Source organism: Vipera berus, assembly GCF_964194415.1.
Source record: "Vipera berus genome assembly, chromosome: W".
In the NCBI taxonomy this organism is placed as follows: Eukaryota; Metazoa; Chordata; class Lepidosauria; order Squamata; family Viperidae; genus Vipera; species Vipera berus.
Genome location: NC_138210.1, coordinates 71,692,727 through 71,764,815, shown reverse-complemented (window position 1 = coordinate 71,764,815; position 72,089 = coordinate 71,692,727). Strand labels below are relative to the sequence as shown.

Genomic DNA, 72,089 nt, shown 5'->3' with positions numbered 1-72,089 from the left:
CAGTTCTGACTGAATTGAGGAATCTTCTTGGGTGAAAAGCAAATGTCTTCAAGGAGAAATGAAGAGAGTCCAGTTGCCTCTTGAAAAAAAAACAAAAACCTTTGGGAGAACCGGGCCATGGAGGCACTCAACAAAAGCTGAACTTCTGAAAGAAACAAATATTTGCTAGAAGCCCAAAGGAATTGTAGCCCCCTTCAATAGATTGACACACATTCTCTTTTAGGAGAGAGCTATTATAGTGTCTTACAGTGGTGAAGGGTTTGGATGAGAAGGGAGGCTTGGTTCAAATCCATCTTTAATTATAGAAGGTCACTGGGGACTTCTCTCTCAGCTCAATCAACTTCACAAGGTTTTCCTGCTATGTGTCAGATCCCACGAACCAAAAACGACATATGGAATTACATCCAAGTAGTTTCCTGTATTGATCTTTACATAGAAGGCAGAAACCTTGCCAGACTAAAGCAACTCTTGATTCTATCTTGATTCTATCCCTCTGCATTAACAGAGGGACAGAATCAAGATCACGTGAAGTGTTAATTCCACTTTGCAATGCCTTGGTAAGGCCACACTTGGAATACTGCATCCAGGTTTGGTCCCCATGATGTAAAAAAGATGTTGAGACTCTAGAAAGAGTGCAGAGAAGAGCAATGAAGATGATAAGGGGACTGGAGGGTAAAACGTATAAAAAACGGTTGCTGGAATTGGGTATGTGTAGTTTAACGAAGAGAAGAGTGAGGGGTGACATGATAGCACTGTTCCAATATCTCAGGGGCTGCCACAAAGAAGAGGGAGTCAAGCTATTCTCCAAAGCACCTGAAAGCAGGACAAGAAGCAACAGATGGAAACTAGTCAAGGAGAGAAGCAACTTAGAACTAAGGAGAAACTTCCTGACAGTTAGAACAACTAACCAGTGGAACAACCTGCCTCCAGAACTGGTGAATGCTCCAACACTGAAAGTTTTTAAGAAGACACTGGCCAGCCATTTGTCTGAAATGGTATAGGGTTCCTGCCTGAGCAGGGGATTGGACTAGATGACCTCCAAGGTCCCTTCCAACTACTTCTTCTTCTTCTTCTTCTTCTTCTTCTTCTTCTTCTTCTTCTTCTTCTTCTTCTTCTTCTTCTTCTTCTTCTTCTTCTTCTTCTTCTTCTTCTTCTTCTTCTTCTTCTTCTTCTTCTTCTTCTTCTTCTTCTTCTTCTTTTCCTCCTCCTCCTCCTCCTCCTCCTCTCCATTGCTGGAAGTTTTGAAGAAAAGATTGGACAACTATTTGTCCAGGATGGTATAAGGATTCCTGTCATGGGCAGGAGTTTGGACTAGAAGACCTCCATGGTTCCTTCCAGCCCTCTGATTCTACTTGCCTAACTTTAGACCTACTCTGAGAATAACTTGGGAGGAGCTGTTTTAACCGTCTTCCTGCCAACAAACTTTACAAGCTTTGCCTCCTCTTTGCCCTCTTGAAATGAGCCCCTACCTCCTGGGAATCCAGACTACCTTCCACTACAGTGTGCCTTTATTCATCAACATGGAGGATATCACTGTAATAGCATGGGTTGAGGTGGGTAGACTTCAGACTACACAGCAAAGAGATTAATTTTTGATATTCCATCCAGCTAATTATTTCTGCCTGGTGGAAATCCCAGGGTGAGTTCTTTCCCCACCCCCACCCCTCACCCCAGGGAGCTGAGAATTAAAAAGAAATGTGTCATCAGCCTAAAATAGCACCCTTTCCACCACCTCATCCTGCGCTAGATCAAATCCACCCTCTTTTTTTTATTAAAAAGTTTTATAAAAGTTACAATATAATCCCCAAAACCAACCCACCCCAAACCACCCCCCTCTCCCTCCCCCACTTCCCAGAGCTGAGTACAGGGTTACACATATAATAATCATAATCTAACTAACATTAACCAACTATATAGATAACCAAGTTCATAATGCGCTTTAACTCCCCTTTAACATAAATACAAACAAAATAAAAGTAGACATAATAATAATAAAAACATAAACAAATTAATATCCAAGTTATTAAACAATACTAATACTAAAAATAATAATAATACCATATAATTAAAATTAATAAAAAATCCACTATAATAAACTACTAGTAATAATAACAATCTAAAATTTATTCATAGGCTAGATCAGGGGTCTTCAAACTCAGCCCTTTTATGACTTGTGGACTTCAATTCCCAGAATTCCTCAGCCAGCGTGCCTTGCTGAGGAATTCTGGGAGTTGAAGTCCACAAATCATGAAAGGGCCGAGTTTGAAGACCCCTGGGCTAGATGGAACTTTTTAGTCCCATCTTATATTTTTTATCTTATCTAAAAACCATTCTTCCCAAACCAAATATTCATGGCTGAAATCTCTATGTTCTCCAAAAGTGTCTCTGCAGGAAACCCTTGAGCACAATAAACCTCAAAGGAGACACGGAGGGTGATATCCAAGAGGTTCCTTATTCTTTTCTAAGATATGGATATGCATAAAAAGTCCATGCATGATACTTGCTTATTCTGATTGACAGTTGATCTGGCATCTTTTTTTCCCTTCTTCTAAAGACCAATCCCAAATTTCCCCCGAGAGCTTGAAGGAGAGATCAAGATGCTCACCCTTTGTATGAATTCTATTAAATCCCCTAGTTAACCAGCCTTAAGGTGAATTCCTTGATCCCAGTTATAGAGTTAGGAATAATAGAATAAGATTAAAATGTTTTATAGATGGCATTTACCTCCAGCTAGATTAGCAAAAAACGTTTAAAAATGTATCAGGCAAATGTTGGAAATGTAAACCGGTTGCGGTTAAGAACCTACATTAGGTCTTATCTCGCAGCGATGAGGGTGGCGAGGTGCAATTACTTCTCCACCCTCATCGCGTCCGCAGATAATCGCCCGGCCGCCTTGTTTAGGGTGACTCGCTCACTTCTTAATCAGGAGGTGAGGGAGGATCCCTTGCAGGGTCGTGCCGAGGAATTTAGCCAACATCTGTCGGATAAAATCGCTCGGATTCGGACCGGTTTGGACTCCAGCTGGGCAGAGTCAGGCGATCAGGACACGGGCGGTCTTGTCAATGTTACCTGGGAAGAGTTTGATTCTGTGACCCCTGATGAAGTGGACAGGATTATGGGGAGGCTGAGCTCCTCCACATGTTTGTTGGACCCGTGCCCTTCCTGGCTGGTTTATGCAGCTAGGGAGAGGACCCGAGGCTGGCTCCAGGCGGTTATATCTGCTTCTTTGAGTGAGGGTTATTTCCCCACCGTCTTGAAGGAGGCGGTGGTGAGACCTCTCCTCAAGAAGCCTGCCTTGGACCCAGCTGTTTTGAACAACTTTCGTCCAGTCTCCAACCTTCGCTTTCTTGCAAAGGTTGTCGAGAGTGTGGTGGCGCATCAGCTCCCTCTGGTCCTGGATGAAGCGGATTATCTGGACCCCTACCAATCGGGTTTCAGGCCCGGGTACAGCACGGAGACGGCATTGGTCGCTCTGGTGAATGATCTCTGGAGGGCTCGGGATAGGGGATATTCCTCTGTCCTAGTCCTATTAGACCTCTCGGCGGCTTTCGATACCATCGACCATGGTATCCTGCTGCGGCGTCTCAGGGGATTGGGAGTGGGAGGCACAGTTCTTCAGTGGTTCTCCTCCTATCTCCTGGGACGCTCGCAGTCGGTGTTGGCAGGGGGGCAGAGATCGGCCCCTAGGTCTCTCGTTTGTGGAGTTCCTCAGGGGTCGGTTCTCTCGCCTCTCCTGTTCAACATCTACATGAAACCGCTGGGTGAGATCATTCGTGGTTTTGGAGTTGGGTATCATCAATATGCTGATGATACCCAACTTTTCTTTTCGACCCCAAACCACCCCAGTGATGCCCTCGCTGTGATGTCCCGTTGCCTGGAGGCGGTTCGGGTCTGGATGGGGAGGAACAGACTTCAACTCAACCCTGACAAGACTGAGTGGCTGTACATTCCGGCATCCCGGGACATTCAAAATGTTCCATCTCTTTCTATGGGGGGTGAGCTCTTACCCCCCGTGGATAGGGCTCACAACTTGGGAGTCCTCCTAGATTCACGGCTTACCTTGGAAGATCATATAGTGGCCGTGACTAGGGGGGCTTTCGCCCAGGTTCGCCTGGTGCGCCAGTTGCGGCCCTATCTGAACCGGGATGCCCTGTGTACGGTCACTCATGCGCTCGTGACCTCTCGCCTTGACTACTGTAATGCTCTCTACATGGGGCTTCCCTTGAAGACCACTCGGAGGCTCCAACTGGTACAGAATGTGGCCGCGAGAGTTGTCTTGGGAGTTTCCCGGTACTCCCATGTTACACCTTTGCTCCGCGAGCTGCATTGGTTACCAGTTGTCTTTCGGGTGAGGTTCAAGGTTTTGGTTATGATCTTTAAGTCCCTACATGGCATGGGTCCGGGATACCTCAGGGACCACCTGCTGCCGGCGTCAACTCCCCTCCGCCCTGTGCGTTCCCACAGAGAGGGCCTCCTCAGGGTGCCGCCAGTCAAGGAATGCCAACTGGTGGCCCCCAGGGGGAGGGCCTTCTCTGTGGGCGCTCCGGCATTATGGAACCAACTGCCGGTAGAGCTCCGGACGGCATCAGACCTCCGAACTTTCCGTCGTGGCCTGAAGACCCACCTATTTGAAATGGCTGGTCTGGCCTGACGGGGGATTATGGGTTTTAATTTGTTGTTTTAGATTTGTATTACTGTTTTAATTGGGCATGGGTTTAATCTTTTTAAATTTTTGTATTGTCTTTTTATATATGCCCTGTGAACCGCCCTGAGTCCCTACCAAGGAGAAGGGCGGTATACAAATTAAATAAAACTTAAACTTAAACTTAAACTTAAACATAACCTAGGTACATACTATCATAATTGGTGGACATGTGATAAGGTAAAGGCTTATTGGGAAAAAAATACACGCTTGGCTAGAAAAAATATTAGGAGAACATGTAGCATTTAATCCTGAATTTTTTTTTATTAGGTGTAGTACCAGAAAAGACTAACAAACCAAATATATACTTGGTTTTACATATTGTAACTGCAGCAAGAATAAGCTATGCGCAATGCTGGAAAAATGAACAAATACCGTCAGAAGAAGAGATAATAAAGAAGATATTGGAATGTGCAGAGATGGACAGATTGACTATGAGACTAAAAGACAAAGAAGAATCAGAATATTATCAAAGCTGGAATTTATTTTATAAATGGTTAGAAGAGAGAAACAAAGAGTAGGACCTGACTATGTATTAGCGTGTTATGAACCCAGTTCGCATGTTGTTTGAAAAACTAACATATGTACGTAGAGATTAAAAAATAACAATAAAAAACTTCAAAAAAAGGAATAAGAGAATAAGAGAATAACAGAGTTGGGAGGGACCTTGGAGGTCTTCTAGTCCAACCCCCTGCTCAAACAGGAGACCCTATACCATTTCAGACAAATGGTTGTCCGATCTCTTCTTGAAAAGCTCCAGTGTTGGAGCCTTCACAAGTTATGGAGGCAAGCTGTTCCACTGATTAATTGTTCTCACTGTCAGGAAGTTTCTCCTTAGTTCTAGGTTGCTTCTCTCCTTGATTAGTTTCCATCCGTTGCTTCTTCTCCTGCCTTCAGGCGCTTTGGAGAACAGGTCGAATCCCTACTGAACTCAAGCAAGCCTATTATTCTGACAAAGGAGTTTATCAGTCAACAGTGTATATATGATAAACCTCAAAAACAACTTTAATAAATAAATAAGTGCTTTGATTGTCTTAGGGCTGGGTCCATCATCCCAAGGATAAACTTCAGGAGACGTCCTGTATGGTGAGGTTGCTTGCTTTAAACTCAGTTTGCTCGGGGATTTTTGCAAAGATATATGGATGTGCTTTAAAAATGGAAATCCCCAAGGATTATTTGAAGAGGAGTCAAACGCTCAGGGAAAAAATGTCCACCTAGGTCAGGGGTAGGCAACCTTGGCTCTTTTATGACTCATGGACTTCAACTCCCAGAATTCCTGAGCCAGCATGGCTCAGCTTGGAATCCTCTCCATTTCTCCTCAGCATGGCTGGCTCAGGAATTCTGGGAGTTGAAGTCCATGAGTCATAAAAGAGCCTAGTTGCCTTCCCCTGACCTAGCTTCTTACTGAGGTCAAAACACGGTGTGTTTTCAAAACATGTTTTTCATGGAATACACCTCAACCCAAGATAAACCCTGGCTCTCATTCTGATTCTTTGTTCAAATAATATATATATTTTTTTGGACCGACCACTTCTCTAAATTAGGGGCCCTGTGTTTTTATCATGCTTGTTTTTCACTTCTTCATTTTGTAACATCATCTGCAGCTGTGGGGTTAAAACATCCTGTTTGCCATTCTTGTGTAGCCAGATGTCACTCAACCTTGAAGCGAAGGGTGTGGTGTTTTTTTTAAAAAAAAAAAAAATGGATGAAGCCCAACCTGTGGTAAATTGAAGAAAAAAAAAGCTGGAAACCATCAGTTGGCAGAATGTGCATAAAATCATTAATTTATACTGCTTATTTCAAAACAGACCCCACTTTATTGACAAATTGAGAAGGTTCTCTGAAAACCATTGACAGTTTTGAGGTAACAATGAATAAATACTTTGTGTATAGTCACAATTGCCTGAGCTTCCCCAGGTTTTAAGTGGAAAAAATGTCTGAAAAACTGAAAGGGAGAGAAATCAGAATAAAAGAAGGATAGAGTAACAGAGTTGGAAGGGACCTTGGAGGTCATCTAGTCCAACCCCCTGCTCAGGTAGGAAACCCTATACCATTTCAGACAAATGGCTGCCCAGTCTCTTCTTAAAAAGCTCCAGTGTTGGAACATTCACAACTTCTGGAGGCAAGGCATTCCACTGGTGAATTGTTCTCGCTGTCAGGAAATTTCTCCTTAGTTCTAGGTTGCTTCTCTCCTTGATTAGTTTCCATCCGTGGCTTCTTGTCCTGCCTTCAAATGCTTTGGAGAATAGGTTGACCCTTTTCTTTGTGGCAGTCCCCTAGATGTTGGAACACTGCTATTGTGTCCCCACCCCAAGTCCTTCTTTTCATTAAACTAAACATGCCCAGTTCCTGCAACCGATCTTCATATATTTTAGCCTCCAGCCCCCTAATCTTCTTTGTTGCTCTTCTCTGCACTCTTTCTACAGTCTCAACATCTTTTTTATATTCTGATTTTTATGATTTATATCTTTTGGTAACTCCGAGTAACTGTTAGAAAGACTCAGTTATCAGTTTAAGAGAGAAAAAAAGTAGCTGATAGTTTCAATCTCTGGGGACTCAATCAATCAGAGTAGACTAGATCTGGAAGGGACCTTGGAGGTGAATCAGAACCAGAACCAGAATAGAGCTGGAAGGGACCTTGGAGGTCATCTAGTCCAACCCCCTTCTCAAGCAGGGGTAAGCCTATACCATTTCAGACAAATGGTTGTCCAATCTCTTCTTAAGGAGGAGGAGGAGGAATAACAGATTTGGAAGGGACCTTGGAGGTCTTCTAGTCCAACCCCCTGGTCAAGCTGGAGACCCCATACCATTTCAGACACATGGTTGTCCATTTAGTCTAACTTTACCCCATCAAGGTCTGAATATAGAAATGAACCGATTAATTTTTGTATGCTAGGTTTGGAGATGGCATCCAGCTAACCTTGGTTGACCTTGGGGGGGGAAAAACAGCTTGGAGATGGTTAGTATTTAGTGGGAGACCACTATGAAATCCCTGTGTTGTGATGTAGACTAGGAAGCTGAGGATGGTAGGGCCAAACTATTTGTGAATGATTTTCAGGAAAGTATCTGAACCAGAGGGCAGGACAAAAAACAAGGGACGGAATCTAATCAAGGAGAGAAGCAACCTGGAATCAAGGAGTCTATTAATTAAGACTAGCAATTAAGGAGAAACTTCCTACTCTAGGGATGCGGTGGCTCAGTGGGTTAGGACGCTGAGCTTGTCGATCAGAAGGTTGGCAGTTGGGCGGGTCGAATCCCGAGTGCCGCGTAGCAGAGTGAGCGCCTGTTACACGTCCCAGCTTCTGCCAACCTAGCAGTTCGAAAGCACATAAAAATGTAAATAGAAAAATAGGGACCACTCCGGTGGGAAGGTAACAGCGTTCCATGCGCCTTTGGCGTCTAGTCATGCTGGCCACATAACCACGGAGACGTCCTCGGACAAGCGCTGGCTCTTTGGCTTTGAAATGGAGATGAGCACCGGCCCCTAGAGTCGGAAACGACTAGCACGCATGTGCGGGGGAAACTTTACCTTTACCTTTACCTCCTACTCTAGAGAAAAGAAGGACTGGAGAGGGGCATGATAGCAGTATTCCAGTATTTGAGAAGCTGCCACAAAGAGGAGGGGGGGGTCAACTTATTTTCCAAAGCACCAGAGGGCAGGACAAGAAGCAACGGATGGAAACTAGTCAAGGAGAGAACCAACCTACAACTAAGGAGAAACTTCCTAACAGTGAGAACAATTAACCAGTGGAACGGCTTGCCACCAGAAATTGTGGGTGCTCCATCACTGGAGATTTTAAAGAAGAGACTGGACTGTCATTTTTCTGAAATAATATAGAGTCTCCTACTTAAGGAGGAGTTTGGACTAGAAGATTTCCAGGGTCCCTTCCAGCTCTGTTCACCTCCCAAGTTCCAGATCTAGTCTATTCTGATTGATTGAGTCACAAAGAGGTAGATCTGGACTCAGGGAGACTTTACTTGCAGAAGGAACTTGGTGACACAGATGAATAGAATAATAGAATAGAACAGAGCTGGAAGGGACCTTGGAGGTCTTCTAGTCTAGCCCCCTCCTCAAGCAGGAGAACCTATACCATTTCAGACAAGTGACTGTCTAGTCCAGGAGTAGGCAACCTTGGCTCCTTTATGACTCATGGACTTCAACTCCCAGAATTCCTGAGTCAGCATGGCTCAGCTTGGAAACCTCTCTCTTTCCCCTCAGCATGGCTGGCTCAGGAATTCTGGGAGTTGAAGTCCATTAATCATAAAGTGGCCTAGGCCTAGCCAGGGGTAGGCAACCTTGGCTCATTTATGACTCGTGGACTTCAACTCCCAGAATTCCTGAGCCAGCATGAGGGAAATTTTGGCCCCTTCATGACTCATGGACTTCAACTCCCAGAATTCCTGAGCCAGCATGGCTCAGCTTGGAAACCTCTCTCTTTCCCCTCAGCATGGCTGGCTCAGGAATTCTGGGAGTTGAAGTCCACGAGTCATAAAAGAGCCAAGGTTGCCTACCCCTGGACTAGTCTCTTCTTAAAAATCTCCAGTGATGGAGCGCCCACGATTTCTGAATGAGATAACCAATAATAAAGAGACGTGGGTAACCTTAGCCTTCAACCTCATTCATTCCTCTTTCACAATCTTTCTGGCTTAGTGATCCACCATGTTACTCTGGAGCCAGGAGGTAGATCCTGCTCAGATCCGATTAGTTTCAGGTGAGTTTTGCACCACAAGAGCTATGGGTGAAAAGGAGAGGTGAGTCCCCCATTTCTAGTTTCACTTGCATATAGGAAGATGGATTCATCCAGAGACCGAAGCTGTCAGCTATTTCTTTTCTTAAACTGACAGATGAGTCTTTCGAACAATTACTCAGTGTTACCGAAAGAGGGGCTAATCCTGCTTCACTTCCTGTACAGTGAAAAACAGCAGCCGTTTCTTCTATTCTAAGCACAAAACGAAAGGCACACAAGGTGCCAACCACTGTTAAACACAACCATGTTTTAACAAATTGCCTACATTTGCCAAAACTTGGACCTGGAACCCAACCGCTCTGGATGAAGTTAGAACCTTACCAGCCCACAAATGAATCAATTGTTCATTCAAACACACTATGTTTCCCAAGCCATAAATTAAAAACCATGTTTTTTCCCTCTTATGTGATTTCTAACCTGGAAAAATGATCCCTTTAATCCTTTTTTGTTTGTTAAGCTACTGCTACAGGAGGTGGTACCCATTTTAGTTCAGAATAACAGAGCTGGAAGGCACTTAGAGGTCTTCTAGTCCAACCCTTTGCTCAAGCAGGAGACCCTATATACCATTTCAGACAAATGGCTGACCAGTCTCTTTTTGAAAGCCTTCACTGTGAGATCATCCACAACATCTGGAGGCAAGTTGTTCTAACTTTCGGGAAATTTCTCCTTTCTCCTTTTCTTTCTCCCATTCACCTACAAAAGTATATTTTTTTTGCCATTTCTCCTTTGCCTCTGACATCCACCCAGGAGTAAGAGGGTTCATGGATGTAGGCTTGTTGGATGTAGGCTTGTTGAGGAAATTTGTAAGGTTTGCAGTGATACTTTATTTGAAATTCCAGAATTGGGAGAAGTATAACACAGGTAAGGGTCGCGGTGGCTCAGTGGGTTAGGATGCTGAGCTTGTCGATCAGAAGGTCAGCAGTTTGGCGGGTCGAATCCCGAGTGCCGCGTAACAAAGTGAGCGCCTGTTACTCATCCCAGCTTCTGCCAACCTAGCAGTTCGAAAGCACGTAAAAAATGCAAGTAGGAAAATAGGGACCACTCCGGTGGGAAGGTAACAGCATACCATGCGCCTTTGGCATCTAGTCATGCCGGCCACATGACCATGGAGACGTCCTCGGACAAGCGCTGGCTCTTCAGCTTTGAAACGGAGATGAGCACCGGTCCCTAGAGTTGGAAACGACTAGCACACATGTGCGGGGGAACCTTTACCTTTTTTATAACACAGGCATCCCTTGCTTCCCTTCATTATGCTTTCTTTCCTGTCTTCATATAAGGTTCTTACACATCTCTTGTGCTTTTAATAATGTTCTTGTACGCTGAATGTTAAAACACGCAAACCAAGGAGAAGAAATATAGGTGCAATGAAGGAAGTATCATTCCAATGAATAACAGAGTAACAGAGGTGGAAGGGACCTTGGAGGCCTTTTAGTTCAACCTCCTGTTCAAGCAGGCAACCTATTTCAAAAAAACCCTACTTCTCAAAAATCTCAAATGCAGGACTACAACTTTTGGAGCCAAGTCGTTTCACTGGTTAATTGTTCTGACTGTCAGGAAATTTCTCCTAGGTTGCGTCTCTCCTTGATTAGTTTCCATCAGGTGCTTTGGAGAACACATTGACCCCACTCTTCTTTGTGGCAGCCCCTGAGATATTGGAAGACTGCTATCATGTCACCCTTTGTCCTTCTTTTCATTAAACTAGATATACCCAAAATCCTGCAACCATTCTTCATATGTTTCAGCCTCCAGGCCCCTAATCTTCTCTTTTGCTCTTCTCTGTACTCTTTCTGGAGTCTCAACATCTTTTTTATATTGTGGCGACCATTACTGGATGCAATATTCCAAGTGTGGTCTTTCCAAGGCATGATAAATTGCTATTGAACACTGAGATTTATTGACCAAGACATTAAGGAGAGTGTTAGACACAACTATTGTCATACTGAAAATGTATGAGATTTTTTTTATTCTGCCTGTATTATATTTTTTTTAAATTTTATTTTAATCCCATTTATATCCCGCCCTTCTCCGAAGACTCAGGGCGGCTTACAATCTAAGCACAAATCAAATGTGCTTAGCAATAGCCTTCATTCTATGTATATGCCTGCTTATTAGGGCTTTCGCCCCCCCCCAAGCAGCATTATTACAAAGTCAGCTTATTGCCCCCAACAATCTGGGTCCTCATTATACCTACCTTGGAAGGATGAAAGGCTGAGTCAACCTTGAGCCTGGTGGGACTCGAACCTGCACTAATTGCAGGCAGCTGGTGTTACTTAGGGAGGCATTAGCCCACTGCTCCACCAAGGCTCTTATAAGTAAATCAATGAGGTGAACATACATAACATTCCTTCCTCCTCCTATTTTATCCATAACAACAACCTTGTGAGGCGGGTTGGGCTGAGAGAGAGTGATTGGCCCAAAGTCGCCCAGCTAGTCTTTCATGCCTGAGGCGGGACTAGAACTCATAGTCTCCTGGTGATTGGCCTAAAGACACCCAGCCGGTTTTCATACCTAAGGCAGAACTAGAACTCACTGTCTCCTGGTGATTGGCCCAAAATCACCCAGCTGACTTTCATGCCTAAAGCAGAACTAGAACTCGCCGTCTCCTGGTTTCTAGGCCAGCACCTTAACCACTAGGTCAAACTTGTCGAGACTGAGGCATTTAACAAAAGTTTCGAGGAGAGTAAACAGGAAGAATTCTGTATACTTGTGATCAGAGGATCATTTTTAACTGAATCCACTGGAGAGATTGATCTCTTCAATGGTGGGGGAATGTTCCTGTAATGCTGAGCTTTATTGGAATAACAGTGGAAAAGCGGGAAGAAAAATTCAAGGGTAGAGAAATAAAATGGGAGAAAATAGGGAGGGAGACTTGTCCTTTCCTAAAACTCACAACGGTCATGAGTAGAGAACAAGGGGAAACGAGAAGTGACATTTCCTCTTAAAGCCACAGTAGCCTAAAATGTAAGGGAGAAAAGAAAATAGAAAACGAAATCCATAATAAGATTTTTGCAACGTGGACAAAATTTATTTATTTATTTATTTATTTATTTATTTATTTATTTATTATTTATTTTTATTCCATTTATATCCCGCCCTTCTCCGAAGACTCAGGGCGGCTTACAAGCTTAGCGGTAGCCTTCATTCTATGTATATGCCTGCTTATTAGGGCTTTCACACACCCCCAAGCGGCATTATTCCAAATCAGCTTAATTGTCCCCAACAATCTGGGTCCTCATTTTACCTACCTCGGAAGGATGGAAGGCTGAGTCAACCTTGAGCCTGGTGGGACTCGAACCTGCACTAATTGCAGGCAGCTGGTGTTACTTAGGGAGGCATTAGCCCACTGCTCCACCAAGAAATAGTTTCTTGACTGATGTGCTCCCCATTAGAAAAAATCATTAATGGCAGCTTTCCCCACAGGATATAATGAAGTTATGTTTACAAATGAAGCAGAAGTATTCTTTAGTGTGTGTGTGTGTGTGTGTGTAATTCACAAAAGTCAAGATGGCCGCTGCAGATGTACCGTTGAAGTCTTGTCTCTTTTCTTAGGTCCTAACTGAATTTCCAAACCTTGAACCTGCTTTTGGCTGCAAACAGAATAGGGGGTAGAAGCGCTACTTCACTACACTTAAGGGTGACTTCCATCACTTCTGAATGGGGAATGAGATGATGATATCATGGGGATACAGAGCAGAAAAAAAAGAAGTTACTGTAATGGGGTTTAAAGTTACCAAGTTTGAAAAAAAACTTTGTTTAATGAAAGTGAGGGCAAAAAACTCTACTGTAGCCTTCTCCAATATCATGCTCTCCAAAAACTTGGATCTCCCAGAGGTGCTTTTTCCAAGAGAGAATTGGATTTTCTTTGTTTTCCCTTGAAGACAGTTTGTTGCTCATTCAAGAAGCTTCTTCTGTTCTTTCCCCCCCACAATATTCAAAACATTCTTACTGGTTGAGATTTTGTCAAAGTTAGTTCCACTTAAGTATTTAAGTCTTTTTCCCCCCCTCATACAAGCCATCACATTTATTGTGGGGAAAACAAATTTAAATAAGAACACAAACAGGATTTATGATGAGGCAATCAAGATGATCAGTGAAAAGAAGCTTTATACTGATGTGGTTATTATTTGCGGAAACATAAGAAAAATGTTTATATTTAGTTGTCATTCATTTAAATAAGAACCGTATCAATTTAAAATTGGCAAAAGAGAATATTATTGGAAGAAGAGGAAATGAAGTAAAGCTATCATATGGACTGTAGAATTATAGAAATTGATTGCTATTGATTGCTTTTTAAACACTTAACCCAGACAGCTTGTTCTTTATCAAATATTAAGGTGTATGTTAAAAATTAATAAAACGTATCTATTTTTTTTTTAAAAGAAGCTTCCTTAGTTCTGTAGCACCTTGGAGACAATCATGACCTGGATGACTGAGAATCTCCATAAAGATTCCACTTATAGACAGTGGTTCAGAAATGAAGGAAGGTTGCAAGTTTGATGAAAGTGCCTATAGGATATTAAGTCTCCCATTCTTAATAATTACCTCTATACAGATCTACTTCAAAGCCTCATTTAGCTTTGAGGTTGAGGAAGACTTCAATTCCAGAGGATCTTGGGCCTTATGTCTTAAAAGAATTTATTTTTAGATAGCTAACATTCCTGATTGGCTATCTATTGCTGTTACCTTCCCACCGTAGTGGTCCCTATTTTTCTACTTGCATTTTTACCTGCTTTCGAACTGCTAGGTTGGCAGAAGCTGGGATGCGTAACAGGCGCTCACTCTGCTACGCGGCACTCGGGATTCGACCCACCAAACTGCCGACCTTCTGATCGACAAGCTCAGTGTCCTAACCCACTGAGCCACTGCGTCCCTTATCTGTCCATCAAAGCAGAACCTAAAAATACCCAACACAACATCTTCCTCTATAGATAAAGAAAAAACCCAGGTGTTCTCCCTTTCATATGTGCTAAGAAACACATCTGTTTTTAAAGCTCGAATTCCCCTCGTGGCTTAATATGGCGTCTAACATTCTGTCTTGAGAATAAAGGACAGCAGTCTGGAACCCCTTTTCTTAAATATATTAGATTCTATTTTACGTGTTTGAGCTAGATCCCCATTAGAGGACCTTTGCTCCCTGAGAGACAACATAGTTGTTTGACTTTTTGTGTGTCCCCTGCACATTTATTAACATAAACTCTACAAGGAATTCTAAGCAGAAGATCCATAAACTGTCCTCTCCCACTTAACCCTTGCAACCTCTAGTAGAGAAAATCTTTGCTGTCACCATGGAACAATCTTGGAAAACATTGATAGTTAATAGAAATAGAATAACAGAGTTGGAAGGCACCTTGGAGGTCTTCTAATCCAACCCCATGCTCAGGCAGGAAACCCTACACCACATCAGACAAACGGTTGTCCAATCTCTTCTTAAAAACCTCCAGTGTTGGAGCATTCACAACTTCTGGAGGCAAGTTGTTCCACTGGTTAATTGTTCTCACTGTCAGGAAGTTTCTCCTTAGTTCTAGGTTGCTTCTCTCCTTGATTAGTTTCCATCCATTGCTTCTTGTTCTGCCTTCAGGTGCTTTGAAGAATAGCTTGACTCCCACTTCTTTGTGGCAACCCCTGAGATATTGGAAAACTGCTATCATGTCACCCCTTGTCTTTCTCTTCATCAAACTAGATATACCCAATTCCACCAAACATTCTTTATATGTTTTAGCCTCCAGACCCCTAATCATCTTTAGTGCTCTTCTCTGTACTCTTTCTAGAGTCTCAACATCTTTTTTACATCATGCTGACGAAAACTGGATGCAGTATTCAAGTGTGGCCTTACCAAGGCATTGTAAAATGGGATTAACAATTTAAATTATCTTGATTCTATCCCTCTGTTAATGCAGCCTAGAACTTCTAGAACACCTAGAGTTCTTGATGAGAACTCTTCTAGTCCTGGTTGTCTCAATGGTGCTTTTTCAAAAGCCAACTGGACTTTTTGTTTCTCCTCAAAGATGTTCTGCTTCTCATCCAAGAAGCTTCTTCAGTTCTCCTGAAGTCAAATTATTTATGACGTCTGATCTCAGTCGCAACATCCATATTTCTCAAAAACCACTTGCTCTGACCCACCTTAAGCTAACTTTCCTGTTGAAAGGGAGCTAAGAATTAATCAGAGAACCTCTGAACATCAAAATGGTCAAGCTTAATAGTCTGCTAGTGGAAGATGGAGTTGAGTTTACAAATTAACATATTTTTTCCATAGGGGAAACATGTCTGAGACCCACATAAAACCAAATCAAGATCTGAACATTCAGAAAAGGTGTCTATTTTAGAGGGACTATATTTTAGCTTCTTCCCCATTGTGACGACAAAATTATCCAGTGGGGTATGGAAAGAAATGTTTCTACAGAACTCCAGGAGAGAACTGAAACCCACTAAGCTTGAAATCACATTGAATTTAAGATGAGTTGTACATAGTAGCTTTAAAAAATGTCTTATACACATGCACACTAGGTCTGTGCAACCTGGATAAAACAATCAGTCCTTGGTGCACTCTCAGATGGGTTGTCAGTACTGGAAAGCTGTTAAGTGCAGTCTCTGTTTAGGGCAAGAATCTATTTTCAACCATCTTAGGAAAATGGTTGTCTGGCCTTTCTGTGAAGATCTTATACAATCCTTGATTGCATAAACAAAATCAAATCATGTAAAGTACTAGAACTGCTTTATAAAAACTTAATAAGATCACGTCTGTAATACTACATCCAGTTTTGGTCACCACATTGATGAGATGTTGAGACTTTGGAACAAGTTCAGAGAAGAGCAACAAAGATGATTAAAGGCCAGGAGACTTAAACATAGGAAGAACAGTTGCAGGATTGGTGGAGCAGTGGAGCAGTGGGCTAATGCCTCCTTAAGTAACACCAGCTGCCTGCAATTAGTGCAGGTTCGAGTCCCACCAGGCTCAAGGTTGACTCAGCCTTCCATCCTTCTGAGGTAGGTAAAATGAGGACCCAGATTGTTGGGGGCAATAAGCTGACTTTGTAAATAATGCCGCTTGGGGGAGGCCGAAAGCCCTAATAAGCAGGCATATACATAGAATGAAGGCTATTGCTAAGCACATTGGTTTGTGCTTTAGATTGTAAGCCGCCCTGAGTCTTCGGAGAAGGGTGGGATATAAATGGGATTAAAAAAAAATTGGAGATGGCCAATCTGGAGAAAAGAAGGACTTTAAGGGTGACATGATAGCCATGTTCCAGTATTTGAGGAACTGCTACAAAGAAGAGGGACGGGGTCAACTTATTTAGCAAAGCACCAGAAGCCAAGACAACAAACAATGGATGGAAGGGAAGACTTCTGAAGGCAAGACATGCCATTGGTTGTTTTCACCATTAGGAATTTTCTCCTTAGTTCTAGGCTGCTTTTCTCCTTGATTAATTTCCATCCATTGCTTCTTGTCTTGCCCTTGTGCTTTGGAGAATAGGTTGACACTCCCCTCCTCTTTGTAGCAGCTCCTCAAATATTAGAAAACGGCTATCATGTCACCCCTACTTCTTCTTTTCACTAGATTAGGTAAAGGTAAAGGTTCCCTCGCACATGCGTGCTAGTCGTTTCCAACTCTAGGGGCCGGTGCTCATCTCCATTTCAAAGCCGAAGAGCCAGTGCTTGTCCGAGGACGTCTCCGTGGTCATGTGGCCTGCATGACTAGACGCCAAAGGCGCATGGAACGCTGTTACCTTCCCACCGTAGTGGTCCCTATTTTTCTACTTGCATTTTTACGTGCTTTCGAACTGCTAGGTTGGCAGAAGCTGGGACGAGGAACAGGCGCTCACTCTGTTACGCAGCACTCGAGATTTGACCCGGCAAACTGCCGACCTTCTGATCGACAAGCTCAGCGTCTAACCCACTGAGCCACCGCGTCCCTTCTCTTAGGTCTAGTTTGGTAAAAAACTTTCCTTTTGCTAAATGGGCTAACATGTCTTCCATTACAGGGAAGGGGTACATATTCTCCATGCTGACCCCGTTTAACCCTTTAAAATCAATGCACAGCCTCAGCCACCCATCTTTCTCTTCTTTAAAAAGCACAGGTACAGCTACTTGGGATTTTGCTGGCTGAATGAACCCTCTGGCTAAGTTCTTGTCAATGTACCCTGTCAGCTCTTTTAATTTGTGGTGTGTGTGTCATTGAGTACATTTTCAGCTTGGGCAGTTTGGCTCTCAGCAAAATCTCAATTGCGGAATCAGTTGCTCGGTGGGAGGGGCAGGATGTCACACTCCATCTCGCTGAATACATCAGCTAAGTTTTGGTATTCACTTGGGATGAGCAGCAAGCCAGGCGGGGGAGTTAATGGCAGTTTTCAGTGTTTCAAGAGATTGCTTGCGGCTTTCACTTCTGTTGCTGGCGGGAGTGGGCGGTGAAGGTTCCGTTGCTAACCTAAATTCCTCACTCCGTTCTCCCACCAAATCATAGGCTGCCACTTGTCAAGCCAGGCCAATCCCAAAACTACCCACTCTGCTGTCTCACCTTCTAAATTCAACCATTCTGGCTGTGTCTGGGTAAGCACGAGCATAACAATTCATGTGAGTCCACACTTGGTTCAGGAATAAAGATAGCTTCTTGAGATCTCCATCCAAGGTGGGCTTGATTGGAGGTGGGTCCACAGGTCGCTGCTCCCAGAGAGCTTGCAGTATGCCAGCTGTTTGGCATCGGTGTTGCTGAAGGCCTACCCTGTGTAGAACCTTTGGTTGGGGCCCTGTACTGGCAGGCCGTCAACAATGGTCAGGGCTGACATGGTGCTGGTAACAGTCAGGGCTGATGTGGTGTTGGTGATGGTCAGGGCTGTCATGATGTTGGTAACAGTCAGGGCTGGCATAGCGTCGGTTAGGGCTGGCACAGTACTGATGATGGTTGGGACTGGCAGGACATCAGTACCAATTGGGGCTGGAATAATGCTGCTGACGGTAAGGGCTGGCATGGTGCAGGAGATGGTTGGGACTGATGGGACGTTGGTGACGATCAGGGCTGGCATAGCACTGATAACGGTCAGGAATGGCTCAACATTGATGATGGTCAGGGCTCTGCCAATGCACTGGGCTCGAAGTTAAGGCTGGTCTAGACAGTGGGGAGGCGGCCCGAGTCATCGCTATGGGGATGGGACTTCACTGTGGTGGTGGACAATCATGGGGATGCCTGTCCTCTTGCTCACTAGAGAGCATCTGGTGGGTGATCGGCTCTCCTTCTCCCATCTCCAGTCCTTCACAGTTCTCTCTCAAGCGTTCGATGGAATGGCTGTGGATGGTGGTCAGGTACTTCCATCCCCCTGATTCATCCCAAGCAACTGGTCACTTTGCCTTTCTCGACACTGGCAAATGAGATCCGTGGGATGAAATCAATGGGGACTCAGCCTCCACTGCCTTCACAGTACTCTTCTGTGGTGGGGCAGCCTCTGACCACCAGGTCCCTCTGAGGGCCAATGTTTCTTCTTGCTGCATCAACATCTCTGGTGGGACCTCTTGGGTTTTTTGTCTCATACTGGCTGGAGGAGCTGCACTCTCCACCTGGGCTTGCACCTGCAGTCCATCTGCCACTGCTGTGCTGAGGCTTGCAGCCGATTCCGCCTTCTTTTCCATTTTTGCTTCTTCCCTGAGTCTTTGTTGTCCTCCCTAAGGTTTGGGTAGGCGACTGGGGCTCAGGACCACATGTTGTTAAAATAAGTTTGAGTCTTGGTTTAATGTCATGGTTCCGATAGATGAGATCAATAAGAAGAGAACTCCAAGGCAAAAGTTTCCTTAAAGAGCATATTTATTGGCTACAAAATATCAGCACATTCTTAAGTGAAACCAAGACTGAAGTTCCCCCCCCAAGGTTACAATATTACAAAGTTGATTTTCCCACCCCCAGCAATGTATCATAAATCACATTCCCCAAAAAACTTCTTTGGCGGGCTTTCTAACGAAAGCTTCAGCCTGCCAAAACTCAAACAGCAATGACCTTGGTTCCCACAGAACAATTTATTGTTTTTGATTAAACTAGAAAATTGCTCATCCCCACTCCCAACTCTGTGGCAACTGAAAACGAAAAAAAAATGGCTTCAGCCAAGTTCGTTTGCAGTGTTGACGATGGTATTCATACTTCACTTCATTTGCTCCCAACTGAAGGCAAATATATGTGTCCCAAGATAATGTTGCAAGATCCAATCTGGGTCAGTAATCGGGACCAGAGGTTTAACCTTTTGAAATTTTGGACTCATGCTGGAATCCAACCTCAGGGAACTTCACCCTTACCAGAATGGAGAGAGAGAATTTCCCTGAGGATGGGCTCTAGCACGAATCCAAAAACTTGGAAGACTAAAACTCTGGTCTTGGTGAGTGACCCAGATTGGATCCTACATTTACTTGCTCCCTTCATCCCACCACGAGAAACCCATGTAGGAAGGCTTTTATTTCATTTCATGTTCTCTTTATTATTTTCTAGCAAATATAACAAAGATGACAAAAACATAGATTATGAAGAATAGCATCAGTGCTTCCATTCTGGGAAACAAATAGTTTGGGAGAGAATGGAGGAAAAAGAGCCACAAAATATTAGGGACAAGATTATGCCTAAGTTGCTATTAGTAAAATATAGATAAGAGAACATATTTTTTCCTGGTAGCCTAAGACCATCAGACAGCCTGAGGACATATTAAAAGAGATAAACTAGCTTAGAAGACCTTGAGATAAAATGAAGACTTGAATCTCCAGAGTGGGCTCGGGAGTTGAAACATTTGGAGAAGTTATTACAAGTTTAGAAGCCTCCTTAGATCATTTGCTTTCTGCAGGGACTTTTATCTCCAAACCCGATTGTTGTTTAGAGAAGATCATGTTTTCCTTTTGCAAGGTGACTCTTTCAGTTGATATTAAACAGAAATAAGCTTGGAAAATGGATTCCAGCAAGGTGCCCTCTCCTCCCCCAGGACATCATCTCCAACTCAAAAGAAAGAGTACTGGCAGGTCAAGGAGAAGGGTGGGATCGAAAGACATGGAACGGACCCTCCAGAAATTGTTACTATGTACGTTGATAGATTATATTCTTGTAGTGGGGGCCTACTGGCTTCTTCTTATTCTTCTTCAGTTTCTTAAGAGCAGAAGCAATCCATTGGACCTGTGTAGAAGAGGTAGGAAAAACACAATAATAAGATTATCTTAGCAAATATAAGTCAAATGAAAGCATAGAAAATAAAGGATAGGCCTATTCATGAAATTGGTGATTATTTATTCTTTCCCTCCCTGTTACATCCTAACTTTACAACCATTCCTTGTATTTATGACCTTTGCAGGTCTATAAAGCCAAGGATGTAAGCTGATGTAAGATCACGAGCATGGTTGGGGCTTCCCTTAGTGACAGCTTTGTGGTGGCTAAACGAGATTTGAAGACACTGTAGATAGATAATCTTTACTGTCATTTTTTAAGTGTGGGCAGACTGGCACACATTAAAAATGAAATTCTGTTGCCTGCTCTCAAAAGTTTAAACATACATAACACACATATAAACCTGCTATGTACAACATATGTATCTACCTACACCCTTACATATAAATAACATATGAATATTAATCTCTGTCCATCTTGAATACGTAGCGGAAAGAGGAAGTTTGAGAGTTCACAAGGTTGATACTGTATGGAACAAAGTGTGACTGAACCTGGATGTTCTGCTTCGGATACCACGAAGCCCCCTCCCAGAAGGTAACAATCTGGGATTGCACTGACAATCCATCGTATCTATAGCAAGTTGCATCATCAGCCCTAGAATATCTCAGAAGACCATTGCCACTCTTCCTCCACTAACTTGGGATGATGTTGGGTGAAGGATCACAAACATGAGATTATATCTCAGACAAGGCAACTGCTCCATGCTTACCCAAACAGGGTTTGGTAATACATTGTGGTGTTCAATTATTCACAACCAAGTCATGGACTTGCTCTTGCCAGTGGCAACCTGAGACAAAGACTATCGACCGTGAGGCCACCTGACTGGCCAAATGGTGATTAAGTAGTTCAGTTGAGATAACTGTTGTGATTCAGGGTCAGCCTGTGGGTTCGGCAGTTGGGTCGGACGACTCAGAGGAGGAGGGGGGTGTTGAAGACCTTGCTGAGGGGGTTGAAGATCTTGCTGATGATAGCCCTCAGGCAGGCCCCTCCCACTTGGTCACCATGGAGACCCAGCTGTGTGAGCCTGACAGTGTGGATGAAGATGACCCACAGCTGGCCCTGTTCAAGGACGCTCGACGCAGGAGGCAGTCAAGTAGGAGTAAACAGAGGAAGGTAATGGGGCTTCTCGGAAGGAGGCAGAGAGAAGCCACACCCTGAACTCTTTATAAGGGGAATGTGTGGGGAGGGCTGGTTTGCTGAAAGCAACCTCTCAGATAGTGTTTCAAAGCTCCTGTATCTTTGTTCGTGTCTTGTTTGTTTTTGTAGTAATAAATTTGGCAGACGTAATTCCAGCCTCTTGCCGTTTGTAAAGGGGTTGCCTTTTCTGCAGGGCCGGTAGCAGGCTGGTACAGAACAATAACTAAAAGTTGTCTTCTCTCCAACCCTTGTCCTCCAGATCTTCCAAGCATTCCCCTTCCATCTCCCTACTGGCTCTTGGAGTCATTGCAAACCATAAGGACCACTCAGTCCACCCCCATTTTCTTTTTTTTTCTTACTTTCTCTTCACAAAATATTTATGTCAGCCTGTGTCCACCCTATCGCTGGGATGAAAACAAATGCATTTTGCAACAGTTATCTTTACTTACTTTGAACAACGTTATAATGGCACCGTAACATACACTGAGCAGAAAGAAAATGTAGAAAATCACAATAGTCGTCCATAAATGCTTAATCTCTGCTTCCTTCTTTATACTGTAATTGTTCTCGACCGACACGGTTACCTCTGTGAAATGAGAAAGTGATGTGAGTCCTGGGTTTTTCATCAACGCAAAATATCTAACATCCGCTTCCCCATCAATTAGTGCTATGACTGATTCATCATAAGCCCGGTTCCTTTACATCCATAAATACAATGAAAAGATAGAATTCCACAGTGAACCTGCTTATCCAATAGAGATGGATTGATGTCCGGTGAAAAGTGGAGCATGCACTGTCTAATGTGCAATATATTTTTTTTAGTTATGGGATTGTTCTCTGAAGTATCAACAATTTAGTTATTCAAGACCACACTTGGAATACTGCAACCCATTTTGGTCAGCATACTACAAAAAAGATGTTGAGATTTTGGAAAAAGTTCAGAGAAGAGCAGCTGAGATGATCAAAGGCCTGGAGACTAAAACATGTGAAGAATGGATGCAAGATTTGGATTTGGCTAGTCTAAAGAAAAGAAGAAACAGGGGTGACATGATAGCAGTCTTCCAGTATTTGAGGGGCTGCCACAAAGAAGAGGGGGTCAAATTATTCTCCAAAGCAATAGAGGGCAGGACAAGAAACAATGGTTGGAAATGAATCAAGGAGAAAAGCAACCTGGAATTAAGGAGAAACTTCCTGACAGCGAAGACACCCTAACCAGTGGAACAGCTTGCCTCAAGAAATTGTGGGTGTTCCATCACTGGAGGTTTTTTAAGAAGAGACTAGTCACTTATCTGAAATGGTATGGGTTTTCCTGCTTGAGCATGGGGCTGGACTAAGAGACCTCCAAGATCCCTTCCAGCTCCTGTTCTGTTCTGTTCTGCTCTGTTCTGTTATTTCAGTTCTTCCTTGCACACCAAAGCAGGAGAAATCACTTAGAGTATATCCTCTTCCTTTCCAGTCAATCTGAATTCTTCTCCATCAATTTGTATAAGTTGATATTGTGCTATTAAAGCAGATCTGGGGAAGTTTTCTTTCTAATAGTCCCCGACTTACAACCAGTGGCTTAGCCCCATTCAAAGTCAGAACGGACCTTATTCCCCATTTATAAGTCCCTGTATCTGGCCCTGTCCTTTGCCGTGTAACAGAGTGAGCACCTGTTACTCATCCCAGCTTCTGCCAACCTAGCAGTTCGAAAGCACGTAAAAATGCAAGTAGAAAAATAGGAACCACTCCGGTGGGAAGGTAACAGTGTTCCATGCGCCTTTGGCGTCTAGTCATGCCGGCCACATGACCACGGAGACGTCCTCGGACAAGCGCTGGCTCTTCAGCTTTGAAACGGAGATGAGCACCGGTCCCTAGAGTCGGAAACGACTAGCACGCATGTGCGGGGGAACCTTTACCTCTACCTTTTGCAATGGCCCACGAACGTGTGACTACGATTTTCAGGAATTTTTTTTGTCAGAATCTTTGGTTTGCTTCTGGTTTACAGCAAAAAAACACCCATTGGTTGTTGACTTTGCTTGTCAGAAGGTCACAAAAGGGGGATCACGTGATCCCAGGACACTGCAACCATTATAAATATGAACCAGTTGCCAAGCATCCGAATTTTGATCCCTTCATCATGGGGATGCTGCAACAGTCGTAACTTTGAAAAAACAATCATACAGTATGTCAGCGCCGTTGTAACTGTACGGTCACCAAACAAATTGTTGTAAGTCGTACTAGAATCATCTTCATCAAATTCAAAATCTGAATGCCAAAATTCCAAAAATATTTGGCATATGTATTGAAAGGTTTTCATCGTTTGGCGTTCTTTGTTTCTATGTTTCTTCTGTGCTGTTCCTCAGCTATCAGAGAACAGATTCTTAGAAAGATTGGGGGGGGAGATTATTTTAGGGAATCTGACAAATTCAGATGTTTTTAAATTAATTTGCACTGTCTGAGAAGTCTTAATGTTTGTTTCCCCCCCAAAATTATGAGTGTTGGTTATAATGTGCTTAGAAATAAGATTTGTGGTTTCTTGATTTTGAAGAATAACACTTGAAATGTCAGAGAGGTTTAGAGCATTTTCTGATGTTTGTCTGAATAAATCTTATGTAATCTTTGAGGCAATTAGTCTTAAAGGTTTTATTTTGGGTTTTTTTTTGAGTCTTGATTGCACGGTTAGGATCCTCAAGCATTTGTTTTCTTCCATCTAATTTATATTATGAAAATAAAGATCCTGATTAGGCCAAAGTTTGTGTATTGTGTATGTTAGTGTTTCTCGCGTCAGCCGCTGGGAACCGAAGTCCAAATATTGTCAAACTACCAAAGGGGAGAAACCTATTCTCCAAAGTGCCTGAAGGCAGGAGAAGAAGCAACGGATGGAAACTAACCAAGGAGAAAAGCAACCTTAGAACTAAGGAGAAATTTCCTGACACTGAGAACAATTAATCAGAGGAACGACTTTCCTCCAGAAGTTGTGGGTGCTCCAACCCTGGAGGTTTTTAACAAGAAACTGGACAAGTATTTATCTGAAATGTTATAAGGTCTCCTAATTGAGCAGGGGGTTGGTCTAGAAGATCTCCAATGTCCCTTTCAAGTCTGTTATTCTGTTAGTCCTTCATGCTACAATATGTGAGAAGTCCCTGGAATAATTTGAGAATATGGTCCTTCCTTCCATTTCTGCTTTTTTAAGTTGCGCATAGGAAATTATCATGTTAAACTGGAACCACACTCCTCAGAAATTATTTTGTAGCTGTGGTTTGTGGGCCATCTTTGGAAGAGACCTTCTACCCCACTGTTTCTGTAGGACAGTTGCCGTCTTAGAGATTCCTAGATGGATTTGTGGATTTAGCAATGAATGCCTTGTCCCCAGAGCACAGTCATGAGGAAAAAAATGGTGTATATTTCTCTTATCATTACACATTGGGCTTGTCAAAACATTCTTTTCCTCCTAACGATTAAGTTTAAAAGAAATGGGAAAAAAACAAGGTCAGAATCACCATTTAATTGGTTCTTGGAATTACTATTTAGGTTCTGGCATGTTAGGTAGGTTGTAAACTGCCTAGGGTTTAGCCAGCCATGATAACTCCCACTGATTATAGCAGTTATGACAGGGGTGTCAAACTCAATTTCATTGAGGACCGCATCGGCATTGCGGTTGCCCTCAGGGGGCCGGGTGGGTATAGCCAGGGTGGGTGTGGCCTACTGGGTGGGCGTGGCTAGAGTGTGTGTGGCCTACTGGGTGGGCGTGGGTCTGGGCAGGAGTGGGACAGATCTGAGGGTCTCTGGCAGAAGGAGGGTCTCTGGGCCAGGGCCAAGGCAGTGGGGGCCGTTCCCTCACTGTTTCCAGGATGGCTTCGCGGGCTGCATGAACCCATTTTGCGGGCCGCATCCGGCCCCCGGGCCTTGTGTTTGACATGTCTGAGGTATGAGATCAATTACAAGGATGTTGGAAAGATTACTTATTACCTCCATTCGGGTCGGATTGGGTGGTGCCTAGTTGAAATATTTAGGATGGAGGGACCAAGAGTTATAGAGAAACTTATTGGGAAATTGTAAATAATGATAGTTAAATGAAATGCACCCAGAAGGTTGCAGTCCATGTAGAAACAGAAGTGGTCTTCTTTGCACAAGCAATTGGGAATAAGTGTGGAGGATTTTGATAAATCTTTAGACAGGTATGAAGTTGTGCAAGAACTCTGAGTAGAAGTAGTATGGACCCAATCGATCGCTCTCAAATTGATACTGATAAGAGAAGAATAAAACCAATTTTTCTCCCAGCCTCAACCCTGATCCTTTGTTCGAATATCCAGAGAAATTTGCCGATTTCTTCTTCATTCCAGAATGCACCCCTCAGGTTTGCTCAGTCTTCAATTTGGTTGAAAAAAAAAGAGAGCAAAACCTAAGAGCCATCTGAGTTGGATTGCTTTTATTTAGCCAGCAGCAAAACATATTAGCATGTAAACTATTTGCAAGGATTTGGATCAAACACTGTGAGAGTCAAATCTAGGAGGACAATGCATGTTGAGGGGAGTCTTCAACGTTTACCCAATGTTTTTGCTATGCTCCTCTGGGTGAACTTCTGTTCAAGGGCCTCATGGACAACCATACAGCTGAATATATCGCCGTCATTCCAAGATGATTCAGAGATTGACAATTTGCTATAGCGGAAGTAGGTCTCGTCCCTCTTTTCCTTCACGGCTGGGGTGTTGACGTAGTCATCTTCTGAAATGGCATTGCCATTCTTTAGCCACTCGACATCACTATTTTCTGGGAAAAAGCCTCGAATAAAGCAGGTGAGGATTAATGAATTGCCAGGGATGGGAGGGTAGATGTGAACGGATGGTGCCTTCCTCCTTCCTTTGTGAACATGGGAAGAAAAAGATAAAGAAAGTCACATATTGTTTAGTTTAGGATAAAGTTATGGAAGCAGCGACTGGGTTTCCACATATTAAGTCATGACGTATTGTAGATTGCCAGCCTCTGAGGACTGGTTCATTTGTGAGATTGAACAGATTAGGTACAATTATAATTTCACAGGGTTCAGATAGCACTCCAAGCCAAAATAGAACTTAACGTGATAAAAAAAGCCCAGGAAATTGGAGTAATTAATATTAGGAAGACAGGACATGCAAGTCCTCGGAAGCGCTTAACTCCAAAAACCCACCTGGCCACGTCACTTCACATAGTTCGTCTCGCTTTTGGTCAGTGGTGTGTGTGTTTGGAAGATTATTTAATCAAAAGCTGCATAAGGGTTTCCCACAGGCCTTCAATAAGATCCTCCAGTGCAACAAGAGGAAACCAAAGTCTACACTGGGGACCTTTCATATTAGAGGGTGGTGGCCCTGCAGGAAAGCCACATCTCACTTTGTCCTAACGACCTGCTTGGTTTGGATCCGGGACATACTGAAAATAGCCCAGTCCTGAATTCACTAACCACCCAAGAGCTCTTAGGAGTGCCACAATTCTACATTATGGCTGTGAAAAGTTGTCATAGAAGCAAGGGATGCAGCTCAGTGGCCCCAGATGTGGTGATATCAAGGGAGTATTTTTGACAGCAGCTTCATATTGGTGAAGCTCCTTCAAGGATAATAAAGCCATAAAACCTTTAGAAATGCATTGCACTGAAATACGTCATGGATTTTAGAAAACATTCCAGACTTCCATGCGTTTTAATAAGCTTGCGGAAACCTGCACCTCTCATTATTGAAATTTCAAATGGCTTAACTGGATTCTCCCTTATCCAGATGCGAAAGCCCCAGATCTTTTCTCTTTACACCAGTTGTCTGGTTCTTGCAAATCATAATGGGAACACCCCATGTTGAGCTATTTTCTTCTACTGTAGGACTTTTGGTTCCAAGCAGAAATCTACTATTATCCTGAATACTATATCTTTTCCCCCAACTCATTATTGTCATACTTAGGGGGTTGATTTTGTCTTTGCCTAATCAACAAGAAGCAATGGATGGAAAGCCATCAAGGAGAGAAACAACCTACATAGAACTAAGCAGAAATTTCCTGACAGTGAAGACAATTAACCAGTGGAACAACCTGCCTCCAGAAGTGATGAATGCTCCAACATGGGAAGATTTTAAGAAGAGATTGGACAACCATTTGTCTGAAATGGTATAGGGTTTCCTGCCTGAGCAGGGGGTTGGGCTAGATGACGTCCAAGGTCCCTGTTCTGCTCTGTTCTTCCTTGCACACCAGAGCAGGAAGAATCACTTAGAGTATATTCTCTTCCTCTCCAGTCAATCTGAATTTTTCTCCATCAATTTGTATATTATTATTATCTCTTCCAATTCTGTTATTATTATTATTATTATTATTATTATTATTACTATTATTATTATTATCATTATCATTATCATCATCATCATCATCATCATCATCATCATCATCATCATCATCATCATCATCATCATCTGCCCTTTGAAAGGAAAAGCAAACATAAGAGCAAATTTGCTGGACTCACGCTCAACGTTTTTGTTGATTCTGGTATTGGTGGCTGCATGCTCGACATTGCACTGGAATGTCTCGGATTCCCAGTTGTTGAAGGGGATGGTGAGCAGGCTCGTGTGAGTATACAGACCGGATGCTTGCAAAACTGGAGGGAAATTGTCAATTCCACTGGTGATGGCACCTGAATTCCATTTCACTGTGGCTGGTTTAGGAAAGTAGTTTTTGATGAGACAACCGATGGTCACATTGGAGGCAGTGGACAGTGCCCTGGCCACCCGGGTTTCGTGACTAGGAGTCAATGGGAACACAGAGGGGGCTTTGGGAGGATCTGCAGGGGAAAATAAAGACAGGACGATGAAGCTGGTGTAGATCTATCCTCTAGTGGACCTGAGGGCTTCTAGACATTACTCTACCCCTGCGTTTTTCCACACTTGGCAACTTTAAGATGGGTGGACTTCAACTCCCAGAATTCTCCATTGGCTGGGAAATTCTGGAAGTTTGTCCAGACATCTGAAAGTTGCCAAGTTGGAAAATCACTGCTCCATACGGTTCATGGGAGTTTATGGAGAGAGATTTTTCCAGAAACAGTGGCCCTGCCCTTCTGATTTGATTCTTCAAATAGATTTCATTAGGGAGATAAATGTGGAATAGCTCTATGGTGCCATTGGAGAGATCCACCATCCGGAATCACCTGAAATATAAAATTTAATTAGTGCATGGGACAGGGGAAGACCTCAAGCGTATTTTTTTTATATTATGAGATGTAGAATTCTGTTTTAAGTAAAGCAAAACCGAGGTTATTCATTTTCTGAATTTGCAAAGTATTCACATCCGTGTTCCTCTTTCAGGCCTTTATTTCAGAACTTGAAATGCTGGTACCTGAATATACAATGGCTCAGTTAGCGACCATTCGAAGTGACAGTGGTACTGAAAAAGATGATGTAAGACCATTTTTCACTCTTATGGCATTGCAGCATCCCCAAGATCATGTGATCAAAATTTGGGCACTTGGAAAATGGCTCTTTGGGAAGAGGTAACAGTCCTGCCCATTCAAGACAAAGGATCACACAATAACAAGCAGACAACATCTATGGGATTAAATAGTTCATTTTTGGTTTACATATACCACAGATCAAGACCCAGAGCACCCACACAAAAAGGCCTTCTTAGAAGAAGAAAAGGGAACAAAACCCCCGCCCCCCCAATAGCAATCAGCACCCAGAAGAACACGCATTAACTGCAAGTTTAACAACAGACCAACAATCAAAATAAACAATACCCCAATCAAGGAACTGCCAAACAAGCCAACAGTAAACAGCCTAATCACCCCCAAGATAACTCTCGCAAATCCTGGTAGGGCAACCCTCCAGAAATTAAACTGAGGGCAAACTAGCACTGATGTTGTTACCTAGTTTGGGTAATGAAACATCTGCAAGAAAACAAGCTCAGAGAGCACCAAAGACCCCCCCTCAAAAAAGAAGAAACCCCACTCAATGCAGTCAATGCATCTCAAAATAAGGTCCCGTCTTCAAAACTTAATTATGGCTAAGGGTGTAGGTCTATACACAAGTTGTATATAGTATGTTTTAAATGTGTGTTATGTATATGTACACTTTGAGAACGAGCAACTAAATTTCATTTTTAACGTGTGACGTTGTGCCCGCAGGAAAAAAAATGACAATAAAGATAATCTAATCTAATCCTAATCCTAATCCTAATCCTAATCCTAATCCTAATCCTAATCCTAATCCTAATCCTAATCCTAATCCTAATCCTAATCCTAATCCTAATCCTAATCTAATCTAATCTAATCTAATCTAATCTAATCTAATCTAATCGTTACTTCCTCTTATTGAGTTTTAACTATCATAGCCTTCCATTATTTAAGTAAAGAAGCAAGCAAGTTGCAATGGAAAAAATGGAGCATGGATCAGACTGTATGCAAGAAATCTGCAGCAAAATGGATTAATTGATAGATTCCAGTTCCATTTGTTCTGTTTTGAATTCAGGAAATGGAAGATTCTCTGCAGAGTGCTGTCAGCTTTGGTGGGTGGGTGGGTGGGTGGGTTCAGAGACCCCATCACTATCACTGAATGTTGACCAATATCTCTTTTCCAATAGATGATGTACCATTTTAAACCTTTCCCCTGCCAAAACAAGACAATTTCATCTACGTGTGCCAACTAGCCAGGATACAAGCAACCAGGTGGTTAGTTTGGGGCCTTGGGGATCAACCTGAAAGCCTATCAAAGGCCATCTGGATTCAAACTGAAGCTAAAGACAAAGGAACAAATGAAAAAGGGAATTGGCACTCCTGAATTTAACTTTCCATCAGAAACCTGAATTTCAACATCTTTATCCACGTTTTTCTCATTCCATTCTACCCTCCTTATTTATCTGTAGTAGCTGATATTTCCACAGTAAGGGGCTGAAATAAATGTTAGGCTTCACAGAATATTGGGACTTTAGCTAGTCTGCAGAGAGAAAACCTATCTTAACCTCATGTTGCTACAAAACGTGTGGATACTACACAAGTCCAACAACAAACAATTCCTAAGAAAGAGAATGATTTTTATAGCCATGATTGGGATAGCAAGGTTAAATTCTAGTGATTTTAGAATGGAATGGAAAGGAATGGAATGGAATAGAAGAGAATAGAAGAGAATAGAAGAGAATACGAATAGGAATAGAGCTGGAAGGGGCCTTGGAGGTCTTCTAGTCCAGCCCCCTGCTCAAGCAGAAGAACCTATGCCATTTCAGACAAGTGACTGTCCAGTCTCTTTCTAAAAATCTGCAGTGATGGAGTGCCCATGATTTCTGAAGGCAAGCTGGATGCTAAACAACAGTGCCTTGTACCTGTTATCAAGGGTCATGCAAAGGGTAAGGATGATGGGAGTTGCAGTGCAATAAATTGCAAAACTCCAGGTTAGGGAAGTCTGCTCTAGGTAGTAAGTTCCATTATAAGTGAAAAGGGTCAATTTAGAAGAACTGTTCTGTTTTTAATCTGGCAGTAGGGAAGATCCTCATTATTATGGGTGTTAGAGCAGTGATGGGATTCAGCTGGTTTGCACCAGTTCGGCAGAACCGGTAGCTAATTTTTTGTTCCCTATGCCCAGAACAGAATTCTGGAAGCGGCATCCACACAGAGAACCGGTTGTTCACATACTTGAATCCCACCACTGTGTTAGAGATTTGCCTTTCAGGCAGGGCTCAACTCCTCTGATGTGCAAAATTCCCCTTTGGTCTTCAAGCTCCATGGTACAATCTAGTCCATAACCTACCGGAGTCAGATTTAGAATCTGAGATGTGCCAGTAACAAAAGCACCAACGTAATGTGTTAGATCTGCCCAGTCTCTTTCAAGCTTTCTTATACACTTTCATTCCTAAATGTGGACAGGAACCAGGATTGCTAATCACCTTTGTTAACCATCCATGCCTCTCTGCAGGCCTTAGCTAGCCATCTATTAGTAGGACAAGAAAGAATGGATGGATCTAATCGAAGAGAGCAGCAACCTGAAATTAAGGAGAAACTTCCTAACAGTGAGAACAATTAACCAGTGGGATAGCTTGCCATGAGAAGTTGTGGTCCTGCATTTGAGGTTTTAAAGAAGAGACTGAACAGCCATTTGTCCGGAATGATACGGGGCTTGCTGCTTGAGCAGGGGGTTGGACTAGAAGACCTCCAAGGTCCCGTCCATCTCTATTCTGAATTTGAATCTTCCCATGAACGTTCCTCTTTCAAAAGCCATTGGCTGCCGCCGTTCCTGCTGCTACAGGCAGAGGAGCAGTCTGAATTACGATTTATTTCTCATTTAAGTGGCAATCCTAAATAGAAGCAAGACCTAATTGCCTTCCCTCCATCTTCTGGAGCCCAGTTAATCATCTGGGAGATTAGAGATCTCCTCAATGAAGTCTTGCCCTGGCACAAAGTTTCAAGAAGGTCCTTGGTCCTCTTGCACTTGGCCTGGAGCTTACATTCAGCAGACGGTGCACAAAAGTTTCCCAGCCAAGCATCACCCTGATAACAAGCATCCTTGCAACCTACTTCCATCTGAGCTCCTGCTGTCTCCTTCCCTCTTCCACTTGCCAAGATGTGAGCTGCCTCTTTTTGCAGCCCAGTAGCTTCACTATAGCCTAACATTTATCTGAGAGGACAGAAACTTTTAGTAGCAATCCAGAACTTCCTCCAGCTCATCTGGGCAGAACAATCTTTGAAGGACTAGCAAAGCACCCCCGGGAATGAGTCCTAAAGTTAGCAAAGGATGGGGCGTTTAGGCATTTCGTTTAGGATCTCCCAGATGAGAGCAGGCATTGCACATTCATCTAAGCTTCCTCTTTGCTCTTCGCTGTCTTATTTGAACCATAAAAAAAACATACACAAAACCCATAGAAGTACAAAAAAACTTTGGGATGTGCCCAGGGCACCAAGCAGGTACCCAGTTAGCTTCCCTCTGCCTGCCAACTGAGTTGAACTCTGGGCTTTGTAGCTTCTGTATCACACAGCTGAGTATACTGTTTGTAGGAGACATCTTTGCAGGTTTCTTTACCTACTCAACTGAGAAGCGGATAATTTCTAGGGTGAGCTTTTTAGGCTGAAGCCCCATTCTTTCCAATTCTTTCACCTTCAAACCCACCTCTCCTAACTGAGAAGGCAGGCTTGGCAACCAGATAATATTCTTATTCCTTGCTACTTTCTCTCAACTCCAGCATTCATCAGGAAGATCATAGCTGGGATTCTGGCTGGGTATAGACACCCACGTAGCCTGTTTCTACCCACTAGCTTGACTAATTTCTGAATTCAGCTAGGATGACAGATGGCACAGTGAACCATCCAGCATGGATGGTTACCACTTAACTCAAAAGAAACTCATCCCCCCATGAGCTACCTCAAGGCACCCATACCCTAGAATTCAAATTTGAGATAAAAATGCTACCAGTTGAGAATCGAGCCTGGAGCAGATGCTGAGTTAGCTCACGCTAGCTCTCATCTGAAGCTACCAATTCTCTCCTTTGATTTTCACGAGCAGAACCTGGAGTTGATTGGTAAGGCCTAAATCTCCCAATTAAGTATCTGGAATGTGAAGTTATTTAGGCGATCCTGTGCTGCACCTTCAGCTTGCACCTTCAGCTTGTCTCCTTTCAGTTGAGTTTGGTTGAGGCTTTCTGAAACCTCTCTCCAGCCCCAGGATCTTCCTTGTTAAGTAAATCTTTGAGTATCTTACAAATAAAGAGAGAGAGAGAGAGAGAGAGAGAGACAGAGAGAGAGACAGAGAGAGAGAGAGAGAGACAGAGAGAGACAGAGAGAGACAGAGAGAGAGAGAGACTGAGAGAGAGAGAGAGAGACAGAGAGAGAGACAGAGAGAGAGAGAGACAGAGAGAGAGAGCATCTGCCAAACCCAACTGAAGTTGGACTATAATCTGAAACATGAGGATTTAACCACACAGTTAATTTCAGATCCCTTTACTTAAGGCTAAAATAGAGCACGAGGTTGGATAAGCAACTTGGAAGAAGCCAACAAACAGAAAAAGATTTTCATCGTCCCCTGTTATCCAACTTCTTCCTCAGTTCCCAACTGAACATGGCAGGTAAGTGTAAATGGGTTGCTACCTGCCAAACCCAACTGAAGTTCGATCATAAGCTGGAACATGAGGACCGCACAGTTAACTTCTGCTACTACTACAAGTTGCCCACTTCCCAGTTGCGAGGCTCAGCTGAGATTAAGGGATTGTGATGGATTGCAATCCCTTTAAAAGCTGTATTAAGCCTGATAGCAAGAATCCCATTCCATTGCTTCTTTCACTACTGGGATGTATGGAAGACCAAGTTTTACTATCCAGCACCTGTAGAGAAACCTCAAATGATTCTTGTCCCAAAGATGCTTTTTGAAGAGGCAAATTGACTTTTCTTGGATGAGAAGCGAAATGTCTATAAGGAAACAACAAAGAAACTCCAGTTACCTTTTCAAAAAGGATCTTCGGGGACAACATGGATCACTGAGAATCTCCACAGAGATTCTCAAATTATCTTAACCTTCTGCATTTTGATGTCTCCAAGCCCCAAATTTTGATGAATTTTGTACTTACCAAGCCAAGTGCCAGCCTCACCTCAGGGCCAATCTGTAGTCTGTCTCAGAATTTTCCCCTCACTTTCTTCTTAAAGAATGTCCCCAAAAAGATGTTATTTTCCAACTGGTCATATTCTTTGAGTTGGCGTGAAGGTGTGAAAAAAACAAGAGCACTGAGGTCCAAGAGATATATTTGGGGTCCAAAAGGTGCCATCTTAAAAACAGACAAAAGAGTATCAACCACAGAGAAACTTCCCCATTTTCTTCCTTTAGACACTTTTTTTGAAAGTCCAAAAGTTTAATCACTAGACAAGGCAAAGCTGTCAAAGTGAACCTGACATTAATCTGACCCACAAAAATTATTTCCAGATAATTGTTTTTGTTGTTATGGTTTATTGTATAATGCTTTACTAAAAAATCCGATGACTATGACTAACTTGTATTTTATGATTTATGTTGAACGTGTGTTTACGATGACTATGATTTATCACTTATGATTTTTATGTACACTGAGAGCTTATGCACCGAAGACCAATTCCTTGTGTGTCCAATCTCATGGAGCATTTAAAACCTCTGGAAGCAGCTGATAAATTGTTCTCACTGTCAGAAAATTTCTCCTGAATTTTAGGTTGCTCTTTTCCTTGATTAGTTTCCATCCGTTGCTTCTTGTCAGGTGCTTTGGAGAATAGGTTGACCCCCACTTCTTTGTGGCAGCCTCTCAAATAACGGAATACTGCTCTCATGTCACCCTTTCTTTTCTCTAGACTAGCCAAACCCAAATCCTGCAACCGTTTTGTCTCCAGACCTTTACTCATCTTAGTTGCTCTTCTCGGCACTATTTCCAAAGTATCAACACCTTTTTTGTAATGTGGTGACGAAAACTGGATGCAGTATTCCTAGTGCATCTTACAAAGTGTGTCTTACCAAGTGCATCTTATCAAGTGTGTGTTATAAAGTGATAGTCATGGTTCCGATAGATGAGACCAATAAGAAGAGAACTCCAAGGCAAAAGGTTCCTTAAAGAACATATTTATTGGCTACAAAACATCAGCACGTTTATAAGTGAAACCAAGACTGAAATTCCCCTCCAAAAGTTACAATTTTACAAAGTTGATTTCCCCACCCCCAGTAATGTGTCATAAATCACATTCCCCAATAAACTACTTTGGCGGGCTTTCTAACAAAAGCTTCAGCCCATCAAAACTCAAACAGCAATGACCTTGGTTCCCACAGAACAATTTATTATTTTGACTAAACTAGAAAAAATGCTCATTCCCCCCTCCCAACTCTGTGGCAACCAAAATGAAGAAAAAATGGTTTCAGCCAAGTTCATTTGCAGCATTGACAGTCAAATCCTCTAGAAAAAGAGAAATCCTGTAGATGAAGAAGAGTTAGAGTTAGGAATCTCCCCGAGGCTTATTTGGATGCTTATCAAAAAATCTATGTATTCATCTATCAGCTTTAACATCAGTGCTTTTAACCCAAGTGGCTTCTGACAAAGGGTATCCTTTCCACTGTACCAAATACTGTAATTTCCACTTTTACAGTCTAGAATCATTTGATTTCATAATGATCTCCCCTTCTACCACAAGGACACGAGGTGCTTGTTTGGGAGTAAGTCTTAAGGATGACTCTCTGAAAGTTTTCAATAGACTGCAGTGAAAAACAGGATGGATCTTTCCCAAAAGGCGAGGGGTTTTAATTCTACTGTGACTTGGTTTATAATTCAAACTATGGGGAAAGATCCAAGGAATTTCAGTCCCAATTTTTTACCAGGCAGTTTGAGTCTTAAATACGTTGTAGTGAGATAAACCTTTCTCCCCACATGCAATGGTTTTGGAGGAGTCCTTTTTTTATCAGCCTGCTCTTTGTAAACCTTTGTGACTTTTGCTAAAGCCTTTTTTGCATTGTCTGAAACAGTTTTCCAGGAGGTTACTCACTGGTCTAGGGTTTGAGAGGCTGGATGGTCTTGTGGGTATTCAGGCATGGGAATGAACTCTTTGCCAGTAGCTATTTTGAAAGTAGTGAATCCAGTGCTGCTATGTACTGTGTTATTATAAGCCACCTCATCTAATGTATTGCTCCACCATTGTGTTCTCTCTTTCAGCTGCTCTATTCGTAGATGGATGAAAAGCCGATGATAGCCCTTGTGTGGATCCAATTAGTTTACGGAAATCCCTCAAAAATCTTGCAGTAAACTGAACCCCCCTATCTGAAATAATCTGTTTTAGTGCTCTGTGGAGCCAGTAGATATGCTTGAGAAACATTTTGGCTAATTCCGAGTGGAGGGGAGACTGGAACAGTCTATGAGGTGAGCTTGCTTTGAGAACAGGTCAATGGCAGTCCGTATTACCATATTTCTCCTACTTTCTGATAATTCCACAATAAAGTTAATGGCAATTTCTTCCCAGGGTTGGGAAGGCTCTGCAACTTGTTGCAACAATCCACGGGTTTTTCCAGAGTATTTCTTCATTGTTGCACATATTGCATACCTTTTTACAAAATTTTCAAAGTCTTTTTTCAAACCTGGCCACCAAAACTGCCTCCGGAACAAATGTCTTAAGATATCCAAAATGGCCAGCCTGTTTGGTATCTTGGCTGCACTGGAGTGCCGGAACTCTGAGTGTTTCTGGCAGGTTAGCCCATCTCGATAAGTCAGTATGATCTTGTCTTCCTGAAACCAGGAATCAGTTTTCAATTGCTCCTTTAGCTTTTTTGTTAATGGGCTGTCTGGCTCAGTGTTTGTTGTTTGTTTGTTGTTGTCTCCCTGGATTTATCTGAGAGATTGACTATGATTGTGGAATGATGGAGTTCACAATGTCCTCATGGCAGCTTTTTTACTGGGGCAATCTGGAAAGGGCATCAACCAAAACATTTTCCCTCCCTGGGATATACTTTAGCATGAAATTAAAACGATTAAAATATTGCACCCATTGAACTTATTTAGGAGATAACTTACAGGGGGTTTTCATTGCCTCTAAATTTTTATGATCAGTCCACACTTCGAAAGGCACCTTGCCCCCTCGAGGAATTGACACCAAGTTAGTAGGGCCTACCTCACAGCAAAAGCCTCCTTCTCCCAAATTGCCCACCTTTGCTCAGCGTCTCTTAATTTTTGGGAAGTGTAGGCACAGGGTTGTAAATCTCACTTTTGGTTTCTTTGTAAGAGAACTGCCCCCACAGCCACATTGTTAGTGTTGGCTTGGATGATGAACTGCTGCTCTGGGTTGGGTATTTGAGAACAGGTTCGGCAGCGATCAGTCTTTTCAAGTTCTCAAAAGCTGTTTGGCTTTCCGTAGACCATGGCAGGGGCTGAGAGGGTTGTGGCTTACCCCCAGTTTTCCCCGCCTTTAACAATCGGTAATTTGTAAAGCAATTACCCGCAAAAGAGGGGATAAACTGCCAGTAAAAATTCGCGAATCCCCCAAAAAACTTTGGAGTTGTTTACGGGTCCATGGGGGTTGCCATTCTATTACTGCCTTCACTTTGGTGGGATCCATTTCAATGCCTTCCCTGGAAATCCTATATCCTAGGTAGTCCAGGTGCATTTGATGGAATTCACATTTTGAGAGCTTTGCATAGATTTTTTAGTGTTCAGCAGTTTTTTGAGTACCTCACACACTAATTTAACATGTTCTGCAATGGTCTCTGTAGAAATGCAGATGTCATCAAGATAGACTAAACCCCCCTTGTACAGGTGCTCATGCAGCACTTGATAGATGAATTGCACGAACACAACAGGGGTTCCCTGTAGTCCAAACAGCAAAACATTGAACTGAAAACTTCCCATGGGGCTGTTAAAAGCCATCTTCCACTCATCTCCTTTTTAAACTCTCACTCAATAGTACACCTCTCTTAGGTCTAAAGGTAAAGGTAAAGGTTCCCCCGCACATGCGTGCTAGTCGTTTCCGACTCTAGGGGCCGGTGCTCATCTCCATTTCAAAGCCGAAGAGCCAGCGCTTGTCCAAGGACGTCTCCGTGGTCATGTGGCCGGCATGACTAGACGCCAAAGGCGCACGGAACGCTGTTACCTTCCCACCGTAGTGGACCCTATTTTTCTACTTGCATTTTTATGTGCTTTCTAACTGCTAGGTTGGCAGAAGCTGGGACAAGGAACAGGCGCTCACTGTTACGCAGCACTCGAGATTTGACCCGCCAAACTGCCAACCTTCTGATCGACAAGCTCAGTGTCCCTTCTCTTAGGTCTAGTTTGGTAAAAAACTTTCCTTTTGCTAAATGGGCTAACAAGTCTTCCATTACAGGGAAGGGGTACATATTCTCCATGCTGACCCCGTTTAACCCTTTAAAATCAATGCACAGCCTCAGCCACCCATCTTTCTTTTCTTTAAAAAGCACAGGGACAGCTACTTGGGATTTTGCTGGCTGAATGAACCCTCTGGCTAAGTTCTTGTCAATGTACCCTCTCAGCTCTTTTAATTTGTGGGGTGTGTGTCATTGAGTACATTTTCAGCTTGGGCAGTTTGGCTCTCAGCAAAATCTCAATTGCGGAATCAGTTGCTCGGTGGGAGGGGCAGGATGTCACACTCCATCTCACTGAATACATCAGCTAAGTCTTGGTATTCACTTGGGATGAGCAGCAAGCCAGGCGGGGGAGTTAATGGCAGTTTTCAGTGTTTCAAGAGATTGCTTGCGGCTTTGACTTGTGTTGCTGGCGGGAGTGGGCGGTGAAGGTTCCGTTGCTAACCTAAATTCCTCACTCCGTTCTCCCACCAAATCATAGGCTGCCACTTGTCAAGCCAGGCCAATCCCAAAACTACCCACTCCGCTGTCTCACCTTCTAAATTCAACCATTCTGGCTGTGTCTGGGTAAGCACGAGCATAACAATTCATGTGAGTCCACACTTGGTTCAGGAATAAAGATAGCTTCTTGAGATCTCCATCCAAGGTGGGCTTGATTGGAGGTGGGTCCACAGGTCGCTGCTCCCAGAGAGCTTGCAGTATGCCAGCTGCTTGGCATTGGTGTTGCTGAAGGCCTACCCTGTTTAGAACCTTTGGTTGGGGCCCTGTAACTGGCAAGCCGTCGACAATGGTGAGGGCTGACATGGCACTGGTAACAGTCAGGGCTGATGTGGTGTTGGTGATGGTCAGGGCTGTCATGATGTTAGTAACAGTCAGGGCTGGCATAGCATCAGTTAGGGCTGGCACAGCACTGATGATGGTTGGGACTGACAGGACATCAGTACCGATTGGGGCTGGAATAATGCTGCTGACGGTAAGGGCTGGCATGGTGCAGGTGATGGTTGGGACTGATGGGATGCTGGTGACAATCAGGGCTGGCATAGCACTGATAACGTTCAGGAATGGCTCAACATTGATGATGGTCAGGGCTCTGCCAATGCACTGGGCTCAAAGTTAAGGCTGGTCTAGACAGTGGGGAGGCGGCCCGAGTCATCGCTATGGGGATGGGACTTCACTGTGGTGGTGGACAATCATGGGGATGCCTGTCCTCTTGCTCACTAGAGAGCATCTGGTGGGTGATCGGCTCTCTTTCTCCCATCTCCAGTCCTTCACAGTTCTCTCTCAAGCGTTCGATGGAATGGCTGTGGATGGTGGTCAGGTACTCCCATCCCCCTGATTCATCCCAAGTAACTGGTCACTTTGCCTTTCTCGGCACTGGCAAATGAGATCCGTGGGATGAAATCAATGGGGACTCAGCCTCCACTGCCTTCACAGTACTCTTCCGTGGTGGGGCAGCCTCTGACCACCAGGTCCCTCTGAGGGCCAATGTTCCTTCTTGCTGCATCAACATCTCTGGTGGGATCTCTTGGGTTTTTTATCTCATACTGGCTGGAGGAGCTGCACTCTCCACCTGGGCTTGCACCTGCAGTCCATCTGCCACTGCTGCGCTGAGGCTTGCAGCCGATTCCGCCTTCTTTTCCATTTTTGCTTCTTCCCTGAGTCTTTGTTGTCCTCCCTAAGGTTTGGGTAGGCGACTGGGGCTCAGGACCACATGTTGTTAAAATAAGTTTGAGTCTTGGTTTAATGTCATGGTTCCGATAGATGAGATCAATAAGAAGAGAACTCCAAGGCAAAAGTTTCCTTAAAGAGCATATTTATTGGCTACAAAATATCAGCACATTCTTAAGTGAAACCAAGACTGAAGTTCCCCCCCCAAGGTTACAATATTACAAAGTTGATTTTCCCACCCCCAGCAATGTATCATAAATCACATTCCCCAAAAAACTTCTTTGGCGGGCTTTCTAACGAAAGCTTCAGCCTGCCAAAACTCAAACAGCAATGACCTTGGTTCCCACAGAACAATTTATTGTTTTTGATTAAACTAGAAAATTGCTCATCCCCACTCCCAACTCTGTGGCAACTGAAAACGAAAAAAAAAATGGCTTCAGCCAAGTTCGTTTGCAGTGTTGACGATGGTATTCATACTTCACTTCATTTGCTCCCAACTGAAGGCAAATATAAGTGTCCCAAGATAATGTTGCAAGATCCAATCTGGGTCAGTAATCGGGACCAGAGGTTTAACCTTTTGAAATTTTGGACTCATGCTGGAATCCAACATCAGGGAACTTCACCCTTACCAGAATGGAGAGAGAGAATTTCCCTGAGGATGGGCTCTAGCACGAATCCAAAAACTTGGAAGACTAAAACTCTGGTCTTGGTGAGTGACCCAGATTGGATCCTACATTTACTTGCTCCCTTCATCCCACCATGAGAAACCCATGTTAGGAAGGCTTTTATTTCATTTCATGTTCTCTTTATTATTTTTTAGCAAATATAACAAAGATGACAAAAACATAGATTACGAAGAATAGCATCAGTGCTTCCATTCTGGGAAACAAATAGTTTGGGGGAGAATGGAGGAAAAAGAGCCACCAAATATTAGGGACAAGATTATGCCTAAGCTGCTATTAGTAAAATATAGATAAGAGAACATATTTTTTCCTGGTAGCCTAAGACCATCAGACAGCCTGAGGACATATAAAAAGAGATAAACTAGCTTAGAAGACCTTGGGATAAAATGAAGACTTGAATCTCCAGAGTAGGCTCGGGAGTTGAAACAAAAACATTTGGAGAAGTTTCTTACAAGTTTAGAAGCCTCCTTAGATCATTTGCTTTCTGCAGGGACTTTTTAATATTTCTATCTCCAAACCCGATTGTTGTTTAGAGAAGATGTTCATGTTTTCCTTTTGCAAGGTGGCTCTTTCAGCTGATATTAAACAGAAATAAGCTTGGAAAATGGATTCCAGCAAGGTGCCCTCTCCTCCCCCAGGACATCATCTCCAACTCAAAAGAAAGAGTACTGGCAGGTCAAGGAGAAGGGTGGGATTGAAAGACATGGAACGGACCCTCCAGAAATTGTTACTATGTACGTTGATAGATTATATTCTTGTAGTGGGGGCCTACTGGCTTCTTCTTATTCTTCTTCAGTTTCTTAAGAGCAGAAGCAATCCATTTGACCTGTGTAGAAGAGGTAGGAAAAACACAATAATAAGATTATCTTAGCAAATATAAGTCAAATGAAAGCATAGAAAAAAAAAGGATAGGCCTATTCATGAAATTGGTGATTATTTATTCTTTCCCTCCCTGTTACATCCTAACTTTACAGCCATTCCTTGTATTTATGACCTTTGCAGGTCGATAAAGCCAAGGATGTAAGCTGATGTAAGATCACGAGCATGGTTGGGGCTTCCCTTAGTGACAGCTTTGTGGTGGCTAAACGAGATTTGAAGACACTGTAGACAGATCATCTTTACTGTCATTTTTTAAGTGTGGGCACACTGGCACACATTAAAAATGAAATTCTGTTGCCTGCTCTCAAAAGTTTAAACATACATAACACACATATAAACCTGCTATGTACAACATATGTATATACCTACACCCTTACATATAAATAACATATAAATATTAATCTCTGTCCATCTTGAATACGTAGCGGAAAGAGGAAGTTTGAGAGTTCACAAGGTTGATACTGTATGGAACAAAAGTGTGACTGAACCTGGATGTTCTGCTTCGGATACCACGAAGCCCCCTCCCAGAAGGTAACAATCTGGGATTGCACTGACCATCCATCGTATCTATAGCAAGTTGCATCATCAGCCCCAGAATATCTCAGAAGACCATTGCCACTCTTCCTCCACTAACTTGGGATGATGTTGGGTGAAGGATCACAAACATGAGATTATATCTCAGACAAGGCAACTGCTCCATGCTTACCCAAACAGGGTTTGGTAATACATTGTGGTGTTCAATTATTCACAACCAAGTCATGGACTTGCTCTTACCAGTGGCAACCTGAGACAAAGACTATCGACCGTGAGGCCACCTGACTGGCCAAATGGTGACTAAGTAGTTCAGTTGAGATAACTAAAAGTTGTCTTCTCTCCAACCCTTCTCCTCCAGATCTTCCAAGCATTCCCCTTCCATCTCCCTACTGGCTCTTGGAGTCATTGCAAACCATAAGGACCACTCAGTCCACCCCCATTTTCTTTTTTTTTCTTACTTTCTCTTCACAAAATATTTATGTCAGCCTGTGTCCACCCTATCGCTGGGATGAAAACAAATGCATTTTGCAACAGTTATCTTTACTTACTTTGAACAACGTTATAATGGCACCGTAACATACACTGAGCAGAAAGAAAATGTAGAAAATCACAATAGTCGTCCATAAATGCTTAATCTCTGCTTCCTTCTTTATACTGTAATTGTTCTCGACCGACACGGTTACCTCTGTGAAATGAGAAAGTGATGTGAGTCCTGGGTTTTTCATCAACGCAAAATATCTAACATCCGCTTCCCCATCAATTAGTGCTATGACTGATTCATCATAAGCCCGGTTCCTTTACATCCATAAATATAATGAAAAGATAGAATTCCACGGTGAACCTGCTTATCCAATAGAGATGGATTGATGTCCGGTAAAAAGTGGAGCATGCACTGTCTAATGTGCAATATATTCTTTTTAGTTATGGGATTGTTCTCTGAATTATCAACAATTTAGTTATTCAAGACCACACTTGGAATACTGCAACCCATTTTGGTCACCATACTACAAAAAAGATGTTGAGATTTTGGAAAAAGTTCAGAGAAGAGCAGCTAAGATGATCAAAGGCCTGGAGACTAAAACATGTGAAGAATGGATGCAAGATTTGGATTTGGCTAGTCTAAAGAAAAGAAGAAACAGGGGTGACATGATAGCAGTCTTCCAGTATTTGAGGGGCTGCCACAAAGAAGAGGGGGTCAAATTATTCTCCAAAGCAATAGAGGGCAGGACAAGAAACAATGGTTGGAAGTGAATCAAGGAGAAAAGCAACCTGGAATTAAGGAGAAACTTCCTGACAGCGAAGACACCCTAACCAGTGGAACAGCTTGCCTCCAGAAATTGTGGGTGTTCCATCACTGGAGGTTTTTTAAGAAGAGACTAGTCACTTATCTGAAATGGTATGGGTTTTCCTGCTTGAGCATGGGGCTGGACTAAGAGACCTCCAAGATCCCTTCCAGCTCCTGTTCTGTTCTGTTCTGTTCTGTTCTGCTCTGCTCTGTTCTGTTATTTCAGTTCTTTCTTGCACACCAAAGCAGGAAAAATCACTTAGAGTATATCCTCTTCCTTTCCAGTCAATCTGAATTCTTCTCCATCAATTTGTATAAGTTGATATTGTGCTATTAAAGCAGATCTGGAGAAGTTTTCTACGAATAGTCCCCGACTTACAACCAGTGGCTTAGCCCCATTCAAAGTCAGAACGGACCTTATTACCCAATTTATAAGTCCCTGTATCTGGCCCTGTCCTTTGCCATGTAACAGAGTGAGCACCTGTTACTCATCCCAGCTTCTGCCAACCTAGCAGTTCGAAAGCACGTAAAAATGCAAGTAGAAAAATAGGGACCACTCCGGTGGGAAGGTAACAGCGTTCCGTGCGCCTTTGGCATCTAGTCATGCCGGCCACGTGACCACGGAGACGTCCTTGGACAAGCGCTGGCTCTTCGGCTTTGAAACGGAGATGAGCACTGGTCCCTAGAGTCGGAAACGACTAGCACGCATGTGCGGGGGGACCTTTACCTCTACCTTTTGCAATGGCCCACGAACGTGTGACTACGATTTTCAGGATTTTTTTTTGTCAGAATCTTTGGTTTGCTTCTGGTTTACAGCAAAAAAACACCCATTGGTTGTTGACTTTGCTTGTCAGAAGGTCACAAAAGGGGGATCATGTGATCCCAGGACACTGCAACCATTATAAATATGAACCAGTTGCCAAGCATCCGAATTTTGATCCCTTCATCATGGGGATGCTGCAACAGTCATAACTTTGAAAAAACAATCATACTGTGTGTCAGCGCCGTTGTATCTTTGTACGGTCACCAAACAAATTGTTGTAAGTCATACTAGAATCATCTTCATCAAATTCAAAATCTGAATGCCAAAATTCCAAAAATATTTGGCATATGTATTGAAAGGTTTTCATCGTTTGGCGTTCTTCTTTGTTTCTGTTGTGTATTTACTAATTGTTATTATAGTGAGTTAAACAGAAGTTACAAGGGCTGAGGTAAAACCGCGGCAGCTTTTGACAGCTGTCAAAAGCTGCCGGGCGAAACCGCGCAAGCGCCAACAATTGACAGTTCAACACGCGCTACAGATGACAGCTCCGAGCTGTCAAAACCGGACGGCTCCGATTGGCGGAGACTACGGCGCGGGATCAGACTCACCCCTGATTGGTCAAGCCGCCGGCAGCTGTCAGTATAAATAGATGTCTTGTTCCCTTGTTCTTTGCCTGGTTCCGAATAAAAGTTAAACTGTTAACTTGCTGTCTCGCCTGCTTCTTGAGTAAAGCACTGGCGACGAGGGTGGGATGCTGCTTGCTTAGCTGAAGTCACTACCTAAGGGGAGAAGAGATTTTTTCCCTTAGCCGAGCTGGTCACTTGCTGAAGTCACTGGAAGTCAAACTTCCATTCAACGCAAGCAGCGGCACCTCAATTACAGACAGCATGACAAACCACGGCCACATTCGAGAATTCGATACCCGCCACCCAGAAGGCTGGGAATCGCATCTGGGCCAGGTAGAAGGGTACCTGGTAGTCAAGAAGATCACGGATGACCGGGCCAAGGCGGCCGCCCTCCTCTGGCTCAGCGGCCCCGCCGTTTATGATGCCGCTGTGGGAATCTTCACCCCGGAGCCGGTCGCCACCATCTCCTATGCAGACCTCACTGAGGGGCTGAGTAAATACTTCATGCCCCTCAAGTCAGAACTCTACTGGAGAGTGAACTTCGCTCGGAAACTCCAGCTTCCTGACGAGTCAGCAAATGACTTCATAACCAGGGTCAGACATGCCGCACGTCGGTGCCGGTTCCCGGATTTGGAAGACCGAATCCGGGACCAGATTGTCATAGGGCTCAAGGACGAACGGCTGAGGAAGAAGCTGATCGCCAAGCCTGAAATGACAATGACCGATGTGGCTAGGGAAGTCATCGCATACGAAGACTGCCACGGAGACGACCGACGGGTACCGGACAGCGGACCACGGGGGTCCGTGCACCAGGAAGACGGCAGGTTCAGCGGGTCTGAGGACGACGATGGCCCCTCAGATATAGACGCGGTGCAACGGCGGTTCGAGAAACTGAGGATGCAACGCAACTACAAGGGGGGCCCTGCCAACAATCAGAGGGGGCCCAACTTCCCGACAAACAGGGCGAAGTGTGCCAGTTGCGGCGGAAGCCACCCTAGGGCAACGTGCCGGTTCCGCAGTGCCAAATGCCACGGGTGCGGGAAGACAGGCCACCTTAAAGCCGTGTGCCGCAGCCGGAGCCGGGAAAACCTGCACGACCTGGAGGTGACAGCCGAAGGTATGGCCCCATATACACTCAGAGCTAGGCACAGCCCCAGAACCCCAGTGTCTAATGTAAGGGGGAGGGCGGAGAAACATACAGTCCACAGCATTCTTAAGCCCAAAATCAAGGTGGACGTCCGGATTCATGGAATTCCCTGTGAGATGGAGGTGGACTCTGGGTCCTCCGTCTCACTAATCTCATGGCAAACGTACAGGGACATTTGTAACCGAAGTAGGAAAAGGCCCGCCCTCAGACCCACCAAACTCCGCCTAGCCGACTTCCAGAAAACGCCCATTAAACTCCGGGGAAAAGCTTCCGTCCCCGTAGAGTTCAAAAAATTTAAAGGATCCCTTCCTATTTTGGTGACCCAAGAAAACAGAATAAGCCTGCTAGGATTAGACTGGTTTGAGGCACTAGGAATAGCGTTGACAGGTGTCAACGCCATTCAGCTGTCAAAATTGGAATCCGTCTGCTGTCAATTCGCGGACGTTTTTGACAGCTCACTAGGGAAATACACGGGACCGCCCGTATCACTTAAACTGAACCCAAATGTGATGCCTGTCAGAATCAAGGCCAGAAGGGTTCCCTTCGCCTTGAGGGAAAAAATAGAAGCGGAGCTTGACAGATTAACAAACTTAGGGGTCCTCGAACCGGTAGAAGGGGCCGAGTGGGAGACACCCATAGTGACCCCAGTTAAACCAAACGGCCAAATTAGATTATGTGCCGATTATAAAGCGACCCTCAACCTCGCTTTAAACGCACATGCCTACCCGGTACCGGCTGTCAAAGACATCCTCGCGGCCATCAAGTCAGGCGCCATATTTGCCAAGTTAGACTTGGCGCAGGCGTATTTACAGTTGCCTGTCACCCCTGACACCGCTTTGGCTCAAACAATAGTCACCCACAAGGGAGCATTCAAAATTAACCGCCTTCAATTCGGCATCTCTGCAGCCCCGGGAATCTTCCAGGAAATCATGGAGAAAACACTTAAGGGAATTCCCGGGGTCTGCCCATATTTTGACGACGTCCTAATTGCAGGGGAATCAGAAAATGACCTAGCGGACAAACTAACTAAGGTACTCCTAAGGTTCAGGAAGGCCGGTCTCAAATTAAAAAGAGACAAATGCTCCATCGGGGTGCCCTCAACAGAGTTCTTAGGTTTTAAAATAGACGCTAAGGGAATTCACCCCACGGACACAAAAATTAAAGCTATCAAAACAGCACCGACCCCCAAAAACAAACAAGAACTTCAGGCTTTCTTAGGGTTAGTCAACTTTTACCACACCTTCCTACCGCATAAAGCCTCCATTGCAGAACCCTTACATAGATTATTAGACAAGGGCAAACCTTGGACGTGGACCCCTGAGCATGATAAAAGTTTTAACCTCCTAAAAAACTTACTCTCCAGCAGCACAACGGTAGCCCTGTTTAACGATCAGCTGCCCTTATGTCTCGCCTGCGATGCCTCCCCGTACGGCATCGGAGCGGTCCTAAGCCATTTAACTAAAGAAGGAATACAGACCCCTGTAGCGTTCTATTCGAGAACGCTGTCAAAACCTGAGCGGAATTACGCTCAAATCGATAAAGAGGCTCTAGCTATAGTGGCCAGCGTAAAAAAATTTCATGATTACCTGTATGGTCGACCATTTACTATTTACACTGACCATAAGCCCCTATTAGGACTCTTTACAGTAAACAGGCTAACACCACAAATATTATCTCCCCGCATCCTGAGATGGTCTACATTTCTATCAGCCTATTCATACAAACTAGAATACAGGCCAGGGAAAACCATGGGCCATGCAGACGGCCTGAGCAGACTGCCGCAGCCAATTGTTGACCCAGACCCAGCACCAGCTGGAAGGATACTGGCTATCTCAGAACTGCCAGAATGCCCCTTAACTGTCAAAGATATCTCCGCAGCTACCGCGGGAGACAAAATCCTAGGCAGAGTCCTAGGCTATGTCACCACGGGCTGGCAATATGCACCCCAGGAACCACAATTCCAACCTTACTTCTTAAAACAAAAGGAATTATCCACCCATCAGGGATGTCTCTTATGGGGCTGCAGAGTAATCATCCCTGACAAACACAGGCTTAAGGTGCTAGATAGCCTCCACGAAGGGCACCCGGGCACCGTCAAAATGAAGGCTCTGGCCAGGAGCTATGTGTGGTGGCCGGGTATAGACAAACACATTGAGGCACACGTAGCTGGCTGCTATTCCTGCCAGCTGGTTAGAGCAGCTCAGCCACAGGCGCCCGTACATAGATGGGAAACGACAAAGTCACCTTGGTCCCGCATTCATATAGATTATGCAGGTCCGTTCCAGGGACAATCATTCCTAATTGTCGTAGACAGCTTTTCAAAATGGCTCGAAGTGGCGCCGGTAGCCAATACAACCTCCTCGGCCACTATACAAGTTTTAAGGGGATTATTCGCCACTCACGGCCTCCCTGATGTTATAGTTTCCGATAACGGGCCCCAATTTACCTCCTACGAATTCCAGAGTTTCACAACGGCGAACTCTATTAGGCACACCACCTCGGCTCCCTTTCACCCATCATCGAACGGCTTGGCAGAGGTGATGGTAAAATCAACCAAGGAGGCCCTGCGCAAGATCATCTCCGGCAACTGGCACCAACGACTGGCACAATTTCTTCTCTCCCAACACACCACGCCTTGCACAACTACCGGAAAGTCCCCAGCAGAGCTTCGCTGGGGCAAAAGATTGACCACCAGACTGGACCGTCTCCACCCAGACAGATCCCCTCCAGACCCAGACCTACCCCTCCATCATAGAACTCTCACCACTGGGCAAGCTGTCTGGGCGAGAAACTACGGGGGAGGAAACAAATGGACACAAGGGGTGGTCATCGAACAAACAGGCCCTTTGTCTTACATCATTGACATCGGACAAAATATACACATCCGCAGACACATAGACCAACTACGCCAACGCAGTCCTCAAACTATAGGGGGAAGGGGTGACGACGAAATACCGACAGAAGCACCGGCGCAAAGACTGGCACGCCAAAACTCCCCTGACCGGAACATACCATTTCAACACCCCACTCCAATCAACGCAGATCCAGCAGAGCCAAACCCCCCACCCCCGGAGCCAACCCAAGAAGCACCAAGAGAACCAGAACATACTACCGAGACTACCCCCCGGCGCTCCGAGAGATTAAAGAAACCTCCCACATACCTGAAAGACTACGAATGGGGAAACCCAAAAAAGAAACAGTTGGGGTAAATTCAACTCAATCAGAGGGAGGGGGAAGGGGTGTTGTGTATTTACTAATTGTTATTATAGTGAGTTAAACAGAAGTTACAAGGGCTGAGGTAAAACCGCGGCAGCTTTTGACAGCTGTCAAAAGCTGCCGGGCGAAACCGCGCAAGCGCCAACAATTGACAGTTCAACACGCGCTACAGATGACAGCTCCGAGCTGTCAAAACCGGACGGCTCCGATTGGCGGAGACTACGGCGCGGGATCAGACTCACCCCTGATTGGTCAAGCCGCCGGCAGCTGTCAGTATAAATAGATGTCTTGTTCCCTTGTTCTTTGCCTGGTTCCGAATAAAAGTTAAACTGTTAACTTGCTGTCTCGCCTGCTTCTTGAGTAAAGCAGTTTCTATGTTTCTTCTGTGCTGTTCCTCAGCTATCAGAGAACAGATTCTTAGAAAGATGGGTGTGTGTGTGAGATTATTTTAGGGAATCTGACAAATTCAGATGTTTTTAAATTAATTTGCACTGTCTGAGAAGTCTTAATGTTTGTTTTCCCCCCAAAATTATGAGTGTTGGTTATAATGTGCTTAGAAATAAGATTTGTGGTTTCTTGATTTTGAAGAATAACACTTGAAATGTCAGAGAGGTTTAGAGCATTTTCTGATGTTTGTCTGAATAAATCTTATGTAATCTTTGAGGCAATTAGTCTTAAAGGTTTTATTTTGGGGTTTTTTTTGAGTCTTGATTGCACGGTTAGAAGAGGATCCTCAAGCATTTGTTTTCTTCCATCTAATTTATATTATGAAAATAAAGATCCTGATTAGGCCAAAGTTTGTGTATTGTGTATGTTAGTGTTTCTCGAGTCAGCTGCTGGGAACCGAAGTCCAAATATTGTCAAGCTTCCAAAGGGGAGAAACCTATTCTCCAAAGTGCCTGAAGGAAGGACAAGAAGCAACGGGTGGAAACTAACCAAGGAGAAAAGCAACCTTAGAACTAAGGAGAAATTTCCTGACAGTGAGAACAATTAATCAGAGGAATGACTTTCCTCCAGAAGTTGTGGGTGCTCCAACCCTGGAGGTTTTTAACAAGAGACTGGACAAGTATTTATCTGAAATGGTATAAGGTCTCCTAATTGAGCAGGGGGTTGGTCTAGAAGATCTCCAATGTCCCTTTCAAGTCTGTTATTCTGTTAGTCCTTCATGCTACAATATGTGAGAAGTCCATGGAATAATTTGAGAATATGGTCCTTCCTTCCATTTCTGCTTTTTTAAGTTGCGCATAGGAAATTATCATGTTAAACTGGAACCACACTCCTCAGAAATTATTTTGTAGCTGTGGTTTGTGGGCCATCTTTGGAACAGACCTTCTACCCCACTGTTTCTGTAGGACAGTTGCCGTCTTAGAGGTTCCTAGATGGATTTGTGGATTCAGCAATGAATGCCTTGTCCCCAGAGCACAGTCATGAGGAAAAAAATGGTGTATATTTCTCTTATCATTACACATTGGGCTTGTCAAAACATTCTTTTCCTCCTAACGATTAAGTTTAAAAGAAATGGGAAAAAAAGCAAGGTCAGGATCACCATTTAATTGGTTCTTGGAATTACTATTTAGGTTCTGGCATGTTAGGTAGTGTCTTTATGTAGTTTCTGAATGATCTATTCAAGGTGAAGCAAAATGGAGGGAGATACTTCAGCTAGTATATTTTGTGTGTATTCTCGTGCATTATGCGGTTCATTACTGTTTCTTAGATTTAGGATTCCTTTGATGTGGCATTCCAGTAAATGGGTTTAATTTTGTTGCCTTTTCTTTAATTTATACATTGCTTTATTGCAAGGTTGTAAACTGCCTAGGGTTTAGCCAGCCATGATAACTCCCACTGATTATAGCAGTTATGACAGGGGTGTCAAACTCAATTTCATTGAGGGCCGCATCAGCATTGTGGTTGCCCTCAGGGGGCCAGGTGGGTATGGCCAGGGTGGGCATGGCCTAGTGGGTGGGCGTGGCTAGAGTGTGTGTGGCCTACTGGGTGGGCGTGGCCAGCTCTACATCATTCGCATCAAGGGTGCCTATGGGGGCCTGGACAGGAGTGGGACAGATCTGAGGGTCTCTGGCAGAAGGAGGGTCTCTGGGCCAGGGCCAAGGCAGTGGGGGCCGTTCCCTCACTGTTTCCAGGATGGCTTCGCGGGCCACATGAAACCATTTCGTGGGCCGCATCCAGCCCCCGGGCCTTGTGTTTGACATGTCTGAGTTATGAGATCAATTACAAGGATGTTGGAAAGATTACTTATTACCTCCATTTGGGTCGGATTGGGTGGTACCTAGTTGAAATATTTAGGATGGAGGGACCAAGAGTTATAGAGAAACTTATTGGGAAATTGTAAATAATGATAGTTAAATGAAATGCACCCAGAAGGTTGCAGTCCATGTAGAAACAGAAGTGGTCTTCTTTGCACAAGCAATTGGGAATAAGTGTGGAGGATTTTGATAAATCTTTAGACAGGTATGAAGCTGTGCAAGAACTCTGAGTAGAAGTAGTATGGACCCAATCTATGGCTCTCAAACTGATACTGATAAGAGAAGAATAAAACCAATTTTTCTCCCAGCCTCAACCCTGATCCTTTGTTCTAATATCCAGAGAAATTTGCCGATTTCCTCTTCATTCCAGAATGCACCCCTCAAGTTTGCTCAGTCTTCAATTTGGTTGAAAAAAAGAGAGCAAAACCTAAGAGACGTCTGAGTTGGATTGCTTTTATTTAGCCAGCAGCAAAACATATTAGCATGTAAACTATTTGCAAGGATTTGGATCAAACACTGTGAGAGTCAAATCTAGGAGGACAATGCATGTTGAGGGGAGTCTTCAACGTTTACCCGATGTTTTTGCTATGCTCCTCTGGGTGAACTTCTGTTCAAGGGCCTCATGGACAGCCATACAGCTGTATTTATCGCCCCTATTCCAAGATAATTCAGAGACTAACAATTTGCTATAGATGAAGTAGGTCTCGTCCCTCTTTTCCTTCACGGCTGGGGTGTTGACGTAGTCATCTTCTGAAATGGTATTGCCATTCTTTAGCCACTCGACATCACTATTTTCTGGGAAAAAGCCTCGAATAAAGCAGGTGAGGATTAATGAATTGCCAGGGATGGGAGGGTAGATGTGAACGGATGGTGCCTTCCTCCTTCCTTTGTGAACATGGGAAGAAAAAGATAAAGAAAGTCACATATTGTTTAGTTTAGGATAAAGTTATGGAAGCAGCGACTGGGTTTCCACATATTAAGTCATGACGTATTGTAGATTGCCAGCCTGTGAGGACTGGTTCATTTGTGAGATTGAACAGATTAGGTACAATTATAATTTCACAGGGTTCAGATAGCACTCCAAGCCAAAATAGAACTTAACGTGATAAAAAAAGCCCAGGAAATTGGAGTAATTAATATTAGGAAGACAGGACATGCAAGTCCTCGGAAGCGCTTAACTCCAAAAACCCACCTGGTCACGTCATTTCACACAGTTCGTCTCGCTTTTGGTCAGTGGTGTGCCTGTAATACCAGCTCTCTGTGTGTGTGTTTGGAAGATTATTTAATCAAAAGCTGCATAAGGGTTTCCCACAGGCCTTCAATAAGATCCTCCAGTGCAACAAGAGGAAACCAAAGTCTACACTGGGGACCTTTCATATTAGAGGGTGGTGGCCCCGCAGGAAAGCCACATCTCACTTTGTCCTAATGACCTGCTTGGTTTGGATCCGGGACATAATGAAAATAGCCCAGTCCCAAATTCACTATTTATTTATTTATTTATTTATTTATTTATTTTAATTCCATTTATATCCCGCCCTTCTCTGAAGACTCAGGGCGGCTTTACAAACTTAGCAGTAGCCTTCATTCTATGTATATGCCTGCTTATTAGGGCTTTCATACAGCCCCCAAGCGGCATTATTACAAAGTCAGCTTAACTAACCACCCAAGAGCTCTTAGGAGTGCCACAATTCTACATTATGGCTGTGAAAAGTTGTCATAGAAGCAAGGGATGCAGCTCAGTGGCCCCAGATGTGGTGATATCAAGGGAGGTAACTAAAGAAAGATCCATGGCTGGAGATAAGTGATGAAAACTGAACTTCTATTGTGTATTGCAAATGATCACATTTGTGCTTGGAGACCCACTCTGCTTCCTCCTTACCTGGGCTCCTGGAAATTGTATTCACGATGGGACCAGGCAAACCTGGATATTCTACCGAACAGGTGAAAGTCTCTCCCGATTCCCAGTCAAGGGCAGAGACAGGCAGGCGGCCAACAGCTGTAAAGGTTCCATTGTTTTCTTCAGTCACCGCCACTAATTCTGGATGCATGGCAACTTTCTTCTCACGTGACCAGCTTATTTTCAACCCCTCTTCCTGTTGCAGATTGACAACCACACAAACCAGCCTGGCATTTCTGTTTATGTACAAATCTTTTGGCCGTGGGGGCAGAAGGTAGGCAGTAACCTCAGTGGAGAAGTGACTGCTGGCATCTACGGATAGAAAATTGACATCATTCCTTACATCCCCCCTCCTTTTCCCCATAGACCCTTAATCTAATTTATTCTCTTCTTCCTAGATCAGTTCTTGAGCTTATGCGGGTAAAACATTGCCTGTTTTATTTGTGAATTGTCCTATTGTCTGGACTGTGGGTTAGGGTTTCTGTCTTTCCAAAGATTAGTCGTTACGGTAAACCTAAAGCAAAGATCCCTCAGAATCATCTTTTAAAAGAAGAAAGCATGTTATCAGTAGAAACGTATACTTCAATATCAATAATCAAGTAGCAAGAAACCGTTGCCCACTAGTACTAACAGTGTGTCTCACGATCTGGTTGAGATCATTTTACTTATTGCTAAGATGTCCGTTCCTATCACTGGATAGCATTCCACAGGTCGGTCTGTCTTAACTATGATTCTTGCTTCCAGCTATCCCCGAAAAATAGCAATGTTGGATTTTCTTGAATATCTAACTATTAGCAAGCAATGAACTTTGGAAATAGTATGGATTTTTATATGAGCGAAGGTCTTTATAAAGGGATTAGCTATCTTCCTCCTTGGTTTCTGATTCTTTGTCCATTCCCCATTATACAAACCAGAGTCTGCATTCCATCATGATTACCTTCACATTTCCTGGCTCTGCCTTTCACCTGGGTTTGTGACGCCGCATGGGTTACCTGGCAGTAGTAAGTATTTCCTTCCAACCAATCTGCTTGAGTGATGTTGACCCGGCTAACCGTACTGAAAGTGTGCTTGTTCACATCACGCCTGGCAGGTTCTGTGTAAGGAGCCAGCAATCCATGGTGGCTGCCCACCAGCCACTCAACTTCAATCTCCTTGGGGTAGAAACCCTTAACGAAGCATGCCAGCTCTATGAATCCATCACTGCCTTTCGGGTTGCAAGAGGAATGGAGCAGGTGGACCTCAGGAGACACCGGTTCTTGGTCTTCACATCCTGTGGGCATAGGAATGACGTTTAGTCTTAAAGCAGAGCCTACCTGTTATTCCCTGAAGCCTGTTCCAGTTTAGTTCACCTTCTTAGAAATACTGATCAATAAAAGGAGCAAAAAGAATGAAATGAAAGAATTGATTGAGTTGATTAGCAGATTCTAAAATGAAACAGCCCTTAACTGATATCTTTTGCTTCACCCATTCTTGTCCTATTTGCCCTTTGGCTTTGTGATCCCATGGTTTAATGGTCATTATTTCTCATGCTGGAGAAGACTCCTGCGAGTCCCTCGGACTGCAAGGCGATCAAACCGGTCAGTCCTAGAGGAGGTCAACCCTGACTGCTCTTTAGAAGGCCAGATCCTGAAGCTAAAACTCAAATACTTTGGCCACCTAAGGAGAAGGAAGGACTCCCTGGAGAAGAGCCTAATGCTGGGAAAGGTTGAGGGCAAGAGAAGAAGGGGATGACAGAGAATGAGGTGGCTGGATGGAGTCACTGAAGCAGGAGGCGTGAGCTTAAAGGGACTCCAGAAGATGGTAGAGGACAGGAAGGCCTGGAGGAACGTGGTCCGTGGGGTCGCGATGGGTCGGACACGACTTCGCAGCTAACAACAACATTTCTCATGAAGATTCATCCTCTCTGAATCCCTTTCAAACCATGAGGTTTCCTGTCCCCACAGCTCCAGGTTTGGATTTGCTGCTTCCAGTACAAGAAAAGAAGGAAAGGGGTTTATGTCCTCCATTTTTTTTTCTATGTTGCCTCCAGATCCTTCTTCATTTCAGCCATTCAAGAAAAGAAAAGAAAAGTTATACCAAGACCTAAACTGCCAAAGGCTTAATTCGATTCTCTGACACAATTTGGCTTAAAAGACAAACAATATTCATCCTAAACACCATTGATTCAAGAACAAACTTCATGTTTAGCACATTAACAAACTGCGTTTCTGTTTATGAACTTCACTTATTTACCAATTTTCTTTAATATAAGTAAATGACAGAATTCACTTTTTTCTCTATTCCAGTTGAACTAATTGAACAAAATCAAACGTGACTTTAGAATGGAATAGAATAGAATAGAGTAGAGCTGGAAGGGACCTTAGAGGTCATCTAGTCCAGCCCCCCGTTCAAGCAGGTGAACCTACAACATTTCAGACAGGCGACTGTCCAATCTCTTTTTAAAAACCTCCAGTGATGGAGCTCCCACGATTTCTGGTGGCAAACTGTTCCACTGGTTAATTGTCCTCACTGCTAGGAACTTTCTCCTTAATTCCAGGTTGCTTCTCTCTTTGGTCAATTTCCAACCATTGTTTGTTGTCCTGCCCTCTGGTGCTTTGGAGAATAATTTTACCCACTCTTTTTTGTGGCAGCCTCTCAAATACTGGAATACTACTATCATGTGACCCCTATTTCTTCTTTTCTTTAGACTAGCCCAGGGGTAGGCAACCTCAACTGACTCAGGAATTCTGGGAGTTGAAGTCCATGAGTCATAAAAGAGCCGAGGTTGCCTACCCCTGGACTAGCCAAACCCAAGTCCTGCAGCTGTTCTTAAGTTTTAGTCTCCAGGCCTTGGATCACTTTCATACTGCCTAATTACTGCAGATAAAGTACTTGAGAAAGCAAGAGTCCTTTTATTTAAAAATCTACTGTGGCTAAAGAATCTTAGGCTAGATCCTAAGGATGCAATATAGATCATCATACAAGAGGTAATTTAACTGCTGTTTTTAAAAGGAGACTACAATTAATGTCATTTGTAGCTAGCAATTTGGTTCCACTTTGATGGTATGAGGAACATCAGCAACACATCTGCATGAGATAATAGTACAGCCATTTTTGACAGTATTTTTGACAGCAGTTTCGTATTGGTGAAGCTCCTTCAAGGATAATAAAGCCATAAAACCTTTAGAAACGCATTGCACTGAAATACGTCATGGATTTTAGAAAACATTCCAGACTTCCATGCAGTTTAATAAGCTTGCGGAAACCTGCACCTCTCATTATTGAAATTTCAAATGGCTTAACTGGATTCTCCCTTATCCAGATGTGAAAGTCCCAGATCTTTTCTCTTTACACCAGTTGTCTGGTTCTTGCAAATCATAATGGGAACACCCCATGTTGAGCTATTTTCTTCTACTGTAGGACTTTTGGTTCCAAGCAGAAATCTACTATTATCCTGAATACTATATCTTTCCCCCCAACTCATTATTGTCATACTTAGGGGGTTGATTTTGTCTTTGCCTAATCAACAAGAAGCAATGGATGGAAAGCCATCAAGGAGAGAAACAACCTACATAGAACTAAGCAGAAATTTCCTGACAGTGAAGACAATTAACCAGTGGAACAACCTGCCTCCAGAAGTGATGAATGCTCCAACATGGGAAGTTTTTAAGAAGAAATTGGACAACCATTTGTCTGAAATGGTATAGGGTTTCCTGCCTGAGCAGGGGGTTGGGCTAGATGACCTCCAAGGTCCCTTCCAGCTCCTGTTCTGCTCTGTTCTTCCTTGCACACCAGAGCAGGAAGAATCACTTAGAGCAGGGGTGTCAAACTCAATTTCATTGAGGGCCGCATCAGCATTGCAGTTGCCCTCAGGGGGCCTGGTGGATATGGCCTGGGTGGGCGTGGCCTACTGGGTGGGCGTGGCTAGAGTGTGTATGGCCTACTGGGTGGGCATGGCCAGCTCTACATCATTCACATCAAGGGTGCCTATGGGGGCCTGGCAGGAGTGGGACAGATCTGAGGGTCTCTGGGCCAGGGCCAAGGCAGTGGGGGCCGTTCCCTCACTGTTTCCAGGATGGCTTCATGGGCCGCATGAAACCACTTCGAGGGCCGGATCTGGGCCCGGGCCTTGTGTTTGACATGTCTGACTTAGAGTATATACTCTTCCTCTCCAGTCAATCTGAATTTTTCTCCATCAATTTGTATATTATTATTATCTCTTCCAATTCTATTATTATTATTATTATTATTATTATTATTATTATTATTATTATTACTATTATCATCATCATCATCATCATCCATCATCATCATCTGCCCTTTGAAAGGAAAAGCAAACATAAGAGCAATTTTGCTGGACTCACGCTCAACGTTTTTGTTGATTCTGGTATTGGTGGCTGCATGCTCGACATTGCACTGGAATGTCTCGGATTCCCAGTTGTTGAAGGGGATGGTGAGCAGGCTCGTGTGAGTATACAGACCGGATGCTTGCAAAACTGGAGGGAAATTGTCAATTCCACTGGTGATGGCACCTGAATTCCATTTCACTGTGGCTGGTTTAGGAAAGTAGTTTTTGATGAGACAACCGATGGTCACATTGGAGGCAGTGGACAGTGCCCTGGCCACCCGGGTTTCGTGACTAGGAGTCAATGGGAACACAGAGGGGGCTTTGGGAGGATCTGCAGGGGAAAATAAAGACAGGATGATGAAGCTGGTGTAGATCTATCCTCTAGTGGACCTGAGGGCTTCTAGACATTACTCTAACCCTGCGTTTTTCCACACTTGGCAACTTTAAGATAGGTGGACTTCAACTCCCAGAATTCTCCATTGGCTGGGAAATTCTGGAAGTTTGTCCAGACATCTGAAAGTTGCCAAGTTGGAAAATCACTGCTCCATATGGTTCATGGGAGTTTATGGAGAGAGATTTTTCCAGAAACAGTGGCCCTGCCCTTCTGATTTGATTCTTCAAATAGATTTCATTAGGGAGATAAATGTGGAATAGCTCTATGGTGCCATTGGAGAGATCCACCATCCGGAATCACCTGAAATATAAAATTTAATTAGTGCATGGGACAGGGGAAGACCTCAAGCATATTTTTTTTATATTATGAGATGTAGAATTCTGTTTTAAGTAAAGCAAAACCGAGGTTATTCATTTTCTGAATATTCACATCCGTGTTCCTCTTTCAGGCCTTTATTTCAGAACTTGAAATGCTGGTACTGGTAGACCTGGATATACAATGGCTCAATTAGCGACCATTCAAAGTGACAGTGGTACTGAAAAAGGTGATGCAAGACCATTTTTCACTCTTATGGCATTGCAGCATCCCCAAGATCATGTGATCAAAATTTGGGCACTTGGAAAATGGCTCTTTGGGAAGAGGTAACAGTCCTGCCCATTCAAGACAAAGGATCACACAATAACAAGCAGACAACATCTATGGGATTAAATAGTTCATTTTGGTTTACATATACCACAGATCAAGACCCAGAGCACCAATACAAAAAGGCCTTCTTAGAAGAAGAAAAGGGAACAAAAAGATCTAAACACCCCCGCCCCCCCAATAGCAATCAGCACCCAGAAGAACACAGATTAACTCCAAGTTTAACAACAGACCAACAATCAAAATAAACAATACCCCAATCAAGGAACTGCCAAACAAGCCAACAGTAAACAGCCTAATCATCCCCAAGATAACTCTCGCAAATCCTGGTAGGGCAACCCACCAGAAATTAAACTGAGGGCAAACTAGCACTGATGTTGTTACCTAGTTTGGGTAATGAAACATCTGCAAGAAAACAAGCTCGAGAGCACCAAAGACCCCCCCTCAAAAAAGAAGAAACCCCACTCAATGCAGTCAAAATAAGGTCCCGTCTTCAAAACTTAATTATGGCTAAAGGTGTAGGTCTATACATAAGTTGTATATAGTATGTTTTAAATGTGTGTTATGTATATGTACACTTTGAGAACGAGCTACTAAATTTCATTTCTAACGTGTGACGTTGTGCCCACAGGAAAAAAAATGACAATAAAGATAATCTAATCTAATCCTAATCTAATCCTAATGTAATCCTAATCTAATCTAATCTAATCTAATCTAATCTAATCTAATCTAATCTAATCTAATCTAATCTAATCTAACCTAATCTAATCGTTACTTCCTCTTATTGAGCCCCAGTTTTAACTATCATAGCCTTCCATTATTTAAGTAAAGAAGCAAGCAAGTTGCAATGGAAAAAATGGAGCATGGATCAGACTGTATGCAAGAAATCTGCAGTAAAATGGATTAATTGATAGATTCCACTTCCATTTGTTCTGTTTTGAATTCAGGAAATGGAAGATTCTCTGCAGAGTGCTGTCAGCTTTGGTGGGTGGGTGGGTGGGTGGGTTCAGAGACCCCATCACTATCACTGAATGTTGACCAATATCTCTTTCCCAATAGATGATGTACCATTTTAAACCTTTCCCCTGCCAAAACAAGACAATTTCATCTACGTGTGCCAACTAGCCAGGATACAAGCAACCAAGTGGTTAGTTTGGGGCCTTGGGGATCAACCTGAAAGCCTATCAAAGGCCATCTGGATTCAAACTGAAGCTAAAGAGAAAGGAACAAATGAAAAAGGGAATTGGCACTTTTGAATTTAACTTTCCATCAGAAACCTGAATTTCAACATCTTTATCCACGTTTCTCTCATTCCATTCTCCTTATTTATCTGTAGTAGCTGATATTTCCACAGTAAGGGGCTGAAATAAATGTTATGCTTCATAGAATATTGGGACTTTGGCTAGTCTGCAGAGAGAAAACCTATCTTAACCTCATGTTGCTACAAACGTGTGGATACTACACAAGTCCAACAATAAACAATTCCTAAGAAAGCTCCTTGTGAGTGGAGAAGGAGAGTCCAAAACTTGGGTTGAAACTAAACATTAAGAAAACCAAGATCATGGCATCTGTCCCTCTCAATTCCTGGCAAATAGATGGGGAAGAAATGGAGGTAGTGACAGATTTTATTTTCCTGGGCTCCAAGATCACTGCAGATGGGGACTGTAGCCAAGAAATTAAAAGACGCTTGCTCCTGGGGAGGAAAGCCATGGCAAATCTAGACAGCACACTAAAAAGCAGAGATATCACCCTGTCAACAAAAGTGCGTATAGTCAAGGCTATGGTCTTCCCAGTTGCAATGTATGGCAGTGAAAGCTGGACCATAAGAAAGGCTGAGCGCCAAAGAATTGAAGCCTTTGAACTATGGTGCTGGAGAAGACTCCTGCAAGTCCCTTGGACTGCAAGGCGATCAAACCGGTCAGTCCTAGAGGAGATCAACCCTGACTGCTCTTCAGAAGGTCAGATCCTGAAGCGGAAACTCAAATACTTTGGCCACCTAATGAGAAGGAAGGACTCACTGGAGAAGAGCCTAATGGTGGGAAAGATTGAGGGCAATAGAAGAAGGGGACGACAGAGAATGAGGTGGCTGGATGGAGTCACTGAAGCAGTAGGCATGAGCTTAAATGGACTCCAGAAGATGGTAGAGGACAGGAAAGCCTGGAGGAACGTTGTCCATAGGGTCGCGATGGGTCGGACACGACTTCGCAATTAACAACAACAAGAAAGAGAATGAATTTTATAGCCATGATTGGGATAGCAAGGTTAAATTCTAGTGATTTTAGAATGGAATGGAAAGGAATGGAATGGAATAGAAGAGAATAGAAGAGAATACGAATAGGAATAGAGCTGGAAGGGGCCTTGGAGGTCTTCTAGTCCAGCCCCCTGCTCAAGCAGGAGAACCTATGCCATTTCAGACAAGTGACTGTCCAGTCTCTTTCTAAAAATCTGCAGTGATGGAGTGCCCATGATTTCTGAAGGCAAGCTGGATGCTAAACAACAGTGCCTTGTACCTGTTATCAAGGGTCATGCAAAGGGTCAGGATGATGGGAGTTGCAGTGCAATAAATTGCAAAGCTCCAGGTTAGGGAAGTCTGCTCTAGGTAGTAAGTTCCATTATAAATGAAAAGGGTCAATTTAGAAGAACTGTTCTGTTTTTAATCTGGCAGTAGGGAAGATCCTCATTATTATGGGTGTTAGGGTGTCTTGCACTTGGCCTGGAGCTTACATTCAGCAGACTGTGCACAAAAGTTTCCCAGCCAAGCATCACCCTGATAACAAGCATCCTTGCCACCTACTCCCATCCGAGCTCCTGCTGTCTCCTTCCCTCTTCCACTTGCCAAGATGTGAGCTGCCTCTTTTTGCAGCCCAGTAGCTTCACTATAGCCTAACATTTATCTGAGAGGACAGAAACTTTTAGTAGCAATCCAGAACTTCCTCCAGCTCATCTGGGCAGAACCATCTTTGAAGGACTAGCTAAGCACCCCCGGGAATGAGTCCTAAAGTTAGCAAAGGATGGGGCGTTTAGGCATTTCGTTTAGGATCTCCCAGATGAGAGCAGGCATTGCACATTCATCTAAGCTTCCTCTTTGCTCTTCGCTGTCTTATAAAAAATAAAAAAAAACCACAAAACCCAAAGAAGTACAAAAAATCTTTGGGATGTGCCCAGGGCACCAAGCAGGTACCCAGTTAGCTTCCCTCTGCCTGCCAACTGAGCTGAACTCTGGGCTTTGTAGCTTCTGTATCACACAGCTGAGTATAATGTTTGTAGGAGACATCTTTGCAGGTTTCTTTACCTACTCAACTGAGAAGCGGAGAATTTCTAGGGTGAGCTTTTTAGGCTTGGAACCTTTTTAGGCTGAAGCCGCATTCTTTCCAATTCTTTCACCTTCAAACTCACCTCTCCTAACTGAGAAGGCAGGCTTGGCAACCAGATAATATTCTTATTCCTTGCTACTTTCTCTCAACTCCAGCATTCATCAGGAAGATCATAGCTGGGATTCCGGCTGGGTATAGTCACCCACTAGTTTGACTAATTTCTGAATTCAGCTAGGATGACAGATGGCACAGTGAACCATCCAGCATGGATGGTTACCACTTAACTCAAAAGAAACTGATCCCCCCCATGAGCTACCTCAAGGCACCCATACCCTAGAATTCAAATTTGAGATAAAAATGCTACCATTTGAGAATCGAGCCTGGAGCAGATGCTGAGTTAGCTCACACTAGCTCTCATCTGAAGCTACCAATTCTCTTCTTTGATTTTCACGAGCAGAACCTGGAGTTGATTGGTAAGGCCTAAATCTCCCAATTAAGTATCTGGAATGTGAGGTTATTTAGGTGATCCTGTGCTGCACCTTCAGCTTGCACCTTCAGCTTGTCTCCTTCTAAAAACATATTTCAGTTGAGTTTGGTTGAGGCTTTCTGAAACCTCTCTCCAGCCCAAGGATCTTCCTTGTTAAGTAAATCTTTGAGTATCTTACAAAGAGAGAGAGAGAGAGAGAGAGAGAGAGAGAGAGAGAGAGAGAGAGAGAGAGAGAGAGAGAGAGAGAGAGAGAGAGAGAGAGAGGAGAGAGAGAGAGAGAGAGAGAGAGAGAGAGAGAGAGAGCATCTGCCAAACCCAACTGAAGTTGGACTATAATCTGAAACATGAGGATTTAACCACACAGTTAATTTCAGATCCCTTTACTTAAGGCTAAAATAGAGCACGAGGGTGGATAAGCAACTTGGAAGAAGCCAACAAACAGAAAAAGATTTTCATCGTCCCCTGTTATCTAACTTCTTCCTCAGTTCCCAACTGAACATGGCAGGTAAGTGTAAATGGGTTGCTACCTGCCAAACTCAACTGAAGTTGGATCATAAGCTGGAACACGAGGACCGTTAACTTCTGCTACTACTACAAGTTTCCCACTTCCCAGTTGCGAGGCTCAGCTGAGATTAAGGGATTGTGATGGATTGCAATCCCTTTAAAAGCTGTATTAAGCCTGATAGCAAGAATCCCATTCCATTGCTTCTTTCACTACTGGGATGTATGGAAGACCAAGTTTTACTATCCAGCACCTGTAGAGAAACCTCAAATGATTCTTGTCCCAAAGATGCTTTTTGAAGAGGCAAATTGACTTTTCTTGGATGAGAAGCGAAATGTCTATAAGGAAACAACAAAGAAACTCCAGTTACCTTTTCAAAAAGGATCTTCGGGGACAACATGGATCACTGAGAATCTCCACAGAGATTCTCAAATTATCTTAACCTTCTGCATTTTGATGTCTCCAAGCCCCAAATTTTGATGAATTTTGTACTTACCAAGCCAAGTACCAGCCTCACCTCAGGGCCAATCTGTAGTCTGTCTCAGAATTTTCCCCTCACTTTCTTCTTAAAGAATGTCCCCAAAAAGATGTTATTTTCCAACTGGTCATATTCTTTGAGTTGGCGTGAAGGTGTGAAAAAAACAAGAGCACTGAGGTCCAAGAGATATATTTGGGGTCCAAAAGGTGCCATCTTAAAAACAGACAAAAGAGTATCAACCACAGAGAAACTTCCCCATTTTCTTCCTTTAGACACTTTTTTTGAAAGTCCAAAAGTTTAATCACTAGACAAGGCAAAGCTGTCAAAGTGAACCTGACATTAATCTGACCCACAAAAATTTCCAGATAATTGTTTTTGTTGTTATGGTTTATTGTATAATGCTTTACTAAAAAATCCGATGACTATGACTAACTTGTATTTTATGATTTATGTTGAACGTGTGTTTACGATGACTATGATTTATCACTTATGATTTTTATGTACACTGAGAGCTTATGCACCGAAGACCAATTCCTTGTGTGTCCAATCACATTTGGCCAATAAAGAATTCTATTCTATTCTAATACATTTATGTTTTTATCTGAATAAGAGGTAAAGGCATTCTGGGGCATAAAACAAACTGAATCTGTCTTCTTAAAATGTGCATACTGTATATCTTATGGGCAGTAGTGATATATATGTGTAATTATTTCATTTACCAGTGATTTATTTATCTATTGCATAGGTTATTAAAAAGCTCAAACCTAACAGATTGTAAGTGATGTTAAGATATTTAAATTTTGCAGTGGGAAAAGTGGAGTTGTACAATGAGCCAGAATACACAGTTGTGGTTGATTGATTGGAGAATGCTGGCTCCTGTATGAGGCAATCCCTGCTGTGATTGGTTGCTGTAGGTGTGGAGGGGGAGTTTCCCTTTTTTCCCGCCTTTTTTCTTTTGTGTGCCCTATATGCTTCTCTGATTTACCTCATGATGCTCCTGTTTCCCCAAGTTCCTTTTTTCGCTGTAAATATGGATGTAAAATCTATTTATTTATATAAAACTACAAGTTTGTGTCAGTGTCTCTGACTTCATTTGGACATGTGCTGTTCAATCTCCTGACATGTACCTATGCATGTTGCCTGTTTGCATCACTCACTTCACATTTTTATATCTTTTTATTAATCAGTTAATTAATCGTCCCTATTTTTTTATTTTATTTACATATTTGGGTTCATCTGAACAGTGAGGACAAGTTATTCAATTGTATTAAATAGATATGAGCTCTAGATCTGAGATCTCATTACTAAGATCCATATGATCTCACAAAGGCGGGATCATCCTGGATCATTTTAGGAAGTCTAGGATAAAATGGCTCTCCTTAGTTTGTACAGTGAGTGCAAACTCCTCCAATAATCAATTCACATCTCTTTTTAAGCTGAAGAAGCTTCTTGGATGAGAAGCGAAATGTCTCCAAAAGAAAAACAAATCGAGTTGCCTTGTGAAAAAGCATCTTTGGGACAACTATGACCTGGATGACTGAGAATCTCGATAGACATAAATTACAGGTAATCTTTCAGATATGACCATAACGGAGCCTGCCAATTATGGTCACAAGTGGTGATAGTTGTTAAGTGAGATAGCCTCACGTAAGATCCCTACCCCTACTCTCCATGATGCGACAACTGAATGAATGCATGCATTGTTAAGGGGACCACAGGATGCACCAGAGGTGGGTGTGGCTCTTGAACCCTGAACCTTGGGTTCCCGCAGGCCCTCCCACCAGATTACCACAGACCTGATTCCCACCCCACCAGGCCCCACTATCTCTTCCTCACGTACATTTTGAAGTAGAGGGCAAGTCATGTTTTCCTGGGCCATGTTGCTGCCTCCCAGAAGTGGCCATCAATTGTGGCACTTCCTTAACCTGGCTTATACGGTGCTATAGAAGCTATCTCTAGGGCTGTGCAGAGCATGTTAAAATGAAGCAAAATAGGGTAAATTTTCCCATGGGGTATGTAGTTGTCTCGTGGAAGCAGTTGCCATTTTGGTGCACTCGCATGAGTGGTGGCTGCTTCCGGGTTGCCATCTTAACTGATGTCTACTAAGCTTAACATCTATAGAATGATGATGCTAATGTTGATGATGATGACCTTCCCAACCTTTCCCAAACCAATGTCCTTAAGACCCTCAGGACTGCAACTGCTGGAGATCCACAGCCAACACTGCCATGCTTAGCTGAAGATATTAGGCAATGGAGTGGAGGCACCAAAGTTGGATGTAGACCAACCTTGAACTGCAAAGGGCATTGGGAAGGCAGACAGGAGCTTGGATACAATTGGCAAATGAGCTGGATGAGCCACCCCTTCAAAACCTCTCAGCCTAGCTGCCATGTGTTTATCTCCTCCTGTTCTTAGTCTCTGAAGCCACCATGCTCATCTACTTTTGATGCCCTGCCCCAGGTCTCTTTTGCAGACTGCTGGGCACCCATGTTGGGACTGCATGGAGAAGGAAGTTGGTGCTCCTGCCTCAGCCAGAAGTGGAGCAATCCAGGGAGTGCAAAAGATTGGATGCTAGTATGGTGAGCAGAGGGAGAACCACATGGGAAAGGACCTTGCACTCTAATTTTCTGGAACCCAGTGCACTTGGGCCTTTGTGTATCACCAATTACATCATTAGATCATTACTTCATTATAATTTATTTATTTATTTATTTATTTATTTATTTATTTATTTATTTGATTTATATACCGCCCTTCTCCCGAAGGACTCAGGGCAGTGTACAGGGCAATAAAAATAAGAATACAGGATACAAGATTTAAAATTAAATGATTGTGCCCGATGTGCATGACATCAGTTGTTCCCTTGTACTTTACCCACAGATACATTTTGGTTTTTTTGTTTGCATTTTATTTCAGTTTCTCTTTATCATTTTCTAGCAAATACAGAGAGGATGGCAAGAACAAAGAATACAAAGAACAGCAACAGTGCTTCCAATCTGGAATCCAAACAGTGTAACCTTGGGAAAAGGGAGCCATTTTCTTAATTTTTGTATCTTTGCATTTTAGTATCTATTGCCCTGTTCACCGCCCTGAGTCCTTCAGGAGAAGGGCGGTATACAAATAAAATTATTATTATTATTATTATTATTATTATTATTATTATTATTATTATTATTATTATTATTATTATTATTATTATTATTATTATTATTATTATTATTATTATTATTATTATTATAAAAGGAGTAAGACTCACAAAATACTTTTGGTAGGGAACAAGTCTGTACCTACATTGCTATCACTAAAATGCAGATATGGGAACACTTTTTTCTCCTGGTGGACTAAGACCATTGGACAGTCTAAGGACTTATTTAAAAGTAACAGGCACAGTAAACCACAGCCAATGGATAAGGGGAAGTAGTCTTATTGCACATACTGTACAAAATTGCAACAAGTGAGGTGTATGGAGGAGTTTGACCAGAGGAGTATGACCTTCAGGTGGTTAGTCTGGATGGATGCCTTCCTTGCACATATATGGACCTATAGGGGGAGTGGAACCCCTTTTTCTCCCAGGATTAACCTTAAACCTTTGTTCTAATATCCAGAGAAATTTGCCGATTTCCTCTTCATTCCAGAATGCACCTCTCAACTTTGCTCAGTCTTCAATTTGGTTGAGAAAAAAAAAGAGATCACAACCTAAGAGACCTCTGAGTTGGATTGCTTTTATTTAGCCAGCAGCAAAACATATTAGCATGTAAAGTATTTATAAGGATTTGGATCCAACACTGTGAGAGACAAATCTAGGAGGACAGTGCATGTTGAGGGGAGTCTTCAACGTTTACCCGATGTTTTTGCTATTCTCCTCTGGGTGAACTTCTGTTCAAGGGCCTCATGGACCACCATACAGCTGAATGTATCGCCGTTATTCCAAGATGATTCAGAGACTGACAATTTGTTATAGAGGAAGTAGGTCTCGTCCCTCTTTTCCTTCACGGCTGGGGTGTTGACGTAGTCATCTTCTGAATAGAATAGAATAGAATAGAATAGAATAGAATAGAATAGAATTAATAATAGAATAGAATAGAAATAATAGAATAGAATAGAATAGAAATAATAATAGAATAGAATAGAAGAAATAATAATAGAATAGAAATAGAAATAGAAATAGAAATACGTAGAATAGAATAGAATAGAATAGAATAGAATAGAATAGAATAGAATAGAATAGAATAGAATAGAATAGAATAAATAATAGAATAGAATAGAATAGGAATAATAGAATGGAAATAGAATAGAATAGAATTAATAATAGAATAGAATAGAAATAATAATAGAATAGAATAAAATTAATAATAGAATAGAAATAGAATAGAATAGAATTAGAATAGAATAGAATACAATAGAATACAATAGAATTAATAATAGAATACAATAGAATTAATAATAGAATAGAATAGAATAGAATAGGAATAATAATAGAATAGAATAGAAATAATAATAGAATAATAATAGAATAGAATAGAAATAATAATAGAATAGAATAGAATTAGAATAGAATAGAATAGAATAGAATAGAATAGAATAGAATAGAATTAGAATAGAATAGAATTAGAATAGAATAGAATAGAATAGAGCTGGAATGAACTGGGAAGGTCTTCTCGTCCAATTGCCTGCTCAAGTAGGAGACCTTATACAATTTGAGAAAAATTGCTGTGAAGTGTTTTCTTAAAAACCTCCAGTGATGAAGCACCCACAGCTTCTGGTGGCAAACTGTTCCACGGGTTAACTGTTCTCACTGTTAGGAAGTTTCTCCTTAATTCCCACTTGCTCCTCTCCTTGATTAGTTTCCATCCATTGTTTCTTGTCCTGCCCTCTGGTTTTTTGGGAAACAAGTTGACCCCTTCTTCTTTGTGGCAGCCTCTCAAATACTGGAATTCTGCTATCATGTCACCCCAAGCCCTTCTTTTTTCTAGATTAGCCAAACCCACATCTTGCAACCATTCTTCATATGTTTTGGTCTCTGGACCTTTGATCCTCTTAATTGCTGTTCTCTGCAGCACTTTTTCGAAATCTCAATATCTTTTTTGTAATGTGGTGATCAAAATGTGGATGCATTGTTCCAGGGGTGGACCTTACTAAAGTTTTATAAAGCGGTACTGATACTTCACCTGTTAGTTAATAGTTAGTTAACTATTAGTAAACTAATAGTTAGTGTTAGTAAAGTAAGCTCCTGCCCACCCAGCAGTTCAAAAGCATGCAGATGTGAGTAGATAAATAGGTACCATTTGGTGGGCAAGTAACAGCATTCTGTGCCCCTTGGTGTATAGTCATTCTGACCATATAACTGCGGAAAAGTCTTCAGACAATGCTGGCTGCCTTGGCTAAGAACTGATGAGCACCAGCCCCTAGAGCAGACATGTCAAACACAAGGCCCAGGGGCCGGATCTGGCCCGCGAAGTGGTTTCATGTGGCCTGCGAAGCCATCCTGGAAACAGAGAGGGAACGGCCCCCACTGCCTTGGCCCTGGCCCAGAGACCCTCCTTCTGCCAGAGACCCTCAGATCTGTCCCACTCCTGCCCAGGCCCCCATAGGCACCCTTGATGCGAACGATGTAGAGCTGGCCACGCCCACCCAGTAGGCCATACGCACTCTAGCCACGCCCACCCAGTAGGCCACGCTCACCCTGGCCATATCCGCCCGGCCTCCTGAGGGCAACTGCAATCCTGATGCAGCCCTCAATAATAGTAATAATAATAATAATAATAATAATAATAATAATAATAATAATAATAATAATAATAATAATAACTTTTATTATTATTATTTATTGAATTTCTATACCGCCCTTCTCCCAAAGGACTCAGGGTGGTGTACAGGGCAATAAAATACAACTTACAAAAGTTAAAAGTAAAATTAAATGAATTTAGCCCTAACAATGAAACTGAGTTTGACACCCCTGCCCTAGAGTCAGACACAGCTGGACAGAGGAAACGTTTACCTTTACCCCTTGTTAAAGTGCAAGTAGTTAGGTTTTGCACAGCAGAGCCGAACTCGGATGGGCCATTATCCTGCAATGCATCCCTGGAACTATAATTTATTTAAATTTTAAATAATACTAATTTGTTGATAATCCCAACTGTGCTTTTTCAAAAGCAACTGGACCTGTTTTTCCTTGAAGATGTATGTTCTTTGCAGTCACCTGGTTATTACCACTCTCCCTGAGAGTCGTTGAGGCCACTTGGAGGTTTATCAGTGCCCTCAGGGTCACCCGAATAGTGCAAATGGGTGTGGAAGCTTCTTGGAACTGCTGAAAGGACTGTGTTGTAACACTGGTATTCAGATGACCCTGAGGCAACCTCCAAGTGGCTTCAACAAGTCTCAGAAAGAGTGCAAATGACCAGATGACTGCAAGGAATATATATTTTCAAGGAAAAACAAGTTCAGTTGCCTTTTGAAAAAAGCACCTTTGGGACAACCATGACCTGGATAACTGAGAATTTCCATAGATATTTTGCTGATATTAATAGATATTTTTTTACTTTGGTGTAATCTTAGATATTATACTTATTATAAATTAGTATTTATACTACATTTCTACATAGTTTATATCCTGGATTTTATATTTTATATATTTGATGCTGGTTGGGTTATTTTACAATTACCGTATTTTCCGGTGTATAAGACGACTTTTGAACCCCTGAAAATCTTCTCAAAAGTTGGGGGGTCGTCTTATACGCCGGGTCGTCTTATACGCCGGAAAATACGGTAGTATTTTAACTCGGTCCTAAATTTTATTTGAACATAGAACATAGAATAACAGAGTTGGAAGGGACCTTATAGGTCATCTAGTCCAATCTCCTCCTTAAGCAGGAGACCCTATACCATTTCTGACAGATAGCTGTCCAGTCTTTTCTTGAAAGCTTCCAGTGTTGGAGCACCCACAACATCTGAAGGCAAACTGTTCCATTGGTTGATTGTTCTCATTGTCAGAAGATTTCTCCTTATTACTACGTTGAATCTCTCCTTGATTAGTTTCCATCCATTGCTTCTTGTCCTGCCTTCAGGTGCTTTGGAGAATAGGTTGACCTCTCTTCTTTGTGGCAGTCCCTCAAATATTGGAAGATGTTACCATGTCACCCTAATCCTTCTCTTCATTAGACTAAACATACCCAATTCTTGCAACTGTTCTGTTATAGCCTCCAGTCCCCTCATCATCTTTGTTGCTCTCCTTTGCACTCTTTCTAGAGTCTCAACATCTTTTTTATAGTGTGGTGACCAAAACCGGTCTAGGTATGGTCTTACTAAGGCTTTATAGAGTGGTATTAGTACCTCAGGGATGTGGTGGCTCAGTGGGTTAGGATGCTGAGCTTGTCGATCAGAAGGTCGGCAGTTTAGTGGGTCGAATCCTGAGTGCTGCATAACAGAGTGAGCGCCTGTTACTCATCCCAGCTTCTGCCAACCTAGCAGTTCGAAAGCACGTAAAAATGCAAGTAGAAAAATAGGGACCACTACGGTGGGAAGGTAACAGCGTTCTGTGCGCCTTTGGCGTCCAGTCATGCCAGCCACATGACCACGGAGACGTCTTCGGACAAGCGCTGGCTCTTTGGCTTTGAAATGGAGATGAGCACCGGCCCCTAGAGTCGGAAACGACTAGCACGCATGTGCGGGGGAACCTTTACCTTTACCTTTTATTAGTACCTCATGTTATCTTTGTCTAGTTGTCTATTACCTGCACTGGTCTCCAACTGTAATAAATTGAGTTGAAAATTGAGCACACATGGTGCCATGTAAAAGACAAGGAGATAGGAGAATTCTCAAGATAATTCTTCTCGAACCTCCTTGAACTATAACTCCCAAGATAAGCTCTGATTTCTTATTCCCAAAATCCACATGATCTCAAACCATAATAATGAAATTGAGAAAGTGATAGAAAATAGAATAAGGGGAAGGAACAAGCAAAGAACATGCCTTGCTTGATTACATCAAAGCTGCTACAAAGATGAACCATCCAACAATTGAAAGAAGCTGCACTTGACATGGTAGCATGGAGAGTACTTGCCTATGAAGTTGCCAAGAGCCTGACACAAGTGAATGGTTAAAAAAACAATATAAAATGAAGACACTAAAGCGCTCTGGGACTTTAGAATTCCAACAACCAGGCACTTGCAGCAAAAAATGCCCGACTTAACAATTGTCGATACGACAGACAAAAAAAGTTTGGATAGGCAGATCTACGAGGCATGCTAGACCAACAGCCAACTCCATTTTGGCCTGACGCTACTTTTATTAAGATTGCTCGTTTTAGCAAAATCTTACACGGTCTGAATGTGCTCCCCATCCCCTGTTTTATACTCATGTGAATTAGCAGGGTGTCTGAGATGTTTTTGGACTGCTCATCTTCGCTTAAGCCATGGTTATGTACTTATTGTCTTGATACCAGATCTTTCCCCT

At 43.1% G+C, this 72,089-nt stretch overlaps 1 long non-coding RNA gene and 1 gene segment (V, D, J or C); both read right to left on the bottom strand.

Moving 5' to 3' along the window:
* Nucleotides 1–26,171: 26,171 nt before the first annotated feature.
* LOC308676457 (Ig gamma chain C region-like) lies at nt 26,172–39,576 on the bottom strand. The segment is given in 4 exons: nt 39,274–39,576; nt 36,802–36,949; nt 28,224–28,538; nt 26,172–26,608 (listed from the first exon to the last, which is right to left on the bottom strand).
* A 12,469-nt stretch (nt 39,577–52,045) lies between these two features.
* Nucleotides 52,046–63,750, bottom strand: LOC308676548. Its single transcript, XR_014028314.1, has 3 exons — nt 63,657–63,750; nt 57,838–58,152; nt 52,046–52,482 (listed from the first exon to the last, which is right to left on the bottom strand). It is a non-coding gene; the product is annotated as an uncharacterized lncRNA (long non-coding RNA).
* Between the last annotated feature and the right edge of the window lie 8,339 nt (nt 63,751–72,089).